This window comes from Suricata suricatta, chromosome 15, assembly GCF_006229205.1.
Source record: "Suricata suricatta isolate VVHF042 chromosome 15, meerkat_22Aug2017_6uvM2_HiC, whole genome shotgun sequence".
In the NCBI taxonomy this organism is placed as follows: Eukaryota; Metazoa; Chordata; class Mammalia; order Carnivora; family Herpestidae; genus Suricata; species Suricata suricatta.
In genome coordinates, this window is record NC_043714.1 from 31,300,820 (window position 1) to 31,372,908 (window position 72,089).

Below are 72,089 nucleotides of genomic sequence, written 5' to 3' on the forward strand. Positions count from 1 at the left end.
TCCCCAAAGTTCCCCACATCGCTCAGAATAAAAGCCAAGTTCTCACTGTAGCCTGTGAAGCCATGTGACCTCCCTTTGCTCCCCCTGCTTTCTGACTGCTCTGTAACCCCAGCCAGATGTGTTCCTCCTCAACCCGTCTGCCCCTAATATCTGCAAGGCTCCTCTCTCATGTCCTTCAGATCTCCCCTCAAATGTCTCTTCTCAGTAATGGCTTCCATGACTGTAAAGTTCCAAGTCCTCCTACATCCCTTCTCTGCTATCCCTTGATTGTCACATAGCATATATTTATTCATTTTGTTTTTTATCTGTCTCTGCCTGCTAGAATGTCTGCTAGAATGTCAGCTCCATAAAGGCAGAGCTTTCCATCTGGTATTAGCTTCCTTCCTAACATGTAACAAATCACCCCAAAATGTAGTCACTCACAACAGCAACCCTTGTAATTTTAGTGGATATGGGGTTCGAGAGGGGTTTGGCTTGACAGTTCTGGCTCAGGGTCTTTCCTGAAGTTCATTTAGATGTTTGCTGGGACTGCAGTCATCTGAAGGCTTGACTGGGCTGAGGGATCTACTAGCAAAGCAACTCACTCACGTGGCTGCAGGTTGGTGCTGGCCAGTGCCCGGATGCCTGAAATTATCTCTAGGAGGACCTCTCCACAGGGCTGTTGGATATTTTCATGATGTGGAAGCTGGCTACCTCCAGACTAAGTGATCCAAGAGAGCAAGGAAGAAACTGCAATGTCTTTTATGACCTCGACTCAGAAATCATACACTATCACTTCCACTCTGTTTTCTTAATTACATATGCCCATCCCATTCAGTAAGGAAAGAGACTACACAAAGATTTAATACCAGGAGGTGAGGCTCATTGAAGACCATCTTGGAGGCTGACTAGTACAGCTGCTCTATCCCCTGTGTGTAGAACTGCCTAGCCTCTAAAGGTTGTCTAAGAAATATTTTGAACAATGAATAAGTTCCACCACTCAGATTTTCAAAAATTTATTTCCTTATAGCTTTTTTAGAGCAATTGTGCTATGTTATTTATAAAAAATTAGAGTTTCTCTTAGGATAAATATTTACAAATATAAACACTTATTAATAAGTTATTGAAAATATATATCTTTCTAAAATCACATCTTTTTTATATACAATAAGGTATTTCAACACCCTTCTTATCATTGGCATTTCTGTTGTTTCTGGATTTTTTTCTAATATAAATACACGTGATGAACATGTTTGTACACAAATATTTGAGAGGATCTCCTAATATTTTAGGGAGCATGTTTAGGAATAAGATCTCAGGTTATGAATGCTTAAAGTACTTGATTTAAATTGCCAAATTGTCTTCCCAAAGACCATAAATTTACAATCCTACTGACAGCAGGTATGAGCATGCTCAAGTCCACATCCTTATTGATATGGAGTCTTGATACTTTTTTAAGAAGCTGAGATTTTGATTAGGAAGACAGCATGAAGACTTCTTAATAATTATTCATCTTTTGAATTTTATTCCATGTTTATAGCTTAGTTTTATTTCTTTTTTTCTGTTTCATGTTAACCGGTTGTCTAGGAGTTAAAATAGACAAAATTTAGAAGCAAAGAGAGAAAGAGAAAAGCAGGAATCCATATGAGTATTAATTTTTTTAAATGTTTATTTATTTTTGAGAGAGATAGACAGAGTGTAAGCGAGGGAGGGACAGAGAGAGAGGGAGACACAGAATCCAAAACAGGCTCCAGACTCTGATCTGTCAACACAGAGCCTGACGCAGGGCTTAAATTCACAAACTGTTAGATCATGACCTGGGCCAAAGTCAGACACTTTACCCACTGAGTCGGCCAGGCGCCCCTGATTATTAATAATAATTAGTTTCTGACTTGTGCAATTGAGTGGATTATGATGCTATTTAATAAGATAGAAAAAATTGTGGGAGGGAAACTGGGACAGGGAGGAAGTAATTCCATTTCAGACACCTTAAGTGGCAGCAGTGGGATGCAATTCAGCGGATCTAGAGCTGTGCTGCCCAATGTAGTAGCCTCTCACCACATGTGGCTATCAATCACTTGTATGCACTAGCCTGAACTTAGATATTCTGCAACAGTAAACTACGCCTCAGACTTAGAAGACCAAGTAAGACAAAAAAAAAAGTTTAATTGTGTCAGTTAAGGTTCATGCAGTGTCTGTGTCAGAAGCACCATGGGAAACTCCGTCCATGCTGTGGGCTGCCTGGGGCTGCTGGGCAGGCGTGGAGAGGGAACGGAGGCGTCTGCCGGCCAGCAGGGGAGCACGGGAGCTGGGTGCTTGGTGCTTGCAGGAGGAGAGGGTTACTGGTTCAGGCTGGGGCTATGAACTTGCTGAGGGACTGCGCCCTCTTGGTGTGAGTCCGGGCCAGAGCACCCCTGCACGCCCGTCCAAACGTGCCTCTGCCAGAAGCCCAGCAGGAGCAGAAGAAAACAAAAATGCTGCACACCAGAACCAGGAAACCGGGGCCTCTCCTGCAGTGTTGGAAGAGAAGTGCTTGCTGCAGAGAAGAAATTCTTAAAGCTCCATTATCCCAGAACAGATAATGTATGGTGAACTTAGAGCTGAGAAAGAACGCTTTGATAACGGGTGGACTCATTAATATTTTTTATATTGATTCATGTTAAAAGTAATATTTTGGATATATGGGGTTAAATAAGGTATACCATTAAAACCAATTTTTACTTCTTTTAAAACTTATTTTTAATATAACTGGTTGAAAATGGAAAGTAAAAAATATGGATTACATTTGTGATTCACATTACATTATTCTTGGATAGTGCTGGAATTTATTTCTAAGCTAGGTAGACTATGTCTATAGACATTGATGGAAATAACTAGAAGAGTATAGAGAGAGAAGAGATTCTAGTAGAAAGTTCCAAACCCTAAAATTTAAAGGTTAATGTTATGTCCCAACTTGACTGGGTCACAGGATGCTGGGATATTAGGTCAACCATTATCCTAGGTGTTTCTGTGAGGGTGTTTTTCTAATGAAATTAGCATTTAAACCAGTAGACTGGGTAAAGCAGGTTGCTCTCCCTGATGTGGGTGGGTCTTATTCAATCAGTTGAAGGTCTGAATAGGATTAAAAGGCTGACCCTTTCCTGAGTAAAGCAGAATTCCTCCTGCCTGCCTGCTTTTGAAATGGTACATAAGTTTTTTCTGCCTTCAGACTTGAATTGAAACATTGGCTCTTCCAAGATCTTGAGCCCGCCAGTCTTACTACACCATTGACTTTCTCATTTCCAACTTGCCAGCTCATCCTGTAAACCTTCGGACTTGTCAGTTTCCATAACTGTGTGAGCCAATTCCTCATCCTAAATCTCTTTTTTATTTATTTTACCCACCCATAAATCTCTTTTTAAACACACACACACACACACACACACACACACACTGTGGTTCTTTCTCTCTGGAGAAAGAAGAACCCCAGGAGCAACAGAAAAGATGATGGGCAGCAAATGGGGACTGTATGTATGTTCAGGGAGTGATTTTTCCCTCTAAAAAGAGGAAATTCTAAAACATATTGGTATGCTGATGGCAATGATCAAGAGGAAGAAGAGTTGATGACTTTTATTATAAAGGATATAACGGTATGTGTTTGGTGGGAGTAAGAAGTTTGCTAGGTAGTGCTAGTGCATCAAATCTTTGGTGGTAAAATGGTGGTAACCAAGTAGGCAACTTCTTGGAGGGGGGCTCTATCAAGCCTTTCTTGATCGGGAGATGGAGATTTGGGTATTGCTTTTGAAAGAACAGAGGACAGAAGAGGGTAGATAAACATTATAAGTGCTGATAACAGAATGTCTGTTAGCACTCCTAATTTTCTGTGTTGCTATATTTCAAAGAGCTGACAGCAGTAGAGTGAAGTTGACTTATTTCCAAATCAGTTTATTCCAAGCTAATAACAATTAATTAAATTATTCAATAGTTGAGTTATTTTACCCTGAATTATCTAGGCTTTTCAACACCAATCTGATATCTGTACAACTTTATTCACTTTTAAATAAACTTTCCTTTGAAGTAATCTCTCCTTTTCTCTTTCATGCTTTATCTACTTTTATAATATGCTATAAAATAGGGTGTGATAAATTTCTGTTAGAAGATTGCAGGAGATTAAGCAAAAGAACAAAAATGTAGAAGGTAGGGTTTTGACAATGGAGGTTCTCGTCTGAAGATACAGGACAAAATGTTTGGCTCCAGTTTCTGAAAGTTATTATCTGAAAAGAGACTTGAGAGGTGATACATTAAAACTACCTTTCCAATTCTGATCCGAGAATTCCCATTTTGGCATGAAACTTACATCGTTTGGGCAAGTCCTGAAGCCCCTTTGAGACATGGCATTATGCAATCCTAACCTTAGGATAACGTTAGGAATGGAAATTAAAGAAATCGAAATCCCTATATATTATCAGCTCCATAAAACCTACATACTCCACAAGATATCAAATAAGACAGTCCTGTGGTTAATAAATCCCAGCTGTGCAAATCACAGGACATGAATGAAGGAAATAGTCACAGACTGGGGATCACCTTGGATTTGGGACTCTCCAGACTGGGGCTACGTCCCCAACTATGTGGCCTGCCTCTCTAGGTAACTGAGGAACCTTGCTCACGTCAGTTTACTGCTCAGTAAAAATCAGATAACAATAACCACTTGAGTTCATATTCAGAGTTTCTAAAAAAGAATCCTTGAAAAAACATGCATTTCGGAGAGTCCATATATATGCCCTAATAGAACAAGATTAATTCATACTTTGATATTTTCTGAATATGTTACCATCCTTAATTAAATATTTTTGTGGCTAATGTTCTAACTTACAAGTGCCACTAATACCGTGCAGCGTCTGACTCGCTGATGAGGAGAGCTGACTTAGCCATGTTTTGTTGCAAAGGAAGCTTGAACCAGGTCTGATGGAATCGAGAGTGAAGCAGAGATGATGGACGTGTGTCTGGTCAGGACTCCTGGGTTCCCCGGACAGTGTTAGTCTTCCCCTACTTGTTTATACTTGATGGTTATGAAGCTGGAGCCAGAGGCTCTTTGTTAAGGAGAAAACTCATATCTATTATAAAAGGCTATTCAGCAAGCTAATGGCTCATTGATTTGGGAAAGTAGATGGTTTCTGTTGCCCTAGATGGTTCTGGAAAAATTAATAACCTACACAAAAATTGTAAGAGTAGTAACATGAGCACCCAAACATCCTTTAGGTGTATTCACCAGTTATTGACTGAGACCTCTGAGAGTCCGTAGCAAACATCAAGGACTTGAGGCCTAATGCTTTGGCATTTCTCTTCTAAAGTATTGCCAGCACCATCACCACACCTCTGCAAATGCACATCGATTCAATAGTGTCATTTATATGCTATCCATGTTTACATTTCTTCAGTTGTCCCTAAAGCATGTACTGCAACTTTTATTCCAACCCAGGATCTGAGAGTCACACATTATGTTTGGTTTATATTTTGTCTCTTAATTCCAGGCTGTGGGAATATCCTGCTCCCCAGTAACCTTTCACCTAGAAGTTGTAACATCCATTATTGATCCTTGCCTGAACCAAATATTACATTGGCCTTGCAAAAGTGATTGTTTTATAGTTCTATCATTTTATCTCTATTTAGTACCTTATATTTTCTCATAAAGAAGCATTTTTTTCTCTCTTTCTTTCAGTATCACTATGGACTCATGGATATTTAGTGCAGTAGAAGTTATAAACAATTACTATCATTATTCTTTTTGACGATCAAATTGTCCCAAATTTGGCAGTGGGACCTCTTACATGCTACCTCCTCTCTCTTTCTCTTTGTGTGTGTGTGTGTGTGTGTGTGTGTGTGTGTGTTTTACATGAGTCCATTAGAATTTTGTGAGTTTATTTTGCTCATTTTTAAAAAAGACTATTGTAGAGTAATTTTGGGATCACAACAAAATTGAGAGGAATGTATAGACAGTTCCCGTGCACCCTCTACCCCCTGCTCCCAACATGGAGGCTAACCTCCTCCATTACCAACTTGTTCTACTAGATGCTGTATTTATTACAAATGATGAACCTACATTGAACATCCTAATCTCCCAAAGTTCATAGTTTCCCTTAGGGGTCACTGTTGGTGTTTTATAGTCAATGGGTTTGGACAAATGTATAATGACATGTATTCATCATACAGAGTATTTTTATTGCCCTAAAAGTCCTCTGTGTTCTGCCTTCTCAGCACCTGCCTCCTCCCACCCTTCTTGGCAAGCCCTGGTCTTTGTACTGTCTCCATAGTTTTGCCATTTTTCAGTATGTCATACAGTTGGGATCAAGCATTCAGTCTGTGGTCTTTTCAAATTGGCTTCTTTCACTTACCAACATGACATTTGAGTTTCCTCCATGTTTTTTCATGGCTTGATAGCTTGTTTCTTATGAATACTAAATAAGATTCAGTTGTCTGGAAGTACCATTCACTTCTTGAAGGACATCTTGGCTGCTTTCAAGCTTAGGCGATTATAAAGCTGTTATAAGCATTCATGTGCAGATTTTTATGTGGACATAAGTTTTCAGCTCATTAGGATAAATACTGAGTAGCGTGTAGCTGGATCATATGGTTAAGAATGTGTGTAGTTTTGTGAGAAACCATCAACTGTTTTCTAAGACGGCACCATTTTGCACTCCCATCATGAACGAGGAGAGCTCCTGCTGCTCCACAGCCAGCTTTTGGGGGTTGCCAGTGTTCTGGATTTTTACTATTCTGATGGGTGTGTAGTAGTATCTCACTTTGTCTTCATTTGCATTTTCCGGTGACACATGATGTGGAGCATCTTTCACGTGCTTGTTTGCAATCTGTATATCCTCTTTGGTAAGATGTCTTTGGGACATTTTTAACCAGGTTGTTTTCTTATTGTTGAATTTTAAGAATTTTTTGTATATTTTAGATAACAGTACTTTATTATATATTTGTATATAAATATAAATGTATACATGTATGTATTTTGTCTTCTGTAGTGAAAGTGAACATAAATAAAACTTTTATTATTACAAGTTTGACCACAAGGTGCCTGGGTGGCTCAGTCAGTTAAGCATCTTTGGCTCAGGTCATGATCTCACAGTTTGTGGGTTGGAGCCCCATGTTCATCTCTGTGCTGACAGCTCAGAGCCTAGAGCCTGCCACAGATTCTGTGCACATGTCTCCTTCTCTCTCTGCCCCTCCTCTGCTTGTGCTGTCTCTCTCTCTCTGCCTCTCAAAAATAAATAAATATTTAAAAAAATAATAAAATAATAAAAATTTGGCCACTACTATACTGGCATAAATCAACCCAATTGTGCCAGAGAAGATGGAAGAGAAACCTTGGGCTTTCCTTTAGATGTAAGAGGAACATAAAGTTTATTGTATTTATTGCCGTATAAAAACTTTTTTTTCTGTTGCATTCTAACCTCATTAAGAATTACAGAAGCAGAAGGAGGTGCAGGCTGCACTATGAAGTATTTAGGTCAGGTCTAAAGAATAGTTTGAATCGATTGCTATTTAGTGGTCCCTAAACAATACAGTGGTTACCCAAAGAGGTACCTCCTGGGATTTGCAATTACCACATTAGGCAGCTGCTGTGTGGATTGCAAGAGAAAGTGAAAGATGATAGTTAAACAGCCATCCTTACATCTTTTATGAAAAGCTCATGACCATTAAGAAGCTATTTGCACTGCACAGTTCAATTTGACATTTCAAACTGACCCAATTTAAACCCTCATGCAGCTGGAACAATAATTATAATCCTGGCAGGTCACCGAGCTGTCTTTATTTTTCATTCTGAGCCCAGAACACCCACTATGCTGGGTAAGAAATTCAAGGCTCTGCCGGCCGTTCAGCCTGCAGTCGTAGGGCAGCAAGCCTACTGTGCATCCGAAACAAGGATGGAATGAACACCCTCCTGTCCCTGCTGGGACAAAAGCGCAGCATTATTTTGGGTACAAGAATCAATAATCAGATCGGTTCCCGCACTCTAGCCACAGCAAGCAGAGGTGAGAGTCAGAAAGGAGATGGAATGAATGGGCTGGTACAGCCAGGCTGGGTAAGGGAGGGGTCATGGGTCCTTTTTTAGGAAGAACCCTCGGTCCCTTTTAGTTGTGTGACCAGGGACTGGTTACTTAGCTTCTCTTAAGACTCTAGGGCAATAATAGGATATAATGGCAAAATGTGGGTAAAAGTCTTAGTTCAGACACTGGCCCATGGTAAGCCTTTAATGAATAGCAGCTTCATTATTTTTGTAGCTATTGCCATTGTCACTATTGTTTTGGGCTTGTAATAACACCACCACCACCACCATCGACGACTTGACTTCACGTCTCCACCAGCAGCCCCACCTCCCAGCCTGGCAGCTCCAGGCCCCGGTGACTCATTTATTCCCAGGAAAGCCCTCTAAGCAATACTTTCCGGGGTGACTACTTCTTAAGAGACAGAAAAATCTCCTCTGGAAACTCTTCTCTCGTTCTTTCGCTCTTTCCTCCCTTCCTCCCCGCCTCTCTCAAGCCCACTCTCTTTTTCTGGAGTTCAAGCTGTTAGTGCGAGGGACTCTTGCCCCAGGACCTCGCTCAGCTCCGCCGCCCGAGGTCGCCCGGCCATGTGCGGGCGCCTTCCTGCACGCCACTGCCCCCTGGCGGACGCGGCCGAGAGCGCCCTGGCCCCGGGGTGGTAGCGCGCCCCTTCTGCCAGGCGGCGCCGGGCGGACCCTCCCGAGGCTGGCCGCCGCCTCTGCCGACTCCCGCGCCCGCCCGGCTCCCTCCCTCCTCTCGCGGGCCGGCCACGTCTGCCTCTGCTTCCTACTCGAGGGACCATGTCGCGGCTCAGCTGGGGATACGGCGAACACAACGGTGAGCCGGGGAGGGCTTTGCTGCAGGGGGCAGCGGTGGGGCACAGACCGCGCACGCTGATCTGGCGCTTGCGAGAAACTTTTTCGGTCCTCTTTAAGTTGAGCAGCTTTCCCCAGAGCCAAATGCAGGAAGTAAAGAGGGCAGAAGTCTTGGGTAGAAAGGAAAAGCGTCTTTTGGAGGGTGTTAGTGTGGGTGAGAGTTGGTGTGTATTAGCCCTGTGAAGATTCCCCCAAGCCCCAAAATCTTCGTGTATGTCCAGGCCCTTTCATTAGAAAAGCCCAGGATTTTCCCTAGTAATAACTACTTATCAGTTAAAGGCACGGAGATTAGAAGTCTGATGACATACTTTAATGAATCGAGGGCAAGTTCGCTTTCAGTTTTTTGAGTTCATTATTCACAGGAAACAAGTCATGGAAAACATTTGAAGCCATCCTTAAGAAATTTTAGTAATTGAATCACAACCCTGAAGATTGAAGTTGCCTTCTTGGCAACCAAAATACTGCAAATATCTTAATAGCGGTTACTATAAAATATTGCCGTCCTGATGTGCGGTTGATTGACTGGTACTGTTAGCCGTAGAGGTCCCGGGTTCTTCCTAAAAACTAAAGTTATGCTTTGGGTCACTTCACTCTTTCTCCCTCTCCCACACTCATCCTTGCAGAGATGGAGGATTAGCAAAGGATTATTCAAATTTTAACACAGCAAAAATGGATTTATTGATGGGAGTGGCAGGAATAGTAAGATGTATACTTTTCTTCTTCTATATACTGAATCATCAAAATAACCATTATTTGAAATAACTGCATAGTGACACCCAGAAAACGTTATAGTGACTCGGTCTCAAAATTAGATCTGCAAATTAATAATAATAATAATAATAATAATAATAATAATACTTTCCTTGGATTAACATGCATATTATTGAACAGTAACATATAGTCAAATTTTAGAGAAAGTTTACTCTCACAAAGAAAGCTTTTCAGCATCATTTCTAATTGCTGCCTTCTTGGGGTTGTAGTTAACTTGCTAGTTTAAAATGGTGGCAGGTGAAATTTAGAATTTAGTAATGAAAGGTATAATGCAGGTGAATTTCTTTTTGACTCAGACTGTAATTATAATCTCACACTTTGCTAATTTCCAATTTATGTTTGGGAAACACACACACACAAAACATTTCTTTTAATCTTCCTCTCTGCTGGAATAGTTTTAAGTTCTGTCATTTCATAGTCACTGGGTGTCAACAGTGCCCTCACTAGTTAGGGAAGAAGGGTATTTTTAATCAATGAGGACTAGTTACTCTTTTATATGTTTATATGTTAGAAAATTAAAATGTTGGCCCCAGTGAAACTCATGTATAGAAATTTTAAAAATCTATTTTTGAAAAGCCATTACTAAGGAGTGACTTTGTATTTCTGCTAAGAATTGTAGAGCCATTTTCCGGTTTTCAATGCTTTCCGAGGATGGTACCTGTAAGAAGATTAACTGTGGCAAAGTGCTATTGGGGATGTGTTGTATCCTGACGGGGCAAGCTTAGTGCTGGCTTTTTGTTTAACTGGCAAAGGAGATGAATGGGCAGATAAAAGGAAACTTAAGCGAGGTGTAGTAGCAATGATAAAATGGAACACCAAGAGTTGAGCCACTGGAAGGGGGTGCCACCTTTATCAAATACCTGAAAGTTCTTCCACTAACCTGTGGTAGTTTTATTGGTTTAGTTTAGGGAATGTGACAGTTACAGAAAACTACGTATCTATAGATACATAAAAGTTTTTGAATCAGCGGAAGAATCACCATATATCTCTACTTAAGAACTGTGTTTAAATGGGTTTAATGTTGAATGTTTTGGAAACTTTTTTTTTAAGAAGCTGTTTAAGAGGCAGGAAAACGAACCTGCTATAGTGGTTAAAAAATAATACTGAGTACTTTATGCAAAGTAGTATTATTTTTATTTTATTTGGGTTTGCCTCTGCTTTTCAAAATTATTCTTGTTATAAAGGACTGGAAATAGGAGAGTAAAGGCATTAGGAGGAGAAAGAAACTCTTTCCTAGTTGGAAAAAAGTCAACAACAACATTTCATGATACCTGCATTACATATTTGAAATCGAATTCTCATTAGGTTGACTCATACTTGGTGGCAGTGAAACAGAAAACTTTTTTTTCACTTAAAGAAAGGACTAGATTGTACACAGAAGGAGTAGTAGAAAGGTAAATGAGATGACTCAATAAACCAGGAAATGTAATGCCTTCTCTGTAATAAGTAGGCAAGGACTTTTGATGTTCAAGTTGCTTTGAAGTCCAAAATGTCGGATTCACAAGAGAAGAGCTTTTAAGTTATGTGAATCGTTATATATTCATGCTTTGACTTTTTGTACCTGATGCACATATGAAGGAAAGAGGTTAAGCTTTCTCCTTTGCAAAATTGAAGAGTATTAGATTCAGAGATTAAAGCTGTTGAAAATTGTGATGTATTTGCATTTCTTGAAGTTTCATTCTAAATCTTTAAAAATATTTATTGTTAGTAACAGATGTTTAATAGTCATGCTGGGTCATTAAATTTTTTAAAAATGTTTATTTATCTTGTGTGAAGAGAGAGAGAGAGAGAGAGAGAGAAAACCTCAAGCAGGCTTTGCTCTGTCAGCACACGAAGCTCAATCTCACAAACTGTGAGATCATGACCCGAGCAGAAATCAAGAGTTGGATGCTCAACCAATTGAGCCACCCTGGCACTCCCAGGCTGTGTCATTTTAATAAGTATTTGAATATTGGAGAAGTCAAGTTAGTGAAGTAGGGAAAGACTTAGTCAGTAGCCTTGTGCGCTACCGACCTGGTGGTAGTTGTATAAATTGCAGGCATCGTAGACAACCTGTGAAGTGACTGCTCACATCTGTCAAATGACTTAGAAGTTAACCTGAAGCTGCAATCTTGCTGTGATTTGTGGAGGCAGAACTGGAATCAAGTCTCCTAGAGAAATGAATGGTCTAGACAAGGGAATTGCCTGCTTATTGGTTCATATCAGTTCACCAAACATGTGTCTGACTTGGAACTTGATGCAATTTGGCTTTTTCCGATAGAGGATCAGGATTACAATTTTCCCTTGTGTTGGAATTAAAATGTAACATTGGCAAAATAACCAGAGAAGGACCTTCTGAAATGTTCAAAGAAAGAAAGAAATTGTTACCTGACTGTGTTGAAGGTAATCAACAATATTACATTTCCTGACATGGTGCAGGAAATTATATTATTTAGATATACATTTTATTTAGATTATACTATGTGAAAGATTTACATATTTCCTTAGTATCCTGTTGCATATTGGAGGTAGCTGAGTTGAGGCTTGCTTGGGTGAAACCAGGAGATACCAGTGAGTGATAGAAGAAAGAGGTAGAGATTGCTTTCTTTTTTTTTGTTTGTTTATTTATTTGTTTATAGAGACAGAGAGCAGGGGAGGGGTAGAGAGAGACAGAGAGAGAGAATCCCAAGCAGGCTCCACACTGTCAGCGCGGAGCCTGATGCAGGGCTCTAACCTACAAACCATGAGATCATGACCATTAATCGACTGAGCCACCCAGGCGCCCCAGGGATGGCATTTTTAAGAACTGCAGCTTTTTTCCATTACACAGCTTTCCAGTTCCCTTCATTCTTTCATCCCATGAACGTGGAGCCCTCTGGAGCTACCGCAGATCTTTCTTGGAGCTGAGATTAAATCTCATTGTTTTCCATGATCAACTGTGCTACTGTTTTTAGTTTGGAAGAAAGGCACCCTTGGAGAGTACTTTTTAAACCTTACAGGCTTTTTGTCCTAATCGTTAATTTAATGCTGCAAATGAATTAAGGAAAACCAGGAGATTTTCATGCCTATAATAAAAGCACCCAGCCTTGTAAACAAAAAATCAGATGCAAAGGTTGTGAGGATAAAGATCTTATTTTATTAATCTTTTTTATTCCTTCAGTGTAAGTACAGTGCATTGCACTCAACAAATGTTTGGTGAATGAAGTAACTTACTTAGTCCTTTTCTTTTGGTCCTATATATTTAAGGTCCTATTCATTGGAATAAATTTTTCCCTATTGCTGACGGGGATCAGCAATCTCCGATTGAGATTAAAACCAAAGAAGTGAAATATGATTCTTCTCTGCGACCTCTGAGTATCAAGTATGATGCAAACTCAGCTAAAATCATCAGTAATAGTGGCCATTCCTTCAGCGTCGACTTTGATGACACAGAGGACAAATCAGGTTGGGGTTTTGTTTTTGTTTTTGTTTTTGTTTTGGTGAGGGGGTGAGGGTCTTGGGTGATTGCACTGTGATTTCTTATCTTTCATATTTAAAATACCGACGCATTGTGTGTTCCTTATTAATACTTTGCAAGATCTTGTAATAAAATTTTTGTTTGACTATTTCATGGGATAATATCTTTCATGCTGTGAATAAGTCATCGACCAGCCAAATAAAACTTCAGTTGATTTGTTAATTTGATAACTAAATGCAGTAGAAAAAGAGACTGTCCTTAAAATGGACATTTAATCCTTCTTCAAGCATATCAACTCCCCAAAGAATGGATGATAGCCAGTTTAAAGTTAAGATGAGAAAGAAGATTAGAGAGAATTGAATTTTGGAATACTTCTTAAGGCTTCTAACAAATTACTTTTATTTTTAGCCTAATATAAGGATGATGTTGTATTTGTTCTATTAACGAAACATATAATTAAATTATAAAAATTCTAAATTGGAAGAAAGATTTTCACTTATTCATTAATCTCAGATTTAGGTTTATAATAATATCCTATATTTATGTGATACTACCTTGTTAGCAAAAATAACAAGCTCAGATAATTTCTTTCTGGTATTTGTCAAATTCATAAAAGATACATTTTCATCAGAGCATTGTAAAAAAATACACAGAGAAAGATTAACACATGGTATTTTTAACTTTTTTTGGGGAGGAGAGACCTCACTTTAAAAAAAAAATTATTTATTTATTTTGAGAAAGAAAAAGAGAGAGTGGGGGAGGGGCAGAGAGAGAGGGAGAGAGAATCCCAAACTACGCTAATAGCGCAGAGCCTGACGTGGGGCTCACACCCACAAACTCTGAGATCATGACCTGGTCTGAAATAAGAGTCGGACGCTTAACCAACGGAGCCACCCAGGTGCCCCAAGACCTCACTTTTTATATACTGTGTTCAATTGTCTTTCATTTAAGCCCTCAGCTTTATGATTCTGTATTAATAGATATGGTTGATTCAATGGATACATTATATATAGTCCATGGCTTCTGAGTATCAAGTTTATACAACCTGTAATCGTAGTTTGATACTGTTTATGTCTTAAACATAAAAGCTTGGGGCTCTCCACTCCTGCTGTTAAAATAAGAAATGATTAGTACACATCACCTAAATCTTTAAGGTTTTTATTTATAAATGTAGACAGCCTTAGTCATAAAAAATTCTTACTCGAATTTGCTTGATGATCATCTAGGTTTCCTCTCTCTCCCTTTCCCTTTTTTCTTTCTCTCCCTTCTGTCTTCCTCTCTCCGCCTGTCTCTTTCTCTCTTCCTCTCATTTCCCTGTACTCTGAGTTAATCCAGGGGAACCAGTTTATGTTTCCAGATTTGACAGTTTGTCTGTGACTGGGAGTGTGTGCCCTCTCCAGGATGTGAAGGTCTAGTTCCTATCTAGATCACAGAGAAATTACCAGAGTTAATTGGAAATGTCTGTAAAGTATTTTGTGCCCCTTTGAGACAGAAACTACATAAATGTGGGTCGTGATTCTCATTCTTTCTTTTCAAGATACATAAAAAGAGAATGTTTCATGGTGATTCTGGGTATGAAATCAGTTAAAAAGTAGAAATCGCCATAGTTAAATTTTGTTGATTTTTCTTTTTCTTAGGTAAACTGTAAGAACCACAAACTTTCTAGAGCACACCATTTTAATTTGAATAAAACATTTTCCACTTTGTAAAGACGCCATTCTTGACCAAAATTAACTCTGAATCCCACCAGTCAAGGGGCAGGGACACTTGGATGCCTCGCTGGGTTAACACCTGACTCTTGATTTTGGCTCAGGTCATGATCTCACGGTTCATGGGTTGGAGCCTTGCATTGGGCTTAGCACTAACAGAGTGGAGCCTGCTTAGTATTCTCACTTTTCCTCTGTCTCTGCCCTTCCCCAGCTCAAATTTAATAAATGAAAGAGAGAGAGAGAAACCACAGGCATGAAACTTCCCTCATGGTCCTTATAGGGCTTCTTTGGCTGGGCAGTTGCATTCTCCATGGTTAACTTCTGGTGAGCCACCCTTTAGAATTTAATAGTCCTTTAAAAAGGTTGTAGGAGGTGATGCTATTTTGGGGGAAGACTTCCTGTTGGCCACAGTAGGGGGTAATAGTGATCTGCTAAGGAAAGACAAAGTCATTCTCACCCTGGCTGCTGGTCCGTCTATACTCAGGATCTCACCTCTCTGGGAATCTCTCCCGACTGGCCCCACAACTCCTCCTATGGCTTGGCCTATCACACTACGTCCCACAGGGCTCTGCATCTGCCAGTTGGTTCTCTGTCCACTCAGATGAAGACCCCCGGTGGGCAACAGCTCTGTCTTACTCATCTATCTAGCATAGGCCTTGCACACAATAGGTACTCAATAAATGTGTGTTTAAGTTAAAAACGTTTTTTTTTGGGTATGATGTTTCTTGGAGGACATAGAAAATCGATATGACGGGATGCCTAGGTGGCCCCGTGGGTTAAGTGAAATCAAGAGACTTTAGCTCAGGTCATGATCTCCCAGTCCTGGTATCGAGCCTAGTGTCAGGCTCCTCACTGAGTGTGGAGCCTGGTTGAGATTCTATTCTGTCTCTCTGCCTCTCTTTCTGCCCCTCCCCAATGCTCACACTCTTTCAATAAAAACATAAAATAAAATAAGAAAATTGATATAGCATTATAGTACAGGACTCAATAGTCTACATAGGTGAAGTCTCAATAAAATTACAAACCACCAGAAATTAATTAATATTTACCATTTGACACCTAAGTACTTTAAATTATAATTTTTTAAAAGTTTATTTATTTATCTTGAGAAAGACAGAGACAATGCAAGTCGAAGAAAGGGAAAGAGAGAATCCCAAGCAGGCACCACGCTGCCAGCACAGAGCCTGATGTGAGGCTTCAACCCACAAAACCATGAGATCGTGACCTGAACTGAAACCAAAAGTCTGACCCTTAACTGACTGAACCACCCTGGTGCCTCTGACATCTAACTAGTATAAACATTAGTGGATTATTCATTGACTGAATGTTTTATTATTATTATTATTATCATTATTATTATTTTAATGTTTATTTTTGAGAGACAGACAGAATGTGAGCAGGAGAGGAACAGAAACAATAATATGAAACAGTCCAGAGCCTGACATGGGCTTGAACTCATGAACTGTGAGATCATGACCTGAGCTGAAGTCAGAGACTTAATTGACTGAGCCAGGCCATTCAGGCGCCCCTGAATGTTTAAAGGTTGTTGTATTGATTGTTGTATTTTAATAAAATGAGAATTCCTGGAATATAGTAAGTACTTAAGAACTATTAATAACAAACTGATAGTAATAAGACATAGTAAATAACAGGCCTTTGTCTTTTCCATGTGTAAGATAGGTTGTGTTGAAGTCTTTCAAAGATGTCAAAAGGAAGGAAGCTAGTTTCTTACTGAGAAAGGCCTTGTAGGACTCAGTGCTTATTCTTTAATTTTCACCTCTAGTTACACTCTAGTTATTTAGTTCTAGTTAACTGATTGTAGGTAACTGCCTGAAGTCAACCAAACTCACAAGATCTGAAATTATATATAGAAGAGAAAACACAAAAAGGTATGGGAGAAAGATACCTTAGTTGTGTGATTCCTCCAGGAATCAAGATCTCCGGGAAACTGAATTGGTAACAATGTGTATATTACAAAGCTTTACTGTAATTATGTTTCCTTCACTAGGCATAAATTCCTCGAGGATAGGGATGACCCTACTCATTGTCCCCTGCTTAGTGTAGAACACAGTTGCTGGCCCTTTGTAAGGTCTTCGGACTTGTGGAATGAGTAAGCAATCAGAGAGTAACCTGGTGTGCATATGCTCAGAGCAAGAGAAGCCAGACTTCATGAAGACTTTCCTGGCTCCGTAAAGAGTTCAGGCTCCGCTGACTGGAAACGTTTATGGCATTGGTCTCTCTCTCATGGTATAATCCTGGCAGATTTGTGCTCTTAGGTTCCTCTTTTCCTAGGGCCCAAGCAAAATACAGATGTTCTGTTCATTTAGCTTTACTTCAGAGAACTGTCTACCACACAGTGATTAGGCTATGACTTTCATTAGATTCATAAGAACATGTTCTCTCGAGATTCCCAGGTCACATACTCAGTAGGCACCTTATAAACTGAAGTTTACAGAGAAATGCTTCTATAGGTGAGGTGTCTTATTTTATGTTTGTGATATTTATTGATGCAGACACTGTCCTAGGCACTAGAGATACAAGAGAACAAGACATATTCTGCCTTAGAAGAGTTTTAGGATAGACAGTAGACGCATGCATAGCCTAGTGTATCAATTTTTAAATTATTTTCTTTTCCGGTTGTTTTTGCAAGCCTTACTTGTCATTTAAGGCCATTGACGACATAGATAATGAGCAGGATTAGCAAATTACTAACAATTTTAAAAAGTCAAATTCAATGGAGTAACATATACATTTCTAGTTTTACAACATTGTTGTCTTTGCGGCATATAACAAATGACAAGAATTCTTTTATTAAGATATTAAAATTTTCCCAAACTTTAATGCCATTTAAATTTGGTTTCTTACTCTCCGTAGACCTCTTATATGAGTATTTTATTCAGAATAGATTTTTAAAAAATTCTGAATGAAAGGATAAGTGGACTATATATGTATGCCAAGTGTGATTTTGGAGAAATGATTACTGTTTTCAAATATAAGATGGAGACAATAATATTTATTTACTCATCTAGGTTGCAGAGGAAGGTGAATGATTTGATGCTTGAAACCACTAGCTCATTCTCCTTAAAAATAATTTTTGTTGCCATTATTCATTTTATACTATATATACGTTATTTTATTATAGACTATCTCAAAGGCAGTGAGAAATTAACCTTGATATTTTGACTTGCTTTTCCCCATCCTGTATTTCTTCAGAAGAACTCTGTTCTAAGAGAATGTTTTCTTCACAAGTAGACATTCCTGATCATGATCCCTGTTGTGGGGTGATTACGAAAAGACCACCAATACCGAATAGAAGCGAGGCATAATTTTATTCATGGCCGCATGCTTTTATTACGGCCACGCCAAACCTGGTCTCCCTGGTGTTAAAGAGCAGAGAATGGCCCCGAACAAAGGGGGCAGTGAGAATATATGGACAGAACGTGTCATCATTTAGTTAACCAATTACAATTCACAGCATTCCTTGGTAGCCAATTACATTGTAATACACAGACGTTAGTTTTGGCGGGAACCTATCATTTTAAGGTTCTTTAGCCCTTTAGAAGGACCAATCATAGACACCTAAGATACTGCGAGAGACAGTGACCACGTGACTTTTACTTGTGGACTTTGCTTCAACCAAGTCTTAGTAGAAGGGTGGGGTTACTTAACAGAATCTTGAAAAACAAATTAAACTTCAGGTTACAATGTTCCTTATCGAGTTACATTCTTAGGGTTTTTCCAGATTGCCCAATCTTTAATTACTCACCAGAATGGGAGTTTAAACCGAACTTATATCCAGTAAGCTCTCTGACATCTTATAAGTTGACCTATTACATTCCATAAGTTCACCTATCACAGTCCCAGTTTGGATATTTTAGTTTAGTTTATTCATTATTTATAGAGAGAGAGAGGGAGAAAGAGAATCCCAAGCAGGCTCCATGCTGTCAGTGAGGAGCTCACTGCAGGGCTTGAACCCACGAACCATGAGATCATGACCCAAGCTGAAATTAAGAGTTGGATGCTTAACTGACTAAGCCACCCAGGTGCCCCCAGCTTGGATATTTTAATTGAAACACTCACATGTGGAGTCCAAATATGTAGAGTGTAACACAATCTTTGTTGCTTAACTAGCAGAGCTATGCTAATCTGGCTTTAAACCCTGGATTCTGAGCAAGCTTTCCAGAGACCAGCCATTATTCTTGGATGTTTCCCTAACAATGTGTGTTTTTCGGTATCACTTTCTTTCTCCTGAGCCAGCTTGTTTGCATCTTCTCCCAAAGTTAATTCCACATTGATTACTCAAGCTCTGTAATCTGCCTTTTATCTGTGAAGGGATGACTTTATGTTTCAGCTCAGATCTTATGCTACTGCTGCAAGAAAAAGAAAGGGCCATAGAATTGTTGATTTCTTTTCATTTGGAATGCCATTGCACCCTGCTGTATGGAGTCACTTAGGGAAATTTGCCTTTTAAATTAATTTATCCATGAATAGTCTTTGAAACTGTTTGTTTAAAAACAAATCAAATGTTTTATTCATTCATTCATCAAATATTTATCCTACATCCTCTTTGTGATAGGTACCATCCTAGGTGATGGGTGCAGCAGGGGTCTAGACAGAGTCTCTGCCGTCAAGAACACTGTCCAGTGGGAGACTCAAAATGCTAACATTACTCTGCTTATAACAGTGTAACAGAAGAGCAAGCCTTTGAGTCTGATGTAAATGCTTTTTTTTTATTTTTCACAGGGTTTTGGAAATAGCCATCTTTGTTTATTGTAAAAAAAAAAAAAGAAAAGAAAAGAAATCTGGATCTAAGGGAAGCTCCAACCATTCAACCTTCCAAAAAATATATTGCATATGCTCATTTTTTTCCCTTGGTAATTTTGATAATTGTAGAAGTCAAAGAGCATCCAGGCCAGTCTCCTAATTAAAAACAGACAGACAGATGAATACAAATATAGACAAGAAAGCTAAAGCCCACAGAGGCTTAAGTGAATCTTGAAAGATCACATAATTCAGTTGCTGAGCTGGGACCATTCCCAGGTTTGCAGATTCCAACCACGCTAACTCTTAATGTTGACATTCAACTGAGTCAAACTGAGTAAAGAAGAAATGAGTTCAGTTGTACTGGTCAATAGAGGCAGCCATCTGGATTATTTCTCTCCCATAGAAGAGCTCAAAGAGGGGTGTGCCTCAGGCAAATGTATTTTCCCTTTTTTTCCTTACTTCATGTGATACCTCTTAACACCATTTGTTTCTTTTTTAAGTAGGCTCCATGCCCATTGTGGAACTTGAACTCATGACCCTGAGATCAAGAGTCATATGCTCTACTGACTGAGCCAGTCAGGCCTCCCATAACCTCTTTTGCTTCATATACAAGATGGATCATTCCTGAAAAATTTTGAGAACTCTCTCTCTCTCTGTATCTCTATCTGCCTGCCTATCTGAAATTTCTGAAGAGGAAGGTCATTTAAATCAAACTGGTATTAAGGCTGCACTTCATAATCTAACACTTAGTTCTATTGGATATTGATGGGGATTAGTAATGTGTATGGTGTATCCAACATCCAATGCTTTCTTATCCCCCCATATCCTTTAAATATGCCCAGTAAAGATTAATTAGGAGGTGACAGGTTAGAGCTATGTTTTATATTAAGAAGCTTTTCTATATACCTAAGATATGATTCTGTTGCCAAAAAAAGAGTTAATTTTGCACTGTATTCCAGGTTTCCCTGGGAAGATAGAATTTAAGTACAGAAAATGTGCTTATTTGGGCAATTTTTGTAGTAATCCTAACAACAATAAAATAGTAATAATAGTTAACGTGTCCAGCATTCTTATTGTGTGCCAGGCAGTGATAAGTCCTTTGTATTCAACTTTTCTTCTAATTTTCAAAGCAGCATCAGGAGGGGGGAGCATTACTCTCCTGAGGTTACAGACATGAAGTTTTGAAGTTAGAGTTCATGCAAGATCACACAGTGAGAGCCTGAACCTAGGTCTTCTCAACGCAGGAGACTCTAATCATAATGCTGGGCTGCTCTACCAAGTTCAAGGTGGCCCTCTTTACATATCACATCCTTATTCAGAGAGGCTGACATTCTCCAATAAACAGACCAATTCTTTACCTTTAAGGACTCCTAAGTTCTTCTACTTTCCAACCACTGTGTCTATTGTGATTTTGCAGACATTCCATAAAAATCTGTACTGTAGACTGTCAAACTTTTTAAATGTTTGTTTTCATGCCTCATATTCCACAAACTGAATGACACATTTGTGAAAACTTCCTTGGAGGACCTGAGCATGTTGAGTAATTCAGGGAGCTGATGTGGGTTGTAGCGGCATGTGTGAAGATGTTTTTTCTGGCTAACAATTGAAAACATCACCATTTAGTGCTGCGTGGGGGTCCCCTCACTGGAAACTACAGGCTGCGGCAGTTTCACCTGCACTGGGGGTCTGCTGATGATCACGGCTCGGAACACGTGGTGGATGGAGTGAGATATGCTGCAGAGGTAAGTCAGTGTTTGCCGAGGGGGTGGGACTTAAGGACCAGGGAGGGCAACTCTGTTGACTCCGAATTGATCCTGAGCCAGTTGGGTATCTCGGTGTCTGAAATTGCTTTATCCAATCAACATGAGAGTTTATTGATATGAGAAAGATCACCGATCAGCGTGGCCCTTCTGAGTCTTACACCAACTCTGAGAGTTTAGGATTATTGCACTCATTCTAGAAATGAGTAAACTGCAGATTTGGAGAGATTAAGTAACTTATCTAATTAGGAGGCGGGTGAGATGGGGTTTAAATCAGATCTGTCTAATACCAAAATTACAAATCTTTCTATACACTCTATTGTGTTTCCGGAAAGTCCACTGAGAAGGCAGAGAAAGAGACATTTGATTTGGCCCCAATTGTGTACATATTTAGTCCAGACAGAGATACATGCTAATATCATATTTTGTAGAGTTGAGAGTAAATGGCAGAGTTTCTTGGAGGGAAGAAAAAAAATAAAGACACAAATTCTGCTAAACTCTACATTATCTCTATATTTATAGGTATAAAATGGAATCTATTAATTATTAGGGTCATTGGTAAAGCATAACACAATAAAGCATTCATTGACTCTTTAAAATTTAAAAAAAATGTTTATTCATTTTTTGAGGGACAGAAAGAGACAGAGTGTGAGTGGGAGAGGGGCAGTGAGAGAGACACACACACAGACTCCAAAGCAGGCTCCAAGCTCCGAGATGTCAGCATAGATCAGCGGTCAATCACAAGATCCTGTCCTGAGCCAAAGTTGGCCATGTAACTGACTGAGCCACCGAGACACCCCTCACTGATTTTTTAAATTAAATTGGGAAGTCACTTTTTAATAATTATATTCGTTAATAATACTCTACCTTTCTAATCCTCTGTTAAATGACAAAGCATAATATACTTCAAGTTTTCATACTGTTAAATATTGCTAACGCCCAGCTTTTTTGTGAGATGAAAGTGAATTATTGTATGACTCAACCAAAGCTATTTATGTGAAAATAATTTGGCTTGTGAGTTGTCTAGGTGTGAGACAGAGCAGTGTTACCAGGCCAGTAAAGTCTTTCTTCATTTCCTCATGGTTACTGAACTGTGGAGCATAGACACTCCTTTATAATTCTGCTGTTCAGAGAAATCCAGCCAACAGAATCTTTTCCCAATTTTGCTCTTCCTTTCACACGTACATCTGTTCTTTGAGTTTATCAACCAAAGTATTCACTTTGTCTACTCAAGCCACCTTTGTTAGAGGCCAAGTGCTTATGGCGTAGGACCTGCTCTGTTTTCAGGATGGGCAAATAAAATGTATAGCCAAAGTGTTCCATGCCAGTGGACAGAAGATGCCAAGAACGTGGGAAGTGGGGCTCCTGAATCTGTGTGGTGCCTCCGTTTATATCAGCTGCTGAACAGCTTTCATCTAAACTTGACACATCGTTCTGAATCCTAAACGCTTTGCGGGGATTGAGCTGTCTTTGGATTACTGCTTTGTAATTTTCCTAAACAGCTGAGAAAAATTAGTCACATTGCTTCATGGTTTTGTTTGCTAGTTTCATAAACTTGAATATATACTCTCAGAGAGGTCTTATTTGAGCTGACAAGTTGTTTCTTGAAAAGGGCACTCATCCTGAAATTTTTCAGAAGCTGAGTCCTGACTTGCAGAGCTAAAAACATCTTTGTAGACTTTCCCTCTTGAAGGAGATACAGCTTTGACTGGAATTTCATATATTCTTTATATATATATTTTTTTAATATGTGTTTAAGGCTATTTCTTATTTTGTTCATTTGTTCATGAATTCATTCACTCTTTAGGAATTCGTTGTGACCCTACTATGTCCCCATGTTTGCCAGCTGACTCGTGCTCATCCTGAAGGGAATACTGGAAGGAAGTAGGGATAGAACAGGGAACATGTCCCTGTGAAGAGTCCTTCAACCCCAACCTAAAGGATGAGCAGGAGTGAGCCAGGCAAAGGGGAGAGACAGCAGTGGCCCTGCATAGGATCATGTCTGAGGACTTGGGGTGGGAAAGTGCATCCCATAGTTGAAGAATAAAGTGGCTAGTTGGATTAGTGCATGGAGAACAGGGAGGCGACCGTCACACATAGGGTTGGAAGGGCTGGAGGGCCTGAACTTAGTGAGGTAAGTCATGGTAAGACTTATGAACTTCGTCCTCTCTGCAGTGGGAAGCCACTGACTGACTTTGAACTGGGAAGTGATCATATTTGCATGTAAAAAATATTCCAGGTATGATTTGGAAATCAATGGGGTTGAAGCAGGGATGGATAAGAGGAGTCCTTGAGAAGGGTTTTGGGGGGAGTCAGGTAAATTGATGATAGTACAGTTAATTCGAAGGCTGGCTGGAAGTATTCCCCTTCGGTAGGATTTGTTGATTAATTTGGTTTGAAGGAGAGGGGAGGAGGGGGTCATCGTTTCTGGTTTGAGACAGGACTGCTGAAGACGAATGAGGAAGTCTGGGTCAGACCTCAGGGTTGGGGTGGGTGTTAGAGATAGATGATAAATACATCAATAGATGGTACGTGGTAAGTTCTTTGATAGGAGCAATATCATGGGAGCTGGTAGTGTGACTGAGTAGTTAGCACAAGTTTCTTTGTGATTTATGTGAATTGAAACTGAATGACTAAGGAGTCACTGTGAGAAAATCTAAAGCGCTCAGCAAGGGCGCACAGTAAAGACAGATAACTTCAGGCAGGAACGAGGTTAGCATGTTTAAGAAGCAAAAGCTTTTGGCTTCTGGAATTGGAATTCATGAGGGAGAAGTTATAGGCCATGTCCTGGAGAGGCAGGCAAGGACCATGCCTTGTCAGGCTTTCTGGGTCATGGTGAGAAGTTTGGGATTTATCCTTAATGTATTGAGACAAAGACAATGGAAGGTTTTGAGCAGGGGAATGTCATGTTCTATTTTATATTCTCTGTGGAGAAGAGGTTGGGCTAAGGTTGAAACAAAGAGACAAACACAAAGGTTATGGATGTTGTGCAAATGAGTGATGATGGTTTGGGGTATGGGTGCAGTGGAGATGAAGAGAACTAGATGAGTCCATGGTGTGTTTGCGAAGCAAAGTCAGTGGGACTTGGCAATGAAAAGGATGACAAGATTGAAGGCAGAAAAAAGGGGTCTAGAAACACTGCTAAGATTTTGACTTGAACAAACAGGATGGTTCTGCCATTTACTAAGATGAGGAGGTCTAGGGAGAAGCAGGTTGTAGAGAGAAGTTAATGTTCTGTTTTGCACATGTTAAGTTTGAGGTGTCTCTTAGATATCCTAGGCTCACGTTCAAGAGGGCCATTGGGTGCAAACGTGGAGTTTAGGGCAGAGGTCCAGGCTGGAGCTGAACATATTTGGGAGTCATTTACTTTTGCTTTCAGGTTCAAACGAGTCCCTTTGTGCTGAGCTGTAGATAGGATTCTAAAGTGTTACTTAGTTTTTCCAGCCATTTTGTACCTAATTTCTTGACGGTCGTCCAGTTGTACCCTCTTAAAAAATAAAAAGAAGAAAAGAAATGAAAGGAAAACCATTTAAAGTGTACCATATAAAAACTTAACTCAAGGTTTACTCTGATGATTTGTGAGCATTATAGAGAGATTAACATGATCTAAATCATGAAAAACCATATCCCAAGAGTTAGGCATCTATACAAAGGAGACTAATAATCCACTCCATATTTAGAACTTCATCTGATTCCGGTTTGTGCAGATTATATAGTAAACATATTAAATATGTAGCTGATAGTAAAATTATGATTTGAACATTAATGGCAATCTTGGGAATACTAAGCATAATTGACGTATCAATAATATGCAGTTAAAAATGTTAAAGTTGAATAATAGTATTATTTGGAAATTATTTTCCAATAGGAAAGAATCTTCTCATTTCCATTTTTGTAGTGGCTTTGACTTCATTCAAATCAAGGTGGCTGTTGTTGTTAGTCAGGAAATGTTAGTTTGCTATTTGTTTGAATTTTAATTCAAATACAAATGCTAATACAAGTGATAACAATTCCTCAGAAGGTATTTCTGCCAGTTAGGCAAGGTGTGTGGGAGAAAGACTTGTTTAAAAGGAGTTTTGTTGCTCTAGTTTCCCAGGATATTCTAAATATTTGCTGTATTTTAACCAGCAGAAGGGATATATAGATTCATCTCTCTTTAGTTACATACTCATTTTCTAATTAACTGTGGTGGTGAACCTAAAGAAGTCATTTCACACTTTTCTATCTCTTTGCTGTCATCTCTTACTAAGTGAGCTGATGGGTTGGCACAGAGCCATTTAAAACAACCTTAATGTTCCTTTCGGCCCCTCCCTTCCAGTGGAATGTCATCTGTCTCGTCTGAGTCCAATGAATTTTGTTTCATCATCTAGTGTTTTCAGGTTTGGTTCATCCTCCTACTATCTCACACCAGCTTAGAACATAGCACCACCAGAGTCAACTTTTTTTTAATGTTTATTTATTTTGAGAGAGAGCAAGGGAGGGGCAGACAGAGGCTTAGAAGTGGGCTCTGCACTGACAGCAGAGAGCCCAATGTGGAGCTCAGACTCATGAACCACAAGATCATGACCTGAACTGAACTGAAGTCAGATGCTTAACCAACTAACTGAGCCACCCAAGTACCCCTCCCCCCTTTTTAAAATTTAAATTTGATTTAGTTAACATACAGTACAATATTGGTTGTAGAAATAATATTCAGTGATTCATCACTTACATACAACACCCAGTGCTCATCACAAGTGTCGTCCTTAATAGCCATCACCCATCTAGACCTTCCCCCTCTATCCACCCTCAGTTTGTTCTCTCTTTTTAAGAGTCTCTTGTGGTTTGTTTCTCTCTTCTCTTTCCCACCTTTCCATATGTTCATCTGTTTTTGTTTCTTAGATTCCACATATGAGTGAAATCATATGGTTTGACTTATCTTGCTTCTTATAATATATTCTAGCTCCATCCATGTCCTTGCAAATGGCAAGATCTCATTCTTTTTGATAGCTGAGTAATATTCCATTGTATATGTGTACACATCTTTATCCATTCATAAGTTGATGGACATTTGTACTCTCTCCAGGGTTTGACTATCGTTGATAATACTTCGCTAAACATTGGGGTGCATGTTCCCCCTTTGAATCTGTATTTATTTATCCTTTGTGCAATTGTTGGATCATGGGGTGGGTTCCACTTTTGTATTTTCTGTCTGGGTATCCCACAGTCCTCCTTGATTATTTGTGGGTGATGAACTATGTTATAGTTTTGTGGCTCACTGTCTGTGATAATTCTTGTTTATTCAGAAATCTCCCATATTAGTTGCCTATAAGATGTGAAGTTATATTTACAGCATGGGATTAAAAACATGTCTTTGAACATACTAAATCCTCTCTGTAAGAGTCAGCTAGAAAGGTGATTTGTGCATGAAACCCTTTATATGTGTTTCCTCTCTGCATTGCCAAAAGGATTTATTTAAAGGAGATTTTATCTGAAGTTAGTCCCTCATATAGGAGTTCTTGGACCATGTGGCCTCCTTGTGATCTTGGCTGAATCATGTGAGTGTGGCACACTGCCCTTTGGCATCTGTCTTAGTTTAGTTTGTTCTTCCCCTTAATCAGGAATGAAAATCTTCCCAGAGTGGTTTTCTGCCTTATTGTTATTCTGGTCTTCCACAGTTGTTTGTGTGCTTGGGATACGGTACTGTTTACAATGGCAGAGCATCTAGGACACCTTTGGGTTTTGCAGAAGGCCACTTGTGTGAGGGCAGCGTTGTGAAGTAGGTGGAACCTATTTTCTGGAGTTCCAAGTCTTCCAGCTCCTTCCTTCCTCCCTTTTTGCTTCCCCCCACCTCAGTAGCACCACCTCCTTCTCATTTTCATCCTCAGACATGTCTGGTTCCCAGTCCTGTTCCTAGACAAAGCCTCTATGTCCCCTTAAAACTTGCTGTCAGCAAAGGATCTGAACATATTTATAGAAGGTAATAAATGTGTGCATATTGCTTAAAATAGTTCTGTTAAGGACAATTTGCACTTTCAAGCCATAAAAAGTCTTAAAGTACAGTGATGAACAGCTGACTGGGCAGTTCCAGAAACAATCGGCACTGTCCTTAGCAGCAGGACCCAGTACTGCAGACCTTCAGTGGCCTCCTCTGCCCTCCTGTGAGCCTGAGCCCCTTTCAGTGCGCTCTGCCTCCAGCTTCCATCTGACCTAGGGCTGTTCTGTTGCAGACCCACCGTGGATGGCTGTTTGGGGGGACAGGGTGAGGGGGCGGTGTAAGTCTCTTAGGAGCAATGGCTGGAGATGGTTCAGCCTATAGGGGTTTGGCAGGATATTCCAGAGCATTCTAAACAGTGATGTAGAAGTTCTGATAGTGCACCATGGACTAAGTGGCCATGGATTTTGTCTTTGGTTTTTGGATGGAAACGAATAAGAAGATTCTGTCCAAGATTCTTGTGAAGAATACATTATATGCATGCGTGCACAGCACTCATCTCTATAAATATTTTATTTTCATTTTTTAAGGATGTTTTACAATAAAACATTTGAATTATGTTGCATACCTCCCTTCCAGCTCCATGTTGTTCATTGGAATTCAGACAAATATCCCAGCTTTGTTGAGGCTGCTCACGAACCAGATGGACTAGCTGTTTTGGGAGTATTTTTACAGGTGAGAATACACTGATTTCATTTTAAATAATTCATCAGTTTTGTTGGATAAAGAGTTTCAGTCATGGAGAAGGTAGACTACCACTTTTAATAGTAAACTCATTCTAAGTTTAATGTTGTCCTTTTGAAATTCATATTAAAAATTTATATGTTAGCTTATGATTCATCTAATAGTCCAGATCTACCTTAGGAGATTTGTGTTCTGTGTCCTCTTATTGTCCATTGATCTTTTTTCCATGCACAGAGACGGCAGCGGCCGCAACAGCAGGAATAGCGGCAGGAATAACAACTGACATTCTGAGATCTTTATTGTAGGCTCTTCTGATTACACAGTCTTTAGAGATACAAGACAGAGTAAAGTTCGAGTTCCTGATTCTCGAAGCACTAGTTTCAGCACAATGGTTTGCTGTCTCAAACACACTGAGCAATTTTTAAAAAATTTGTTGTAACCCCCTTTGTCTAATAGTCACATTGATTCTGCAAGTGTTGTTCTGATACCCTAATACCCGTGGGTGGGTCCGCCCCGCACTGTTCCGCATGCCTGCAGGGCGTGCACTTCTGCTCTACCATCAACTCTGTGTCTGATGTGACTCGTTGGGGCCGGGACTGGGGGGAAGCACGGGGCAGAGGGAGGGAGGCATGAATGGCAGCAGCTCCCTCCCTTTGGCCACAAAGTCAGCTGGTGGCCGTGGAATCCAAGTGAGGCAGGAGATGATGCTTTAATCCCGAAGGACCTAAAACCTTCAGGTAAATGCAGGGCATCCCTAACAGTGAAAAGAGTACATCTATTTTTCTGATGACTTCTATTCATGATAATAAACTGCTTTGGTTCAGGACATCAAATCATTTTAGATTGAAAATGGGAGATGTTTTCTTTTAATGCTTTGATGTCACAAGAGTCCGTGTGGATCTAGGATCTGAAGGTCACATCTGGTTGAATCGTGCAAGTATTATGTTAGAGTTTCCTAAGCAGATTTTCTCTTAAGTTAACCTGTACCTTAAACTTTCATAAAGCTAAGAAATATGTAGCTGTTACTACTGGTTTTAGAATCAAACTTATAATTCAGCCAAGGAGCCCTGTAACATTATCTTGTGGTTCACATTTCTCTGGCATGATAAAGACAGCAGGTAAAAGACAGATTCATTATGAAACAATCACTGTTTGTTCTGGGTTGGCAAAGGTTTTTCAAAAAGAGAATTAAAAAAAAAAAAAGCGATCGGCATGGAGTGAATCAGACCTCTTCTGTTAAGAGTAACCATTTCTTTTGAAATTTCATGCTTTCAGATTGGTGAACACAATTCTCAACTGCAAAAGATTACTGACATTTTGGATTCCATTAAAGAAAAGGTAAAATGAAACATTATTATTTGCTAATGACTTACTCTCTCCTGAGTTCTCTTACCTTTTAATAACTTAGACTTTAGACATAGGTTATGCTATCTGCTTTGAAGCAGGTTTGGAACATACTTGACCAATAGAGCAGAAGTAACCTACTGCCACGTATCTTTTGAAAAGTATAAAGGGATCTCAAACTATATAAAATTATTACTAATAAATCTATGCATAATTAGTTTCTGGTATTGGAGTTTTGCACAATAAGCATTTAGTTGCAGCACATTTTAAACAAATCTTGTGCTTCTTAAATAAATTTAGGCAATGTGATACTTCATCTAAAATTTTTAGATTAAGGCAGATACTTTTTTTAAAGATACAAAGGCAGATACTAAATAATTCCATGAGTTAAAGATTTTCAGTAAAATAGTATTTTCTCAGATGTGTGTTTTCTTGAGGTCTGCATAAAGCAGACCTATTGTAATTTGTGGGAATTCTCTTTTCTCCACCAGGGTAAGCAAACTCGATTCACGAATTTTGACCCATTGTCTCTGCTTCCTCCATCCTGGGACTACTGGACGTACCCTGGGTCTCTTACGGTCCCACCTCTTCTTGAGAGTGTCACGTGGATCGTTTTAAAACAGCCTATAAATATCAGCTCTCAACAGGTATGTCTCTGCTTCAAGGTTGGTCCTGACTTACTAGAGGAAGCTGGACTGAAACGTAAAAAAAAATTTTTTTTGATATTTATTTTTTGAGAGAGAGAGACAGTGCGTGAGTGGGGGAGGGGTAGTGAGCGAGGGAGACACAGAATCTAAACAGGCTCCAGGCTCTGAGCTGTCAACACAGAGCCAGATGCGAGGCTTGAACCCATGAACCGTGAGATCATGACCTGAGCCGAAGCCAGATGCTTAACTGACTGAGCCACCAAGCGCCCCTAGAATTTATTTAAATGGAATCATACAGTGTGTAGATTATTGTGTTTGACTTCTTTTACTCAGCATAATGTTTTTAAGATTCACTGTTACTTAGTAAAATTCTATGATATGGATATACAACATTATTTTAAAATCTATTTACCAATTGATGGACATTTGTATTGCTTCCAGTTTGGAGCTATTATGAATAATAGCTATCCATATTTGGGTGTTGGGAATAATTGGCATATATATTTTTTTGTAGACACATTTTCATGTTTTGTGGCAATACCTAACACTAGATTTACTAGATCATGTGGTAAATTCATGTTTAATTCTATAAGGTACTGCCATATTGTCAAACAAATTTTTTTTTTATGTTTTTATTTTATTTTTGAGAGAGAGAGGGAGAGAGAGAAAGAGACACAGAACCAGAAGTGTACTCCAGGCTCTGAGTTGTTAGCACAGAGCCCGACTCGAGGTTCGAACCCATAAACTGTGAGATCATGAGCTGAGCTGAAGCTTAACTCTCTGAGCCAGGCACCCCTGCCATATTGTTTTTTAATGTGGCTATTCCATTTGCCATTCTCATCAGCAATATATGAGATCTCTAGTTCCTCTACATCCTTGTCAGCATTTGGTGTTGTCAGTCTTTTAAACTTTAGCCATTCTAGTGGGTATATGTGATTTCTAATATGCATTTATCTGATGACTAGTAATGTTGAGCATTTTTCATATGTTTTTTGACTACATATGTCTTTTTTTTGGTGAAATATCTGTTCAAATCATCTTCTCCTTTTTAAATTGGGTGTTTGTCTTTTCATTATTGAATTGCCAAAGTTCTTTATACAATCAGGATAAAGCCCCTTTTAAAATACGTGTTCTACCAAAGTTTTCTCCCAGTCTGTTGATTGCCCTCCCCCACCTTTTTAAAACTATGCCTTTTGAAGAGCAAAAGTTCTTAATCTTGATGTAATTCATTTTTTTCCCAATATGTTTCTTATAGTTTGTGTTTTTGGTGACCCATTTAAGATTTCTTAAATCTATCTATATGCCTCCAAATATTTTTTTCATACTTTAATAGTTGTAGCTCTTACATTTAAGTTTTTGATGACTTATGAATTAAACTTTTGTGTATGCTGCACCCTGTTTTCTCTTTCCTTTCCTTCTGATATTTCAATTATGCATATTTTTAACCTTTTAATATTATGTAACAGATCTCCAAGGTTCTATTTTTTAAATAGTTTTTTAATCTCTGTTCTTTCCCATGGATACTTTCTACTAATCTATATTTAAGTTCATTCGCTCTTTCCTCTGTCATGTCAATTTGACTATTAAGTCTGTCCAGTTGGTTTTTTTGTTTTAGCAATTCTATATTTTAGTTCTAAAATTTTATTTGGCTCTCTTTTATTGTATCTGTTTTTCTGTTGAGACTTACTACTCCTCTGCTGAGACTTCTCATGCATTAAAATGATGCCTTTGTTTGACATATGACCCTCAGGTAGTTAAAATACTCATTTAAAAATCCTTGTAAGTTCAGGGTCACCTGGCTAGCTCAAGTTGGTTAAGGGTCCAACTTCAGCTCAGCTCATGATCTCATGGTTTGTGAGTTCGAGGCCAACATTGGGCTCTGTGCTGACAGCTCAGAGCCTGGAGCCTGCTTCAGATTCTGTGTCTCCCTCTCTCTGCCCTTCCCCTTCTCATACTATGTCTCTCTCAAAAATAAATACACATTAAAAAAAAAACTTTAAACAATTAAAAAAAAATCCTTGTAAGTTCCTAATTGGTTCATCTTGGGTGGGACTGTCTTGATGTTTCCTTTTTGGAAACGGTGTTCCATTTTCCTGCCTCTCTGTGTGTTACGTAATCTCTTATTGTATTCTAGATGTTATGAACATTAAGTTGGGGAGATTCTGGATTCATTTATTTTTCTCTGAGGAGTATTTTTTCCTTTGTGTTAGCAGGTAATTTTTTGGTAGGGCTTGAAGTGAAAATTTTCTTTCTTGGGCAGCCGCGCTGGTCTCCCTGCAGCCTTGTGTGGTTCCTGGGTGTAGCGTTTGAGGATCCTCTCTCCTCTTTCCCTGTAAGCCCAGTGTGTTCCATTGCACCTTGTGCACCTTGCAGACTCTTGTCAGCTTCAGGTGAAAAACTGAAAATAGGAACTGACTTGGAGAGCTCCCGTCTCTCCTTCAAGTGAGCATAAACCCCCACCTGAGTCCTTCTGCTTCTGTTCACTTTCCAGTACTGGTGACGAGTTATGTCTGTATTATGTCTGGATTTGAGAGTTGTTTTCCACAGGCAGGTTGTCTGCAGGGTCTTAGTCCAACATACCTGGAAGCAAAGTTCTAACATCTTTTTTAAAGCAGCAAAATGTTACGTTTTGTAATTCATGATAATGATCTAGGAATACTTTTCCTAACTTCTGCATCTTTGGGCTAAATGTGAAATGGGGAAAGAATCCATTTACTTGAACGTTAATCTTGACTTATATATAAAACTCTGTATAATAAGCTTTGAAATTATAGTTCTAAATTATAGGAGGCAGTACAAATCAATTCTAGAATCATTTCATAATTCTAACTCTTGCAGGGCATAGTGCATAAAATTATAAAGAAGTGTCAAAAATGTCCCTTTTCTGAAATAGTTTATGATCTGATAAACAAGATAAAAGATTGCATAGGAAACCATAACACAGTGGCTCTGCTTGGTATGTACGAGATATAAGGTAATATAAGGTATAAGGAAGTTTAAAAAAGGAGAGACTGTTTTATTGGAAAAATTAGGAAAGACTTCATGAAAGAGCTGACATCTGGTCTAGGGAAAATGTGGCGGCTGGTTCAAAGTAGCAAAGGAAAGGGAACAATTTCAAGATAGGACACCATAAAAAAGGCAATAAAAGGAAGTACAGAAAACATGTGGACAAATTTGTATCTACCGCTCTCAAACTTTAGAGGTACAGCAGGTACCTGGGGAAGCGGATCATACTGTAGACGCTTCGGCCTAATCAGAAATTCGGATTCCGAAGGTCTAGGGTAGAGTTCAGCAACCTGAGGTTTCACGAATCACCTCAAAGTCTTTTCCTTCAAATGCTCTGAGCCGCCATTCACAAACCGGGGTAGAGCAGAACCTGTGTGTGGTCGGAATCGGAGATAATCTCGTTCGTTAGAACCTGGTGATTCAGAAGCCAGGCTAACACGTTTGTTTCGGGGAGGGTCCTTATTAGAGGTAGAAATATTATATATTTTAGAGATAGATTTTGAAATGTTTACACCTGAAACAATACGACATTCAGAATTTGCTTCACTGTAGTCCATTTTGGGTGGGATGGGAGGTGGAAAGAGAATGGATGAGAATATGAGTGAAATGAAATTGGCTGTGTTAATGGTCGTTGAAGCTGGTGATGGGTTTGTGGAGGTTTATTATGCCGCTCTTTCCCCTTTTGTGTATGTTTGAAAGTTTCCATAGTAAAAACTTAATGAAAAGAGATTAGGGGAAAATAGGGGGGAAAAGTAAGAGAGGTAGTACAGCACTGTGGTTAGTATATGACTTATCTGCTAGATGGCTTATTTGCTGAAACTTCCTAGCTGTCCTTCAAGTTCCTCATCTTTAAAGTGGGGATAATAGTATATCCTTGATTAAATGAGATATGTGTGCAAAGCACTTCGCACATTACCCGGCCTCCCATGTTCTGGAAGAGATTTTACTTTCATTATTGTCCAGCTTTGGCAGCTTTGGGGTGCTTTTAGACATTTGAGCACTAGAGTGACTTTAGCAGCATTATTTACAAAACATTAGAGAGGGGCGTTTCTGTTTGCTGGGCTTGCTATGTAAGGAAATTAAAATTTCAGTATTAGAGCCAGGAAAAACAGCAAAACAGGTCGTATTCACACCTCAGCCTTCAGGTTCACTCCTGCCAGGACCTCTGTGGACACCACGAGCCTTAGTGACAGAGTGGCAGACTCTGTGTCTGCAAGAAGCCCGGGGTCCAGAAAGTAGGGGCCAGCCAAAGCTGTGCCTTTGGAAGCCAGTGCCGTTGTGGACTCCAGAGCCAGGAAAGGCAAATCTGAGCAGACACTGGCAGATGTAGGTCTACCTAGCTGGGCTAAGTGATTGCGAGGGAGATCCAGAGCCAAAAAGGGAAGGGACTTGGGAGATATCAGGAGAGGTTCCGAGAAAGATCTAGCGTAAATTCCAGGTTTAGACCATGAGATCAAGGTGTTGCAGAAGTAGGGAGTCATGATCAACTTGCAGAGGAGTTGAAAGGAGGACGGGAGAGATAAAGAAAGCTGAGGTCTTCAGAGGAATCAACAATTTCACTGGGAGGCAAGTCTGTGCTTGCCGAGACCGGTGAGTGGGTGGTGCCCTGGTTCTGGACTCCAGCTTCCTGCTCAGCCACCAGGGGAGGCCACTCCAGACAAACCTGATTGCCATGATCTGCAGAAAAGGCTGGGTGACTTCTCAATGGCTCCAGAGATTAGCTTTTATTTATCTCTGCTACTTGACTCTATCAGACAATTATTTGAGGCTCATCTGGCTTTAGCTATAATTTGGTCTAATGAAATATAAGTAATAGTTAAGTTGTAAATATTTGTCTTACCTTGCCCATATCTATACATTTTAAAACACACCTTGGGGCGCCTGGCTGGTTTGGTCAGTGGAGCATGTAACTCTTGATCTCAGGGTTGTGGGTTCAAGCCCCATGTTGGTTGTAGAGATTACTTAAAAAATAAAATCTCAAAAAAATAAATAACAAATAAAAAACACCTCAAAGTATCACTTGTGGAAAGACCTGGCTGCTCGTATATGATGCACGAACTCATCTCCGTGGAGTGTGGTCCCGAGCAGTTGCCTGCTTGTTGGAGAGCGGTCACCCCATCCCCCCATCCTGGAGAGTACTGTGCAAGAAGTATTTTAGGCTTCAGTGAAGTGATGATGACAGAAACTTAGTAGATGTGTCCTAGTCTGAGTTTGCTTGACTCTGCAATTAGGTGACTAGCACAGCTTAGACAATGGAGGCTTTCCGTTCTCAATAATTTAATCATTAGTCTTCTCTGAAGCAAACAGCCAAACACACACCCCAAACTTACTTGTGTTAACTGGCAACGTTATTATTCAGTTAGCAGTCTTCATTTTACTACTGTAGATCAGTGCTAAATTTTGATAAATAATTTTAAATCACTAAGGTATTGGTAAATAATTTATAAAACATGCTTATAATAGAAAACTTTTCAGCAGTTAAAAATAGTGACATAGGGCACCTGAGCGGCTCAGTCGGTTTAGGGTCTGACTCTTGGTTTTGGCTCAGGTCATGATCTCACTGTCTCATGAGTTCAAGCCTCACGTCAGGCCCTCTGCTGACAGTGTGGAGCCTGCTTGGGATTCTCTCTCTCTCCCTCTCTCTGCCCCTCCCCCACTTGTACTGTCTCAGTGTCTCTCAAAATAAATAAACTTAAAAAACAGTGACATAGATTTATGTTTATTGACAGGCAAAGATATCTAAGATATATATTATTTAAAAAAATAAAGTTTCAAAAGAGCTGATAGTTGAGTCTGTTTTTATAGTAAAACACGTGTGTATGTGCACGTGTGCTCATGCGCTTGTATAAAGAAAACATCTGGAAGGATACAGTCCATGATGTTAACTGTGATTATATCTTGTGATTACTAGTAACTCTGTTTCCTTCTTGATGCTTGTATATTATACGACGTTTGTAAGATAAGTAAGCAGTTTTTGTAATAAGAAAAGTTAAGCTCCTTTGCTGAGAAATATAGCTATCCCAGCTAAATTGCTTTTAAACATTATTAGAGGTTGAAGGGTCCTAGATGTTTTCCATGGTTGTTGTTTGCAAGGCTCAAGTGTGGTGGGGGCAAAATTATTGTTTCAGGAAAACAGGACTCAAAAGATCAAGATTCTGTAGGATAAGGACCCAAGGTTCCCATGTGAACGGGGGCCGTGTTGTGCCGGGGTACCGGTAGGTGTTCAGTGTGATTCCAAGAGTTGGAAGACACCTATTGAGGTAATATAGCCCAATGCATTACTTCATAGATGAAGTAACTGAAGACTAGAGCCCAAGGTACACAGCTGGCCACTAGCAGGTCCGGAACCGGGACCGAGCTCTGAAAGCCGGTGCGGCGACCTTTCCACAGCCTGACTTTGTAGGTGACATTCTCTGATTCCTAGATACGGACTCAACCACATTCAAAATGTTGTTTCCTTGTATTACTTTGCTCTCCAGATAAAGAATGCTTATGTATTTAAGTTTTTGAACCCATATGTATTGTATAGTGGTGAGAACTTAGCAGAAGTATTGTTTATTATATACATGGCTCATAATTTAGAACACTTTTACTGCAGTATTTTAGTTCCTGGTAAAGGAAAGGTTATACGTGCCATTTTCGCCCCGAATGTTTATTTATTATTAATTAATTAATTAATTAAGAGAGAGAGAGAGAACGAACAGAGGAGAGGCAGAGAGGACGGGGTGGGGTGGGGGAGAGAATTCCAAGCTGGCCTCACACAGTGAGCAGCCTGACACGGGGCTCTATCTTACAAGTGTGAGCTCGTGACCTGAGCTGCAATCCAGAGCCAGACACTTACCTGACCAAGCCACGTAGGTGCCCCCCCAGATGTGACTTTCTATGCTGAATCTAACTCTTCTCTTCTCAACAGCTGGCCACATTCCGCACTCTCCTCTGTACGGCGGAGGGCGAAGCAGCAGCTTTCCTGTTGAGCAATCACCGTCCCCCACAGCCTCTGAATGGCCGAAAAGTGAGAGCCTCTTTCCATTAAACGTTGTCACCAGTTGACCACCCCAAACAAGTTTGAGGACAAAACCCAAAACACAAAAATCCCGAGTAACAGTTCTTTCCTAGGATTCTGATGTATTGGTACCAGACTGCTGTCAGCTTCAGTACCACAAAGAAGATGAAATCTCTTTTATCAAACTAACTTAACTCGTCGGTCTCAGATTTGCCCTCATGGGTATTCAAACAGTGAACGTTGTCTGATGTGTGTTAAAACCCGTGAAGTGTGTCTACTTCCACCTGTGTGAAAACATGGCAGGCATCACAAATCTCAGAATGTGTGAAAATTTTTTCCTTGCCCTAGAGATCCAATCAGTCATATCTCTCAGTGAGGTTTGGTGACAGATTTAAATTCTTTGCTAGAATGATAAGATTGTGATATCTTTTTCTACACAAATGAGTCTGCTTGCTGTCTTGTTCTCATTCCAATTCACAGCAAGTCAATACTATTTCCTTTCAAAGTGAATTTTTGCTTTGGTTGTGTTGTTGATTCTCATCACATGGTCCGTTTAATAAAATGAACAATATGAGTGCTACGGGGGTGAGATATAATTCCTTACCGTGTCTATTCCCCAGCTCAAAATTATACAATTTTGGTGAGCTATTCCTCTGGATATAACTGCTGTTTAACCTTTAATGAGTTTTGCCCTATATCACGGTCATGCAGTGATGTTAGTGATAAGCTGGTGAATAATTGGTTAGACGCAGTGCTTGCCAGCGTATTGACGTGGCTTGAAACTAACAGACCGCAGGGTCCCCCGCGGTTGGAGCGCCCCAAGGGCGTGATGAATGGGTTGCCCACTTTCCCCTGTGTTTTGGCAACAGAGCAGTGAACAATCCTGTGCAGGTCAGTGTTCTGTCAGCTGGTGACAAAGATTTGCAAACCCCGTAGCCCATTTCTGTGGCAAAGCCCATCTCCCCTTCTATCCATGTCCCTCAATCTCACAAGGAATTTTGTAAGTTGGCTCTTGATACTCATTTTAACCTATCATCTCTCATATATTTTTGTTTGTTTTTGGTGAGGGAAGATGGTGGAGGTCCTTTTACTCTCTCCGGTACAAAGAGAGCGACACTAAGCATTAATCACATTAAGACTTGAACGCATAGTACACTTCTGTCATCTGAGAGAAGTTTTAGCTGAGTTTTCTTGATTTTATTAATTTGTGTCACACACCACTTCTCCTCCGGATGTAGATTTTAATAATTAAATTATTTTGCAGTAGTCTTCTTGATAAGATAACTTAGAATCAGCAACTTGTGTAATAACGCTGTACTTGGTTGCGGAAGATCATCTCCTGAAGACCAATGCTGATACCTTGGTCGCTTTTGTTTTCCCTCATAGCATCTAGTTTATGCCTTGCAGGAGATGGCTGTCTAGTAAATATTTAACAAACTGAATATTTTAAAATGTTTTATTTCATATCTTTGGTAATTATCTTGCTTCTTGTGATTAAATGCATTATAAGTGAATGTAACAAGTAAAATATAAGTTATCTCTTAAAAATGGTTTTATTTTAAAGGCATAATTATTAAATCACCTGTGTAACCAGATGTTTTAATAGCTTTAAAAATACCAGTGTTGAATGGTAAAGTGTTTCCTTAATTTGGAAGGACAGGTTGTAAAGCATCCTAGTCAGAGACAGAAGTCCGCTTCCTCAGAGAAAGTGTGGTGTTCTGTTTGAAGGGGTATCATGAGGAGTCTAACTACTTTGCACGAGTAGTTATTACTTTGTAATTGATGGTTTCTGCTACAGTATTGCATTGCTTCTGTGCTACAAATTGGACTTTAGTAGGCTAAAAAAGTCTACACAGCACTGATTATCTTGCAGATTGTCTGCGAATTTATTTGTCTCTTGGGGGAAAAGCTAAGTGTGTGTTGACGTTATCTCTTAAAAAGATGAGAGTTGTAAATACTAGTATAGATCTCTTTTCTTTCCCATACATGTATTGGATTTATGTTTATTAAACATTTTGCATTTTAATTTAAGTTGAGTCCAACCACAATAAAGAAAATGAGACAAACTTTGAACTGTATCAAGGAGTTGTATATGCAAGACACAGAATGAGATAATATTGTTACACTTCTTATTTAGAAGATAATCTCAAACTCACAGAAAAAAGGCAAACACAGTACATTGTTTTCTGAGTTATTTGAGAGTAAATTGCCAACCTGCCTCTCCATCTTCCCACAAACTTTAATTTTTATTTTCTACAAGTGAGCACATTGTCCTACACAGTTACAACATGGCTAAAACAACCGTAAAATTAGCATCGCTTTATTATTACCACCTAATCTATTTGAGGAAAAACTTGTGCATTTGGTTGTCCTGTTTCCTTCAGTTGGGAACTATCCCCCAGTCTTCTCTTGGTTTTTATGACCTTGACACTTTTGAAGATTATAAGCCAGTTATTTTATAGAATGTCCCCCAATTTGGGTTCGTTCAGGGTTTCCTTATGATTAGATTCAGGTTATGCATCATTGGAAGGAATGTCAGAAAAGCAAAGTTGGATGCTGGGCTCTTGTCACTCCATCCTATCAGACAATTCTGACTTGTTCTCTTCTGGAGAATATTCCCTTTCATCGCTTGGTTAAAACGGTGTCTGCTAGGCTTCTCCATTGCAAAGTTGTTTATCCTTTGTAATTAACATATTTGTGTGAGGATGTCCTCTGAGACCATGTAAATATTAATTTACTTCATTAAAGACTTAGCAATTCCTAATTTATTCAGTGGGCTATAATCTGTTATCATTATTACTATTATATTATCACTAATGTCTCGTATCTATTCTCATTCACAAATTTTTCTTTAAAAAATTTTTAATGCATATTTATTTTTGAGAGAGAGAGACAGACTGTGAGTGGGGGAGGGGTAGAGAGAGAGGGAGACAGAATCCAAAGCAGCTCCAGGCTCTGAGCTGTCAGCACAGATTCTGACGTGGGGCTCCAGCTCATGGACCATGAGATGATGACCTGAGCCAAAATCAGACACCCAACTGACTGAGCCACTCAGGCGCCCCCAAGTTTTTCTTGATTTGGCCAGAGGGAGCACTTCCAGATGACTTCTGTGTCCTTTTGACATGTCCCTGTTTCCTTACGTTCTGACAGCTGTTTGACATGCCTGGCTCATCTCATTGTTCCCTTTCCCAGTCCTGGGATCTACCATTTCTCCAAAGGGACCCCGTGGGTATTGAGGAAACCAATCTGGGTACCAGATGACCTCACTGCTATTGAAATGTCACTACTTCTAGGTCCTGTCCATGGACAGAAGTTGGGAATGTGTACACACACATGTACACACACACACACACACACACACACATCATGTGTATACACAGCTTCAACACCTTTATTTCTATATTTATCTGTTAGGAATCATGACTTCACACTCACATGTCCAATTTCAGTCCACACTGCAAGTTTCATTTTAGTTCTCCACTTCCACATTTGTAATTCCCTTTTCCAAAAGTAAGAAGCCAGGCTTCCATTATCATCAGCACATTTACTTATTTGACCAATTCTTCTGTATGGAGCCAGTATTCCATCACCCCCTCCAGCCTCTCACCCCCACAGTGCATGGACGCCCTTCTCACTCAGCTTGGGCTGTGATGTCCTGTGCTGGGCTGCCTGGACCCCTGAAAGGAAAGGAAGAAAGGGAGGGGGGAAGAAGGATAAGATCACATTTTGAAATACTTACTGGGCTGTTCATAGGGAAGTCCTTTATTTCTAACACAGGTTATTGAAAATGTAGCTTTACCTATACATATTTCATCATAAGTGACAATGGAATAGAATATTTTGTAAAAGCCTTTTAATACCTTTGGAGGGAGGCTGCTGCAGAAAATGTAGGCCAAGAAATAGTGGGCTCATTACAGAGGGTGGGAGGGCATCCTGGCCCACGAATAACTACCCCAGCTTGCTCTTGTTTCAAATTCTACTGAAGAAGATTAGTTTTTATATTAAGATTTCAATACCAATTGGAATGTGAACTCCTCTCAGAGGACAATTATTTAAGTTGCCACCAGTCATTTATACTTCAAGGTAACTGACCTTTGTATGATAGGTTTGAGTGGGAATAAAGTCTGTCATGGAAGGAATGTGAATATGACACAAGAGAGCCAATGATCTGAGTGTTCCCGGAATCAAGGCGAATTTGAACTATGTCACAATATTGCCTACATGTCCCATTTTAACTTGTACCCTATCACTTCACACCAAGGATGTATAGCAATGAATAGAATGCATTACTTTGTGCGTTATTGCATTTGTTCACGTAGATGGGCATCTCTCTGAATTAGATGAATAGAAACAATTTCCAATTAGCCATGGGGAACTAGTGATGAAACATTGGTTAGAGGATGCCTCAGAAGTTCACAAGAAGTTTGTGCAACATGACCCTGATGAGTTAAGATTTAATGTGTTTGCTTTTTTGCAACATAGTGGAGAAACAACAAATACTGAATTTTTCTAACAAAAATTAAATTTATGCTGCCATACATTAACTAAAAGTTTTTGGTATTTAATTTACTTGACTGAGTAAACTATGTGAATTAAACTTTGACTTAAAAAAAGGTTTATTGAATTGAATTACTTGGAGATTTTCCACTGTGGCTAGAAACTCACCTGTACCTTCCAAGAAAGGAATTAGTAACAAGCAGGGATCCCCAGCTCCTGTCATGGACTGAGGAAAGTCTTCCTGCCTGAAGGTCTTCAGCATTTCCACCAGTATAAGTCATCTGGGGAAAGAAAGTAGGTATATTAACTTCTTTAATTAGGGGCACCTAAGTAGGTTAAGGATCTGACTCTTGATTTTGGCTCAGGACAATGATCTCAGGTTTCATAGGATAGAGCCCCCTGCTGAGCTCTCTGCTGGGTGTGGAGCCTTCTTGGGGTTCTCTCTCTCCCTCTCTCTCTGTCCTTTCCCCATTCGTGTGCTCCCTCGCTCCCTCTCTCAAAATAAATAAATAAACATTAAAAATGTTTAACTTTTCTTAATGGATCTGTTTTCAATACAAGCTTCCCTGAGTGGAGAGACTGGTCAGTTGATCTTAGCTATGATTGAGTGAGAGTTGCAGAAACAATGAGATCAGATGAACCAATGCTTGGAAAAACCAGACAGAGCAGTGAGGCAACCTAGATATCACCTTTCTTAAAAGAAGCAATATTCTTGGAGCCCAGGCACCATGGCCACCCAGATGAAGTTGAAACTAAAGTAGACTTGACTAGCAGGATCTGGTTAGTTTTTAGTGTCAGCCATGATGTGAGACCTGGTTTGGGATAGAGAGAGGAGGAGAAATACTCTGGGTTCTCCTTTTATTCTGTCCTAACCCAGTCCGATGCCAGATAATGTGAAAATACTAGAAATCATCCTTTCTGCCATACACATCAGATCAGTAGAAAGGTCCAGAAATGGATCTGAGGAGAAACAGGCTTAAAACCAGCCAAGAGACCAAGGACTGGGATCTCTATTATGCACATCAGATGACTGTGGGTGGAAGTCTCCAAAGATGGAAGAACTTTGCTAAACACTCCCATTCTGGAAACTTAATTTGACCACAATTTGTCAGACGTCTTATATGTGCTAAATGTTGTTAGGTAAGTAATAGAGATATAAAGATGATTAAGATATGGTTGCTTTTCTTAGCTCAAAATCTAAGGCAGTATAAAAATAAATTGCAATATGGGAAATGTTATTAAGTAATTTCAGCCATCTATAGAATGCGAAGGAAACATGGAAAAGATGGGAAACTTAATTCGGGATAAATTACCAGAGGCATGAAGATTTATTTGCAAGTGTGGTATTTTGACAATTGGATTTTCCGGTTCTTTATGTAGATTTGTATTTGGTGCTAGGGGTGAGGGAAATATATCAGTGGGGACTCTTGCTTGAGAACAATAGTAACTCCAACACAACATGGCTAAGGCAATGATGTGAAGCCACGGCCATGATCAGCTCTCAGTGTTCCTCCTTCCTGGCTGTCTGCACCTCTCTGGGCTTTGTGAGCAGTCAGACTCTCTCTTCATAATGGAAGGATAGAAGCGTGCACCTGTGCACCTAAACCACCCTTGTAAGCCGCACCAGTGTAAAGGAGAGCTTCTTTCCTCAAAAACTTCAAAAAATTTGTTTTCATGCCTCAATTGAGTCACATGTCCATCCTTATCATGATGGCCAGCGGATAGAGCACTGGTTTGGGGAAGCAGGTGGAACCAGCCCTTCCCAAGCTGCACTGACTAAGATCAGAGGAAGGTAGGCTACCGCAAAAGGAAACTGGGCGCTAGTACCTAAGGAAGGGAGAAAGGCTCCTGGGTGGCAAAAACAATCCATATCAAATCTGTAACTGAAAGAGTGGCTGAAGAGAATAAAACTCATGAGCTAATTAAGACCTTCCAGGAACTCACCATCATCTACCTAATAGAATGAAGTTTCTCAAACCAAATTAATGATCAGCATTTCAGTAACGGCACAAGATTTTAAAAAGGTTTTTTGTTTTGTTTTGTTTTGCTAGTGCTTTGATACAGTGATGAATCGATACCCTTTCCACAGGGATGAGGAAGGATGGGTACCCAAACTGGAATTGGCAGACCTGGTAATGTCAGGAGGAAAGAACTGTTTGTTGATGCAATTCAGTTGGTGTTCCATGTAGCCCTCGCATGAAGGTGTTGGGTTCTGATCATTGTGGTCTGTCTCTCTTGTTCCAAGGAGGTAGAGAGGTCTCTGTTAGCTTTCATCCTCATCTCTCTTAGCCTTCTGTGGATTGGTCTGATGACTGATCGTGCCTGCTATTCACCTTGCCTTTGTCTTTACAGGTGGCTTTAGGAAGTATTTTTAGAAAGCATTAATAAGTGAACACATGAATGAGTAATAAGTGCTCTGATTATGTGTAAAATTAGCACATCTTGAAATCCACTCTTCTTCAACGAAGTAACAAGTGTCCACAGGTTACTGACCTAAAATCTCAAGCAATTTGTTCCCTTAGGGAAATGTTAGTATATCGTTTGTGAAATTAATTCAAGATAAATGAGGGTGGAGGTTTAGATTGTAGTTGTTTCTTCATGATTAAGTGCACACCCCTTTTCCCTAGGATGGTCTCCAACCACCAAAGCCCTTCCTTGTTAAGGCCAAGGTCCTCTTAAAGCCTCTGACTAAAACCTTCTGCTGCCATCATCTGGACAACTATGAAATTTTCTTCCACAACCTGTGCCATGGACCAGCTTTGCTCAAAGTGGTTTGCAGCTCTCTGTGGCCCCAAAGACACTTCTAGGGGGTCAGTGAAGTCAGAACCATTTTATAATAGTACTAAGGTATTATTTGCCTTTTTCAACTGCTTCGCCATTTGCACTGATGGTATAAAGTGATGATGGATAAAATTCCTGGTTTCTTAGCCTAAATGAAGGCTGTGATAGTAAGTGGTGCTAATAGTCATTTTTTTAGCACAACACATCATTTTAAAATGCTAATTTTTCTTAAAAATAAAATGCCAATTTATCTTAGGAATGTCTTTGTTGTTAAGTAAAAGTTATGAATTGGATTGATATTATTGAAAATTAGTTTGAGATTAAATATTTCTCAACTCCTGAGTACACATTTGTTTAACTTGGTGTGACACAATGGAAAATTTGCAAGAACTTCTGCTCATATAGAAGTATAGTAGTTTTCCTTAGGGAAAGCACTATGCAAGGATTTGAGTCGCAAACTGAACTAGACACTTTTTTTAGGGTAAACTCTGCACCCCATGTGGGGCTTGAACTTACAACCCTGAGATTAAGAGACACATACTCTACCCACTGAGCCAGACAAATGTCCTGGCACTTTTTCCATTGAGCATCATTTTTATGTAAAAGAGCAACTGAAAAACTGGATATTCAGACTTGGGTAATTGGCAAATATTTTCCTGGAAATGAGCAAAGTGAGCTTGTCATTTCAAGAAAAACAACTAAAAGCATTTGTTGGCAATGATAAAATTAGAACTTTAAAGAGAAAATTAAGATTTTGGAAGAATTACATCTGCCTCGCTGAGCATGCCAGCTTCCCAACGCTTAAAGACATTTTTGATGAGACCAGTGATAATTTTTTTAAATGTGATGTTTGTGATATCATCTACTGAATTGTGCCAACATTTGAAGATATGCATAACTCAGTGAACCGCTATTTTCTAAATAAGCAGTGCATAATGTTACAAGTTCATGCACAGATAAGACATCTATTCACAATGCAAGAGAGACCAGTACATTTTAGTGGAACAAAGTATGAAAAGTTTATTCATAGAGAGTTTATTTCTATGTAACTTTTGAGACAATGCCAGTTGTTAAGTTTTGATATATTACTAAAGAAGAATATCCACGGTTATCCAAAAAAGTTGCTAATATACTCCTCTATTTTCTAGCTTCATGTCTGTGTGAAGCTGCATTGCCTACAAGCAGTTCAAACAAAAGAGCCCACCATGGCAGATTAAATGTAGAAACAGATATAAGAATCCAGTTGTCTTCTAGTTTGTCAGATATTAAAGAGGTTTACAAAAATGTAAGTGCCACTAATTACATTTTGTTTGATAAAATATTATTTTCATAAAATTTGTTACATTCACCTATTATTTATATGAGCCCATTATCTTTAAATGAATTAATATATAAATACTTCAGACTTTCTCAGTTGTGACTTCTAATACAGGGAAAAACAGTCGATATAAGCCACATTAATAAAAGCTCTTTGGGGTCTCCAGTAACTCTCAAGAGTGAAGGGTCCTGAAACCAAAAGGACTAAGAGTGTTTTCACAAACGCTGCCATGATTCATTCTTCTCAGCACGGTTCTGCTCTCAAAGAGTTGTGATGAAAAAAAAAACTTTTTAAATGAATAAATGAATGAATGAATGAATGAATGAGTTGTGATCAGGTGTAGTGGACAGTAATTAAGTTCTATTAATACTATAATAGGACTAGATACGGAGATGCATCCGTATTACCCAGATACCAGGTGTAAGAAGGTAAATTCTAGTCACATAGTATCATGTTATTTGATACAGGATTAACCACTCTAGTTCGGTGCTTCTAGATTTACTCTTTACGTCCCAACATCAGATCTAAGTCCAAGCAATTTGCACTAATTCCTAAAAAGGCACCCAAATAGATGCTGAAGGAACAATCTAATTTCCTCTAAGTTTGGGATAACAGCTTGAATTCAAGTCCAACTACTTGTCATGGACACTCTGAAGTCCTGGCCTATAGTTTTCTGGTTTTTGCCAACAGAAATTTCCCGCCCACTTTTGCTCTTAGCAGACTGCCACTCGGTTTTGAAAAATTGCTTCCCAGTCCTTTGTCTTCTTATTGTGTATTACAAAATGGTGCTGACCATGAACTCCAGGTTTCTTTGCCATACCCTTTCCCCGTCTGATCTTTTAACTTTTATTGGTCTTCCCTTTCCTTTGATCCCTCCTCTCCTACCCTTAGAGAGTTACCTGCCTTCCAGTTCTTGCTTCTTCTCTTGGGAAAGAGCAGTAATCTATCTTGGCAGATTAGTTACAATTGGGCTTTTTTGCTAAGTCACTGAAGAAGGGCATGTGTGGCCAGACTCTTTTCTAAAGAGTCTCCTAAGTTGGTAAACCTTAATAAAGTTTTCCAGATCTAGAGCCCAGCCCCCAACTCTGCAGGGTTAGAAGCTTACTTTGTCACTGCAATGAATTCCTTTTCCAGGTGCAGACTCATAATAAGTGAGGCCACAAGTTTGATATAGAAAGCATAAAAGTCGAGTTATTAATTTATAAAGAAGAGCATGTATCTGATATTGGCTGGAATGCTCAGATCAGCATGACATGCATTCAAAGAATATTTACTAAGTTCCGCTAGAAAGGTAATTATAATAGGAAACCAAATCAGAAGTTTACTCAGTGAGTATGGAATTCAGGACAAAGAAGATAAACAGAAGAAGTAAATGTTTTACATCAGTTGACCTGAAACAGTTTAAGACATTCAACTCACTAAAAGGGGTGATTTTCAAACTGAGACCATAATAATAGAATTCTGTTGGCTGTATCTCCCAGCATTATTTCCAAAATATGGGTAATTTTGCCAGGAGGGCTAAAATACTTCATCTGTTGGTTAATGCTTTCTCAACATTGGATCATGTTTGGAAAAAACTCTATTGTTACGTACCTCTATGGTTTTCATTTTCTATTGTTTTGTGACAAATCAACCTTTTCCCTAGTTAGCACATCCTTTTTTTTTTTTAACATGTCAACATTCACTAAGTAAGAGTTTCAGATGTGAGAGCCATTTACCATTTAAAGAGAGTCTTTAAATGTTCTTATCAAATAATAAGATTATTATAATTATTATAATCCAATGATAAAGCCCAACTCTTAGAGCTATTTAGCTGATGTATAGAATTTTAAACTGACTTTTCTCATTCTCAAGGTTTTATTGGGAAAGTCTCTGTAAAGCTCCCCAAAGACTGAAAATGGAATTATTTAAATTACTTGCTGAATGGCTAAAAAAGAATACAAAGAAAATGAGACAGCACACCTAGAATAATTCCTTCTCTGCAGAGTGTAGAAGCTCTTTGCACTAGTTGGCTTGGGGATCCCAGTTTTGTAGAGGAATCCTTGAAGAGGAAAAGAAGGATGGATACAGTCAACAGCGTTGAGTTCGCTTCCACCAACGCCTGTGCGGAGGTGAAAGGCTCAGCCAGCTTTACAGTACACGGCCCAGTGGTGGCCACAGGCCTATGGAAAATAGATGCTACGGATTCATGCGATACTGTACAGAGTAAATAATGTGTGCACACTGATGGCAGCAGGTAAAATGCATGCATATGAACAGAGGAGAAGGCAGAAGGATGTCAATAATAAGTGTGATGTTTGCTGTGTTCCTTTTGCCTGTCGTGTTGTTTAAGTATAGAATTAAAAATAAAAGGGTTACCTTGTGTGATCTTAAAAAATAATAATAACATAGCCTGTTTCTTTGTTCATCTTGTTTATTTTCATGGGAATTTTCTTAGGGAAGCTTATCTTTTGATAAAGGAGATGGAGTGTTTTCTTGGCCAGCTAGGAAAAGTAAAGGAATAAAGTCAGGCATACTCATGGGGGGCATTGACTGTGATAAATATGAGCCCGGCTAATCACAGATCCATGACCAAGTAGAGGTCTTGCAGTTATAAAAACTTTTGAGACAATTTTCAGGGTTGTTATATAACGAAAATGTTTGAGATCCATGAAACTCCTGGAGTCATGATCCCAAGGGGTTTCCTGAATATCATTACCCAACAGTGCCCTTTTCTCTGGGCATGGGGACGATTCTGTGTTGGGTTTCTCCATCTGTCAGTTGGACGTCTTGAGATCAAGCAGTGAAACAACAATTTCTAAACCCACATCTATTTGCTCCTATTATTTACTGTGTAGTTGATACACTTTCTGTGTTTTTCCCTTTAGAAATTGGAGCCTGGACAAACCCAAGCTTGAAGTGCTCCTTCCTTGGACAATGGAAGGTTCTGTTGTGCTCTGCAACTGCACAGAGGCACACTTGAAGCTGAGTTTGCTGACTCGTCACAGGAGTTTGAAATCTGAGCCCCAATTATTCCTTTACTTAAAGGATTCTATTAAGAAAACACAAAGCCAAATCTGTCTTTCTAACCGATATTAAGGAAGAATGGAAGCAGAGAGCTTTATTTCTTTCCTTTATTATGAGGATACACTTCATTCCTATCCAAGCAAAAACTCCTTCTCATATATTATGAAAATGTCTCTTTGTTAAAAAAAAACAGTAATATTGAGAAAGTTATGAGGACATATTGCATTTAAATACTTTTATAAAAGAATTATCTCAAATATATCTATTAATGGCTGATGTTCAACAAGAGATTGATTCTCTATTAGTCCCTATAATTGATTAATGTTTATTATAAATGTGTCAACTTACAACCAGGTCAGAGAGTATCTTTCAAATGACTTGGCAAAATTGAGTCGCATACTACTGTTCTATAATAACTTCATTTAGGTGAGCTTACATGTGAGTATTCAACTGAGTCATAAATCAAAGCCAAAAATTATTTTCTTCTCTGTCACCTTCCTTTATTCTTTTTTAATCTTGGCAGGGAATCGGAGAGAAATACTAAGTACTCAATTATGAATTTAGTTATTTGCTAGACATAAAACACACTGGATACACCTGCCTGCACATACATACATATATAGATATATATACACACTCACACCTATAACACACACTCACAACTATACATGTATGTGTATGTATGTTTCTATCTCTTCAGTTTCCTTTTTTCTTTTCTTTTTTTTAACTCCTCACTCTTTCTTTAATGTTTTTATTCATTTTTTAAGAGACAGAGACAGACTGTGAGTGGGGGAGGGGCAGAGAGAGAGGGAGACACAGAATCTGAAGCAGCCTCCAGGCTCTGAGCTGCCAGCACAGAGCCTGACGCGAGGCTCGACCCCACAGACCGTGAGATCATGACCTGAGCTGAAGTCCACCACTTAACTGACTGAGCCACCCAGGAGCCCCCTCTTCATTTTTCTTCTAAGACAAATCTCCTATTTTCTTTCCTTCTTTCCAGGTGTTTTTCCCTAGTCTGTTCTCTCTCTGTATTTCACTCTTTCGTTGGGTGATTTTTTTTCTAGTTTTATGATTTTAACCAACATTAGGTCTACTGATGATACCTGTATTTGTATCTCCAGCCACAACTTTTCCCTGGGACTGTAACTCCCACAGCCACCTGCCTAGAAGACAGCGCCGTGGGATTCACAACGAATTGTCCAAACAGACCGCTCGGTTCCACTCGCCATCCCGCTGCCTTCCCTGCGACACCTCCTCTGCCAGCTCTCTCATCTCCGTGAACGGCATCACCAGATACTCAAACCACACTCCGCCCTCGCCCGTCTCTTCATCTCAAACCGTGTCCGTCTGTCCGCGGGTGCTATGGACTCTGCTCTTAAACTGTGGCCTCCGACTGGTCTCCTGGCTCCAGTCTTGCTTCCGACGGTCTCCACACCGCAGCCAGAGGCATCTTGGAAAGTAGGTCAGAGCCCGTCGGCCCCTTGAACGCCAGGCCTCAGCCACTTCCTCTCAAACGCCAGGCCTCAGCCACTTCCTCTCACTCGGAATAAAAGCCGGAGTCCTTATGATGGCTCACAGGACTTCTGTCCTCTGTGCCGGCGGCTGCTTGGGCCCGTCCCTCCTGTTATTCCGCCCACTGGCCTCGGGTCCAGGCGCTCTCACTCCTCCTACAGGCCTTTCCAAGCCTTTCTGTCTGCTGTTCCCTTTGCCTGCAGTGCCCTTCCCTGGATCTTCTCAAAGGTCCTCCCTCCTTCCTTCAAATGTTGCCTCCTGAAAGAGACTTTCCTTGACCACACTCCCTTTCTGCTTACTTTGCCTGACTGTTTTTTTAAAATTTCTTTAGCACTTAACCTAACGTAATATTATTTATTTCTAATGTCATCTCTCTGTTTTTCCTGCTAGAATGTAACTTTCCTACGAACAGTTTTTTTATTTTGTTAGCCAGTGTTTCTAGCATCTAAATAGTGATTGGCACATGCTAGCCATCAATATTTATTCAAGGAACAAATGAATATATTTCCTTGCATATTTAAAATAACAGAGCTGATACAAACTTGCAACTAGAAGATGAATAAATTCTGGAAATATAATACCGTTTAGTGATTATAGTCAACAATACTGTATTATATACTTCAAAGATTTTTAAAAAAAAATTAGACCTTAGCTGTTCTTACCACACAAAAAAAGAAATGATAATTAATAATGTGAAGAATAATGTGAAGGTGCTAGCAAACCTGAGGTGGGAATCACATTGCAATATATAAATGTATCAAATCATCGCTTGCACACCTTAAACTTATGCAATGTTACATCAATTATAGGTCACTAAGAAAAATAAATAAAATAACAGAGAGTCACAATATAATATTTGATTTTCTGGATTAGTTTTGTGCTTCTGCAGAAGACTGGGTCTAGTATTATCTGTGAGCTTTGGTTTTAGATACAGCGTGCATTGTTTCTTAAGAAAACTTCTTTCGATAGTGCTTTAGGACTTTGAAGGTCTTCTAAAAGTTTTCATGCAGTGTTAAAGGTTTAAATTCACTGTTGAATAGTTGACTGACTCAAAGACCATCATTCACAATTTAATAGATGCCATATTTCCCATCTTAGGGGTCACTTTGCCTTGGACACCTTATCTTCTAGAATACTGCCGAGTGAGACACAAAATTAAAAGAAGCACAGGAGAGGATGGTGAGGAGAACGATGTTCTCACAGTGAATGGTGTTTGAACGGGAGAACATGCAGAGGAAGAAAGAGTATTTTAATAGCCATTAAAGAAACTTTAAGAGAAAAAACTTATATGAGCGCAATCTCCCTAAAGGGTGAAAAAGGAAGGGGTGAAAGAGCAGGTGGTTGTTCCTTCTGTAAACCACCAGGTGGTGCTGTTGGAAAAGTAAAGCTGATTTGCCTTCCAGGGAGTGGACTGGCCAGGCCGACCAGACACCACCGGCCTGTAACACATTGTCATGCTTTTCGTCCCTCTGCTGGGGCCAGATTCCAGTCTCTTTCACAGGCTCCCACTTCTCCTTTACTTCCAAGTTTTCCAGGGAGTGTCTCATTGGTGCTCATGAGTAAGTCAGGTCAGCTCACAGTGTCCTTTCTCTATTTTGTTCATTCCTCTCTTTTCTCTCCTCCCCCCAGGTGCATCTCCTAGCCACCATTCCCTCTGGGAGCAACTCTGCCACCTGCTCCGGGTACTGTTTAATCCTCTGGGCACAATACAGATTCCACTGGGCCCTGTCTGTGCCCCTGCCAGGGGAGAGAAGGCTCAGGAAGTATTCATTAAGAGTAAACATTTTTGTGCCTACTTACTCTGTGTTGTCTACTTTTTTTTTAAGTTTATTTATTTATTTTTGAGAGAGAGAGAGTGAGCAGGGGAGGCACAGAGAGAGGTAGAGAGATAGAATGTCAAGCAGGCTCTGCACTGTCAGCACAGAGCCTGATGTGGGGCTTGAACTCACAAACCACGAGAACATGACCTGAGCTGAAACCACGAGTCTGATGCTTAACTGACTGAGCCACCCAGGCGCCCTCTATTAAGCACAAAATCAGGGGAAGTGGCCCCAGGTGGAAGCAAGTTTGCACATAAATTTCCTAAAGTCTAGGCTGCTTTGATACGGGGTGGCTCTTCACTTCTATAAATATGTCATCCTTTCCTATGTTTTCAAATGCCATTGAGTCTCATCTGTGACCGTTCTCTTTCTTTGCAAAAGGGATGGACTAGATTGAGCTCTTCGAGCAATGCTTAGGATCTCTCAGCAGATATCAAGGACTTATTTATTAAAAGCTTTCTTATCAGAGACTGACTTACAAACATCTCCGTGTCGTTTTTGCCATCCCGTCCTTCTCTTCAGCGTGCTGCACTCCTGCTGAGACTCGGGTGGGGTTAGGAGACCAGCTGGCGTTCTTCCTTCAATCCTCATTCAGCTCTGGGTTTTCTGTTGGGTGAGGACCACACGGCCAGCTTTGGGCAATTTACTGCCTTGCTCAGTCTGACTTTCTTCCCTTAGATCCTTTATACAACCACCCACCCTCCCGAGGCCCCACTGCTCAGAAGCCATTCCTCCAGTGAGGGGAATGCAAATGCATATTTTATTCAAAAAAAGGTTGTGAGCGCATGAATGGGATTTTTCTAGCTTTAGGATTCTACAAATCAGGTTACTACTTTCACATATAAGAAAAAAGAATTTTTTAAATATTTTCTCAAAGGTATATCTTTCTCTTTTGGGGAAGCCTTTGGGGTTTCTGATCCTCCCCTTTCACAACTGAATCATGAAGGTCTAATCTGAGCCCTCTTTTTCTAGCATACTTTTAGATTTGAGGTTAAGGGCAGTGTCCCTGAAGGATATACTAATTCTTTTTAAAATTTTCTTTAACATTTATTTATTTTTAAGAGAGAGAGAAAGAGTGTGAGCAGGAGAGAGACAGCGAGAGAGGGAGACACGGAATCAGAAGCAGGTTCCAGGCTCTGAGCTGCCAGCACAGAGCCTGACACGGGGCTTTGAACCCACGAACCATGAGATCATGACCTGAGCTGAAGTCAGAAGCTTAACTGACTGAACCACCCGGGCGCCCCGGCAAGTACTGATTCTAATCTGGAAGAAAGGAGTAAGAAGTGCAATGGCTTGTGAGTATGGGTAAGTTTCTTCGCTTCTTCATGTCTTACTTTTCTAACACAGATACACACATACGCACACACAGATTAGTATCGACATAAAATGGTTTTTGTGCATCTTAGATGAGATGAGGCACTTAAAGGAATTATGACCGGTCCTGGCATACTCAATAAATCTTATTATTTGAATGAACACAGTCTGTCAATCAAGGAGATACAATTAAGAACCATCTAGTAGTTCCAAATTCCCAAGACTCCAGATACCAGATGTCACTGCTGATGAATGGTACTTTCTAAATGAAAAATTTTAAAAGTTCTAAAGAAAAAAAAGGGGGGTTGGGGGATTGGGAGATTGTTTTCTTGAAAACATCAGCCTGAAAGCATTCCTTTAAATATCATGTAAAAATGAATCAGCTTTAGAAAAATTGTAAGGCTTTAATCAGCATATTTAGACAGCAAGTAACCTAGCAGAGTTTGCTGATTAATCGATTGAAGTTAATACAAAAAAATGAAACGCTATTTCTGTATTTAAGAAGCTGCTACTCGGGTGGAAGTCTGAAACCCCAGGGTTGGCCTCAGAAATTGGAGGCTTGGTTCAGGAGGTGGGGAGGGGAGGTCAGCAAACAGGATCCTATGGGCCCTGTGTTTGGGTGACAGGTAGCATCCACGTAGATATGGATCTTCCCTTCCCATTCAAGGTTTGGGCAATGTATTTAAGTACTGGGGCCTTTTTAAAGTTCCTTCTCTGATTTGTGCATGTATAGAGCATCAGATTAAACAAAAATATATCGTCTAAAGTAAAAGTCTCTGAATTCTGTATATATGCAAGAAACAGGGCACTTCTGGTGTGATGATTTTATTAACCACATTACAGGTCTAAAGAGGAAAGTGTTGTTTATATCAGTATTTAGGAAGTAGGGGTATGAGGACCTACATGCCCTCCCAGCCACTGTTTTCTAAGAGTTTTCTACGCTGCAGAGTCTTAGCTCAGGGGCAGCCTCCCATAGCCGGCGTGGGTGGGTGTTTACCGTGTGGAGCAGAAGATCAAGGAGACGGGCAGGTGGCTAAATGTGAATTTTTCTCTTTTGATGACAAAAGCTTTTACCAGTGGGTGTGCTGGAATGAGATTACTGGCGATGGCTAAGATTTGTTGAGGCGCTGTTCTGAGCACTGTGCACAACTCATCTGAGGCTCACAGTATCCCCACAGCACTAACACCATAATTATTCCCATTTTACAGATGGAAATGCTGAGGAAGGCCAGGTTAATTGCCCAAAGCGTTAGTGCTAATCATGACTTTGACAAAGCACATTTCCATTAAGTAGAGATATAAGTTTCTAAAACAACCTGGACCGATAAGGCCAATTATGTTCCTGTATCCACCATCTTTCAATCTTCTTAATTACACACACCAATACAGTTGTGTATATATATGTGTGCATAGTATACCTGTGTTCTGCTCTTCCCATTTAGCCTCACTTTACACACATTGTGTCATTTTGTTTGTGTGACTGCACTCTGACTTCCGGTGACAACAGAAATGATGCCACAGTAGCATTCACATTGTCTCACGGTGCCCTGTGAATTTCTTGAAGGCGGTTTTGGGGCCACCTTGCAGCGGATAGGGGGTGAGGACACAAATGAGCAGTCCTCTTTCACGCCTCACCTAAGTGGTTGCTCTCGAAAATATTTTAAATCTACTGACACATTAAAAATTTTTTTAATGTTTTATTTATTTTTGAGAGAGAGAGAGAAACGGCGTGAGCAGGGAGGGTCAGAGAGAGAGGGAGACACAGTATCCGAAGACAGGCTCCGGGCTCTGAACTAGATATCAGCACAGAGCACGACACGGGGCTCGAACCCACAACCATGAGATCATGCATGTCCTGAGCTGACCGACTCATGACCGGCTCAACTGACTGAGCCTCCCAGGCGCCCCTATTGACACATTTATAGCTTTTGTGTAATGTTTCAACAATGACAGGGTCTCATTGTCTTGTATAAACAAAGTTTGGATATCATAAACGACATCATAGTTTTCAATTTCTCTGTTGTTGAACACTTAGGTTAATTCCATTACTTGTTAGTGTCATATTGATATGAACATCTTTGTACTTTTTCCCCTTTGGTTTTCTTATATATCCTGGAGCTGGTGTAGGACCAAAGGGCATTGGCGTTTATAAGCATTTAATGCAGGGTTGCCAAGCTGCCCTGTGCAAGGCAACTTCCCTTTGCCCACAAACCAAAAGGAACAGCTTTGGAAAAACAAAACAACAACAACAAAAACCAAACCAAAGCCCAAACAAACTGCAAATTAAATATGGCTGAGCTGGATTGGCAGCAGCGAAGTCAGCTCCCTGAGGAGACTCTGTTTCTCTGAATTCCTTTTCTACTGAAGTAGCAGAATGTGCCCTTACAAAGGTTATGCAGGGACTGTGGAAAAGACGAGAGATCTTGGTTCTCCAGGAATCTTGAGGGGCCCTGACTTCCCGAGAAGAAGTCTTACTTCAGAAAGTCAGACAGGGTAGAATTTAATTGGTGCTGCTCCTTCACAAGGCTCTATTGGGAAAATGTAATGTGTTTAACACATGCCAAGAGTGGCTTTAAAGTATCACTTATTAAAGACAAGGAAAATAAAGAAAAGAGAAAGAAATCTCTCATGTTCTCCTTTCCACACCAATAACAACTGTGACCATTTTGCCTTCTAGGGATTAAAAAAAGAAATCTCTAGTGCATCGGGGTCTTATAAAGTTTTGATAATTTATTTTACTCTTTATAAATTGAGTAATGTGGCAGAAAGTGGAAGGAATCACATGCACTGGCTGTAACTCTGTGCCTGTAAATCACAGATTTGCAGTAATTGACAATGTACTTTGTAATATGAAGGGTAAAGCTTGCTTCCCATCCCAAGCACACGTTTGTTTTCCTGGGTCCAATACAAAAACCCAAGCGGCATTTCTGCTCCAAGCCCAGCAGAGAAGACTAGGAGGCGGGTGCCAGGTCCTCACCACCACGTGACATCACTCATTTCAGAGCGGTGGCAACCGGTTGAAGAATGTCACACTCTGCCCTATGATGCGGATCTCTCTTCTCATAAAGCAGAGATATTCAGTTTACAGTGTCACAGAGATGCCAACATTAAGGTTGGAGCAAACAAGGACAAAACCCTTCGTTATTAGGTATGTGTCCAAGGAGACGCCAGGACTTTAACTATTAAAAGTCATGCATTTGCCTTTTTGCATAGAAAAGTTCATTTTAAATTTGACAGGAGGGATTGGGTTAATGAGGCACAGAATACCCGACCCCACACACTCACACTCAAATCCGTGAAGCTGGAAATTGCAGTGCAATATGACAGTGTCTGGAAGCAGACGCTCCTCACTCATACCCACTCCTAGGTCAGGCCATGACTCCCCCACTTTCTTGCCTTCGGTCCCACTGCCTGGCTGCTGTATGCATCATCTCTCCTAGGTAGAGCTGGTGGTGTTCCTTTCTGGCCAGACCCCTTGATGGGGGGTCACTGCCAACGGAGTAGAGCCCAGGCATTTGAGAGTCCCTGCACACAAGAGCTTGTGCTCTTGGCCTTGACCCCCGTTCCGGCCCCACTTCCTGCCACTTGCTGTGTTCTGTCTCTCTAGACACCCTGTAAGCAAGCTCTGTTCTTGTCTGCGTGAGGTCGTGTTCACCCTTTCTTCTTTCCCATTATATTCCCTGCTCTGTTTCTTCGTCCTTTCAAAGCCAGCACAAATGTGGCCTATTTTCTGATTTCTTCTTTGACCCTGTCTCTTCACTGGGCTCCGATGTAGGGCTCGGCTCTGATGTATTTTGTTCATAGCACTGTCCACCTTATAATGCAGTTCTTTGTATTTGTCTCTTTCACAACTAGCAGACTGCAGCTGTATTTTATGTTTTTTTAAATTGTAAGGTAATTTTTTAAAAATATATTTCTTATACAACATTGTGTTAATTTAGGATGTAAAACATCCTAATTTTTTTTACCTTTAATTTTTTTTAATGTTTTTCATTTATTTCTGAGAGACAGAGACAGCATGAGCAGGGGAGGGTCAGAGAGAGAGGAAGACACAGAATTCAAAGACAGGCTCCAGGCTCTGAGCTAGCTGTCAGCACAGAGCCCGACGTGGGGCTTGAGCCCACAAACCGTGAGATCATGACCTGAGCCAAGGCTGGGTGCTTAACAGACTGAGCCACCCAGGAACCCCAGTTTGATACCTTTAAATATTGTGATATAATTGCCAGTATAGTGATAATTTGCAAGTCTATCATTTTACATAATTATCATTTCTTTTTTATGGTAGGCATATAATTATGAGATCTAATCTCTTTGTAAGTTTTATAATTATGGAGAAATATTGTTTGTTATACTCACTATACTGTGCTTTGGATCTCTAGGATTTACTTTTTTTTTAATGTATCTCATTTTTTAAAAAAGTTTATTTATTTGGGAGAGAGAAACAGAGTACACAAGCTGGAGAGGACAGAGGGAGAGGGAGAGAGAGAGAATCCCAAGCAGGCTCCGCACTGCCAGCACAGAGCCTTATGTGGGGCTCGAACTCACAAACTGTAGAGTCATGACCTGAGCTTAAGTCAAGAGCCGGATGTTTAACCAACTGAGTCACCCAGGCGCCCCTCTATTTCATGTTTTTAATCCCCAGGACTGACAGAGTGCTTATTTACTATTTCTGAACAAATCTGTCTATTTATAAATGGGTTATAGTCACTGGTAAATCAATAAAAAAGTAAGTAATGATTGTTTACCAATATATATTATTTATTTATTCAACCATCTTTTACTGAGTCCCTACTCTGTGTCAGACATCGTGGTGGGCACTGGTACCCCCTGAAGAAGACGTTGTCTCTGATCCGAAGGGGCCCACAGTTTTTGGAGGGAGACAGGCAAATAAGTGAGAATTATATTCACTTATTTATTTAGTAAATTAAAAAATGTTCTTAAATATGGATGTGTTTTCCTCTATTATATTACAGTGGATAGTGGCATTTTAAGAGTGTGAGCAGCAAAACTACATAAATTCTATCTAACTTCTGGTCTGTATTACTCGGAAAAGATATGTTTAAGAGTAATTCCGGTCTTTGCCCGCAAAGACAGGCACACCCCTGGGCGTTTCTGCTGGCTGCACTGGGAGTTCAGATTCTCCCTTTGCCACCACAGGCAGCTCGTCCCGCCCCAACCCCACGGGGTGGGCCGGTGGACCGTACTGGGGAGGAGAGCTGGGGCGTTGGAAATACAGAGCGAGGCTACTTCCTTCCTGGCAGAACCCTGCTGGGACCCTGCCGTTCCCCGAATCCCTGGTACTAGCAGCAGAGCAAAGATGTCTCCACAAACACCGCAGCCTTCTGGAAAGTGAGAAGATAGAGTTTAACAAGAGAGTCTGGCATCAGTCTGTAATTTCAGTAGGAGCCTATCACACAGGCTTGGAGTCAGGATTTGCTGTAGTCTTCCTCTTGTCTGGCCAAGTGAGACAAGGGGACCCAGTTATTAATGAGCCATGACATGTAAAGAAACAACCCGAGATAGTGAACTGGCATTTTGTAAAGGTCATGGGTTACTATAAAGGGACTTGTGCGGAGACCATGATTGTTCTTCACTAGACGCGGCGGAAAATCCGGACGGTAGGATCACACAACCAGCAGGGACATCAAGAGGTAAAGTAGTTCAGCCCTTGTGAGGACATCCAATCATTCAAAAAACCAAATAGGGGGTCCTGGGTGGCTCAGTCAGATAAGCGTCTGGCTCTTGATTTCGGCTCAGGTCATGATCTCATGGATCGTGGGAAAGAGCTCTGGGTGGGGCTCCGCATGCACCGTGGGAGCCTGCTTGGGATTCTTTCTCCCTCTCTCTCTGCCTCTCCCCTGTTCTCTCTCTCGCTCTCTCGCCCTTCTTCAAAATAAATAAATAAACTTTTTAAAAAAAGTGAATAGAATGGGCCCTATCAACCAGATCCTATTTTGGAAGCCAAACGTCTTTCCAGCAAATGGCTCAGTTAATACCTGCAGGACGTATGAGCTCATGTTCTAGAAGAGTAAGGGATCCTAAAGACATTTTACAACGTTCTTACCTGCTTTGTTATTTACTTATCTCTTAGAAATATGTCTTTTTAAACGATTATGGGAGATAACACAGTGTTGGATTTGCCGTATCATGATGTAAGGTGGGAGCTCCTTGAAGATACCATGGAAACCGTGTCGGTTTTTCTGTGTGTGTGGGGGGGAGGGGTGCTTCCCACGGGGCACGGAGTGAGCATGGGCTCCAGTTGTGGAAATGGACACCTTCTAGATATAGGATGTTTATTAAGAAGATTTTTAGCAAGGCAAAGACAGAATTTATTAAGAGGATTTTACTGGGGCGTCTGGGTGGCTCAGTCAGGTGAGCGTCTGAATTTTAATTTTGGCTCGGTTCGTGATCTCACGGTCCTGAGATGGAGCCCCGAGTCAGGCTCCGCACTGAACATGGCGCCTACTTAAGATTCTCTCTCTTCTCCTCTTCCCCACTCATGCTCTCTCTCCCTATGCCTAAAAAATAATTCTAAAAAAGAAGATTTCATTTAGCAAAGCAAAGATAAACTCTTTGTAGTGGGAGCGATAGTATTTATCAATTACCAGTCCTTCTGTGGCATTATTTTCAGCGACTTTAATGTGTTGATGTGTTGTCTTATTTTCTCTCCCTTACCCACTTTCCCAAAGTTTAACACACCTTCTTAAAAACTCTGATGTCTTATTCTGCCATTTTTTCAAAACAGAGTACCAGCCACATTGAAAATTTAGTATGTCACGATGTGAAGTGGGTGTCTGTAAAAAGTGGCCTGGGTAATGGCAGTAAAGGTAAGTTTTGGCTTGATAATTTCTGACCATGACTCTACACCAAGGCTTGTGCGGACTAGGTACTGAGTCTAAGATTGGAGAGCTTTACGGGCGAGCACAGGGAGACGCATGCCCAGAGTGGGCGTGCATTGGGAGATATAACCTCATTTTCTGAAGGATCTTGAACTGTTTGAAATTGCAGGAGACAGAAGAATGGCCCTGAAAGGTACCTACGGCTTATCCTCAGAAGCTATGGATATGTTACACCCCATGGCAACAGGGACTTTACAAATGTGAATAAAGGAACAGATTTTGAGATGGGAAATGACCCCAGATGCTCCAGGTGGGTCCACTCTCAGCACATAAATCCTTAAAGGCTGATAACCATTTCTGGCTGTGGTTTGAGAAAGAAATGTGACAAGAGGAAGCAGGGCCATAGAGACGCATTGTGCACTTTTTTAAATTAATTTTTTCTATTTTTGTCTTGGCTTTATTGAAGTATGATTGACAAATAAAAATTATATATGTTTAAGTTGTACAATGTGAATTTTAAAGATATACAGTGTGATGATTGAAGATATGTCTATACATTGTGAAAGGATCACCACAGTCGAGTTAACGCAGCCATCATTCCAATTATCACTTTTTTTTTGTAGTGAGAACACTATTTTAGCAAATTTCACAGCTCATAAGTTCAAGCCCCACACATCGGGCTCTGTGCTGACAGCTCAGAGCCTGGAGCTTGGTTCAGATTCTGTGCCTTCTTCTCTCTCTGTCCCTTCCTTATTCTCTCTCTCTCGGTCTCTGTCTCTCTCTCTCTGTCTCTCTCACGCACACATGCACACACACACACAAATAAATAAAACATTAAAAAATTTAAAAAATTTCAAGTATGTAATACAGTATTTTTAACCACATAAGTATTATTAATCACGCGGTACATTAGAGTGTCAGCATTTATTCATCTTATAGCTGAAAGTTCGTGCCCTTTCACCAACATGTCTCCTTTTACCCCATCCCTTAGCCTTTGGAAAGTACCGTTCAACTCTCTGCTTCCATGAGCTCAGCTTTTTAAGATCCACATACACATGAGATCATACAGTATTGTCTTCCTGTGTTTGGACTCTTTTACTCAGCATAAAATCTCCTGGTTCATCCACTTTGTCCACTTTGTCACAAATTCAGGATTACCTTTTTCTGGTTGAATAATATTTCATTATATAATTATGTACCACAGTTTCATTCTCCATTCAGCCATCCATGAACATTTAGGGTATTTCCACTATTCTGACTGTTATGATTAATGCCGCAATGAACATGCTAGTGCATGTGTCTCTGAGATACTGATTTAATTTCCTTTTTTTTTTTTTAATGTCTTTATTGTATTTTGAGAGAGAGACAGACAGACAGAGAGCAAGCTGGGGAGGGGCAGAGAGACATCTGAAGCAGGCTCCAGGCCCTGAGCTGTCAGCACAGAGCCCAATGCAGGGCTAGAACCCACAGACTGTGAGATCATGAGCTGAGCCGAAGTCAGACACCCAACCGACTGAGCCACCCAGGCGCCCCTTAATTTCCTTTGGATGTATACACCCAGGAGTGGGATTGTCAAATCATATGGTAATTCTATTTTTAACTGTTTTGGGGGAAGTTCTGTTGGTTGCACCAATATCCATTCCCATCAATAGTGCACAAAAATGCCCTTTTCTCTGTACTCTCACCAACAGTTGCTTAACTCTTGTCTTTTTTATAATAGTCTTCCTAACACATGTGAGGTCTTACCTCGTTGTAGTTTTGAGTTGCATTTCCCTAAAGATTAGCACTTTTTCATATATCTGTTGGCCATTTTTATGTCCGTGAGCTATAAAGATGGAGGAAAGGAGCCACGGGCCAAGGAATGCAGGTGGCCCCTAGAAGCTGGAGAAGTTAAAGAAACAGATGCACTCCTAGAGCTGCCAAAAAAGGAACTCACCCTGCTAATAATTTGATTTTAGCTCATGATAACCATGTCCTGGTTCTGACCTAGAAAATTGTAAGACAATAAATTTGTGTTGTGTTAAGCCACAGAATTTGTGGTAATTTGTCATGGAAGCAGTAGGAAACTAATACAGGAATGCATTGTGACGGTAGTTATGACTGTCTGACAAGAAGAGTCAGTCTGACTCACAGAAGAGGGATGCAGCCAACCGCCCATTGCCCTTCTTTATGGCGGCCATCTTCTGGCGCGGAGTTCCCATTCAGTCGTGCGGCTCAGTTCAAGGGAATTCATGGTTTTGTCAGAATAAAAATAGAATCTTATGCTCCTGCCTAGGAAATCTGGGAAAGATCATACGAATTCTCATGGTCCGAATCTCTCTTGATGTTCCTAGATCGCTGCTAAAAACTAACATTTATGGAACGCTTTACAAAATATTTTATTTCATCTTCACAACTATCCTGATTTCTTTATTCCTATTGTACCTAAGAAAAACCATGGGTAGAAAGTTAAGAGAAACCAGAAGTCAGGCTTTAAATAATCTATCCAATAAATGGAAGAAGAAGGACCATGCAGCTTCTTGCTTATCCTCAGAACAGAGGTTTTGTACTGTAAGACGGAGGCATGCTCTTTCCTGATCTTATGCCATATCCTTGAATACTGGTACGCAATAAAGCTTTTCTCCAAAAGTCGGGTTTTGTTTTCTGCCAATGGGGCAACACTGGATATGTATTATTTTTCCCAAACTGTTTCTGAATATATTTTAAAATGGAAAGATCCAGTGTTCCTCTGCTGCTAGTTGGCTAATTTCCACTTGGCTTCACTGACAGTGGCTTTCGCCCTTTTCACAGCAGAAAGCCCGGTTCTGATGGAGACCGTTAGTATCAGCTATTGTTTTATTCGAATCATGTAAGTTTAGCAGCTACACACGGGAATGTGCACTCTTGTAAACAAGTATAGTCAACATATAGCATAATGCAGGTAAGGCATTTTTCTAGACTACGAGGACAAAGGAAAAGAAACCCCTGATACATAATTCCAAAAAATATCAAATATGTTGCAAATTTACTTGTGCCTTGCTCTTAAACTATAGTAATTCAGATGCAGAGAGGGAGAAGTTTTATAAAACAAGTTAAGAAAAATGGTTTTATTGAGATATAATTCACATACCATACAATTCAATGGCTTTGGGCATATTACATTATTGGTTTTTAAAAAATTGTGATAATATGGGGAAGAGCACTGGGTGTTGTATGGAAAACAACTTGACAATAAAATATTTTAAAAAATTGTGATGAAACAATCAATTACATTTACAGTGTTATGCAACCATCACTACTATTTATTTCCAAAACATTTTCATCACCCCAAATAGAAACTCTGTAACCATTAAGCAATGACTCCCATTCCTCCCTCCTCTCAGTAGCTGGGAACCTCTAATCGACTTTCTGTTTTTAAGAATTTGTCTATTTTAGAAATTTCCTATCATGTTTGATTTGTGTACTTAGCATAACGTTCTCAAGGTTTATCCATGTTGTAGCATGCATCACAACTTCATTCCCTGTTGAGGCTGAACAATTATTTCACTACATGCATATACCACATTTTGTTTACCTACTTATCCACTGATGGATACTTGGGTTATTCCCACTTTTTGCTTGTTATGACTAATGCTGCAATGAACATTGGCATGCAGTTATCTCTTGAGTCTCTGCCTTCAGTTTTTTGGAAATATTACCTACCTCGTTGTGGAGTTGTTGGATTATATGGTAGTTTTATGTTTAACTTTTTGAGGAATGCCCAACTGTTTTCCATAGTGACTATAGCGTTTTACATTCCCACTGGCAACATTCAGTAGTTTCAAATTCTCCACACCCTCACCAATACCATCCTGGCAGGTGTGATGTGATATATCTTTGTGGTTTTGTATAAATAAACTTTTAGACTTAGGGCACCTGGGTGGTTCCGTCGGTTAAGCATCTGACTCTTGATCTTAGCTCAGGTCTTGATCTCAGGGTTGTGAGTGTGGAGCCTACTTAAAAACAACAACAACAAGAAAAACACAAAAATCAACAAACAAAAATAAACTTTTGGACTTAAAAGGATCAGAGGTTGAATCCTTTCTATCCCTTAGTTTTAATTTCCCTCAGTTTTGTGCATATTAAATTATTTTTAGGTGTTTACTACCACTCTCAAATTACACCCAAATCATGAGTGTTCTAGCTCTTGCCCTTTCTTAGAAAGAGCCAAGTCAGGGCCACCTGGGTGGCTTAGTCAGTTAAATGCCCAACTCTTGATTTTGGCTCAGGTCATGATCTCACAGTTTGTGAGTCTGAGCCCCACATAGGGCTCAGTGCTGACAGCATGGAGCTTGCTTAGGATTCTCTGTCCTTCATTCTCTTTCTGCCCCTCCCGTACTCATGCTCACTCTCTCTCTCTCTCTCTCTCTCTCAAGAAAAAAAGGCAAATAAATAAATAAACTAAAAAAAATAAGGAAAGATCCAGGTCATCTCAGAGGAGACTTGGGCAGAGAATCAATTACAGATGGAGGAATTTAGTGCAATAGGGAAACGTGTGTGGAATGTAAAGGAGCACAAGAAAGGAGTATACATAGGAGGTGTACTGTTTATAAAGGGCTATACAAATTATGTGGGAGAGAGAGAACATGGGTGTAGTCATTGAAAGGTGCTGAAGGAACTGACAGGTAAAGTAGGTACAGTCTATGAATAGGAGCCAGAACTGGAAAGTCCAGGGTTTAAAGTGGTCATGTCTGTGGACTTGAGGCTTTACTGTAGAGAGAGAGAGGATGGATTAGGATTCCTTACATTCCATTTGAGGAAAGAGGATCATGCTCCCCTTGTCCCCCCTAGGACAGAGAAAACTGAAACCTGTTAAAAATGGGGAACTCACTTCCCCAAGCCACCTTCAACTGCCAACGGCTGATCAGACACAAGCACATGGTACATTGGCCCAAAGGACTTGCTGTGTTTGGTAAGGTTAGTCTGTGAGATTTAGGAAAGCTAAAATTTCCCTCAAAAGAAAGCAAAAGTCTTGTGTTATTTTTTCCTTAAGGAGACTCTCTTTATTAAACTATTAGATCCTATGTTTATCAAAATATTAGATCCCACATTTGGTTGATTATCCCTGAACAATGGCAAATGTGATCCCATACAGATAAGCAAGAGGCAAGAGCACTCCTCACTGTCCCTATGCTACCAGCTATGCCTTCAGAGGAAGTTCTATACAAAAAGCTGGAAGATATCCACACCCTTCCATAATCTGTAAATTTATACCAAGAAAAAAAATCAAGGTAGTGTACAAATACTTGTGTACATGTTGTGCAAAATGATCACCACAAGTTTTGCCTGTCAAAAATGTATTGACAACAATCAAATATCTAAGTGTAAGGGCTTTATTAAATAAATTTGGCTCACCCACTTACTAAAATACTATTTTGCTATTAAATATTATTTTGTAGAAATGTATTAATTGACACGGAAGAATGTTCATAAATTATTGACAGTCAAAAGAAGCAAATTGCAAAAGAATAAAGTCTTAATTTGTAGTATCATCTCTCAATCCTCCACCCCTTAGGTTTATATATCTGGAAGATTACCTACCATAATAGTGGTCTTTGGGTAATAAGATTACAGGTAAGTTTATTCATTCATTAGGATTGTTTGTATTTTATAGCTTTTATACAATAAACCTGTATTCCAACCCCACACCCCTACCCACACATCCTGGAAAATGCCAGAGGGGGCAACTTCACAATTCTGTTCACGAAGGGGCATGATTCTCCTGCACATCGTGCATCATACCTCCTCATCTCCACGTACTCAGAAGAGTAGCATGGCATTCTGGGTCTCCTTAAAAACAGAAAGTTCTAAATTCTTAGAGAAGACCAGCAAGATAGGATTCTACTGGGCAGCAAATGCTGATGGGAAGTGTAGAAGTGGACATCGCTCAGCGATGACAAATCTTCCCCGTTGGTCACAGAAAAGGAGAGTGTTGCCAGTTCCCGCTGTCGGGATGCCTTTTGTGTTCTGCATCTTTTTTTTAGCTCAGGGATTATCAGGGCAGGGTTTCCATGCCAGAGCATTCAATACGGCTTGCCCACCCAAATTCAGAGCTCAGTATGATTACTATCAGCTTTTAAAAACTTTGCTAGGTAAGAATTTAGCTCTTGCCGACAAAATCTTTTCATATGGATGGCTTATTTGTTCAGGAAGCAAGCAAACAATGCTATGGCGACATTAATGCACCACAAAGGCATTCCCTCAGAGTTAATTTCAGCAGAGTATAATCTTTCAGTTGCTTTGTTCATAAAATGTCCAAATTGTCTTTGTCCACACGGACACTTTACATACTTGGCTTCCACAGTCTATAGGCGTCATGGAGCCTGGCAGGACCAGATGATCTAATTATACCATTTATGCTGTCAATATTGAAGAACAGTGAGGACTGAGCCCAATATCTCTTAGTTCATTTATATGTTCATTTTTAAGATCTAAATAAAATGTTAAAACTGAATTTTCAAAATGTTACACCATCGAGTGAAATGTGTAAGTTTCCGAAATGAATTTTTGAAGTTACGTCTGAAATGCATCTTGAAAAATTTTGGGTTGAGCAGGTGTTTGGTCTCTAAGTCTGTTTTTCCAGGAACTTCCACTAACAAGGTGCTGAAGGGAATTATAACAGATCTAAAAACATCAGGTCACAGCCTGAGAAAGGTGTTTAAACATTGAAACCAGAGGGGCACCTGGGTGGCTCAGTCAGTTAAGCGTCTGACTTTGGCTCAGGTTATGATCTCATGGCTCAGCAGAGCTTGGAGCCTGCGTCAGATTCTGTGTCTCACTCTCTCTCTGCCCCTCCCACACTTGTGCTCTGTCTCTGTCTCTCTTTCAAAAATAAACATTAAAAAAATAGAAACTACACGCAGACAGAATTTAGGTTCTTACTCAAGTTAAAAGTGTGGGAGAAAGAAAGAATATCCTTGGGGCGCCTGGGTGGCTCAGTGGGTTAAGCGTCCGGCTTCAGCTCAGGTCATGATCTCAAAGTTCGTGGGTTTGAGCCCCGTGTCGGGCTCTGTGCTGACAGCTAGCTCAGAGCCTGGAGCCTGTTTCAGATTCTGTATCTCCCCCTCTCTTTGACCCTCCCCTGCTTGTGCTGTCTCTCTTTGTCTCTCAAAAATAAATTAAAAAAATTTTTAATAAAAAAAAGAAAGAATATCCTCATTCCAGTAAACTGGAAAATTATTGAAGAGCTTTTTTCAGGTAGAGTGACATGGGGAATTCTTTTAAATGGGCCCTTAACGTTTTTTATGCCCTGGTTAATTATATAAACTTGAGACAACTTTTTTTTCCTCCTAGAAATCTCACAATATTGTCATTGCTGAACTATGGCCACTTCTACGCTCCCCATCAGCATTTGCTGCCTTGTAGAATTATACCTTGTTGGTCTTCTCTAAGAAGAATTTAGAACCTTTTTTTTTTTTTTAAGGAGACCCAGAATGCCATGCTACTCTTCTGAATATGTGGAGATGGGTAGGTATGAGGCACGGATGTGCAGGAGAATCATGCCCCTTTGTGAACAGAATTGTGAAGCTGTTATTGCATATGGATTCTGCACCCGGTTCTTTTATTTTATTTTATTGTTTAAAAAAATGTTTATTTATGTTGGGGGGGAGGGGCAGAGATAGAAAGAGAGAGAGAGAATCTCAAGTAGGCTCCACGCTGCCAGCACAGAACTCCACATGGGGCTTGAACCCATGAACTGAGAGGTCGTGACCTCAGCCGAAATCAAGAGTCAGAAACTTAACCAACTGAGCCACCCACATGCCCCTCCACATCTGGCCCTTTAATATCTGGTGCCTTAGAATGTTCTTTTAAATCACTGTTGTCTCAGATTAGTCTCAAAAAATAATTACCAGTTAGCACATTTGAAAATGAGGTCCAAAGGGCTGCGTTAATCTGTCAGCTAGCTGGTTTTTCCTCCTCCACATCTTGTCTAACTACAGTCCATCCTCTTTTTAAAAAAAGTTTATTTATTGAGAGAGAGAGAAGGGGGAGGGGCAGAGAGGGAGGAAGAGAGGGAGAATCCCAAGCAGGCTTCACACTGTCGGTGCAGAACAAGACTAGGGGCTTGCACTCATGAACCGTAAGATCGTGACCTGAGCCTAAACCAAGAGTCAGCCACGTAACCGAATGAGCCACCCAGGTGCCCCAACCCACATGCTGGTCATGTGACTTTAAGTGGACTTGTTCCATATATAAAGTTTGGGAATTTGAAAATTTTGGAGGTTAGTAAAGAAGACCAGTGTATGGTTCATGTAGGCCTTGCTATCGTGATGTTAGAATTTTGGCAGACATTTTCTGTATGTTTCCATAAATCTGCTTTTTTTCTTCCCTCAAAAACAACAAAATTTCACTCAAAATAGAAACAAAGCATTCTCGCCTTATTGACAAATGAATTGTCTGTTATCAATGAACAGATGTTCATCATGTACCTCCTACATGTCAAGCAGTTGGAATGCAGCAGTGAAATGAGAAACAAGGTCTTTGACCCCATGGGAAACTCCAACGTTGATCAGTGATTATAAGTGAGATGACCGCTGGGAAGAAGGGCACTATGGGAACTCTGTTGCTCTCTCTCTTTCCGTTCTGTTAATAACTCCCCTTAAAAATTCATGTTGTCACTTGCGCCTCTGTCGTCTAGGACCTGTGCTGTGTCCATGCGGCAAATGCATTCTTAAAGTGTGTAACCGTGAGTGTTTGAACAGTATCAAGTGTGCTCAGAGAAAAGCAACAGCCTGAGTCAGGAAGTATACACTACATTTCAGGAGCTGTGATCTCAGGGCCTCTCTGATACTTCTGTCTATCCTCCTTTCAGTCCTAGCACACCTTCTCAATTTTTCTGTTGGTAAATCAACGCTGTACGGATTTTAGGGCAAATCAATGGCATTTCTAGTATGACATCACCATCTTGACCAAATCTACTTACGTGTGCTGTTCTTGTTTCAATGTGGCAAATGGCTCATCTTCCTTCACGTGTGATTCCTCCACTGCCATTCCCTCTATTTCTTAGTATGTTTTTCTGACTGTACTAACCGGTTCAATCCGTAAGGGTGAAAACAGCCTTGTGCAAAATCCCCAGGTTAATAAACTTCAATCTCTCCCATTTCTGGCGGTGTTAGCAGATACATTTTATATAACCAGTGCCCGTCTATTTTGCTTTCCTATAAGATATATAATCCTTGAGAAGAGAGATGTCTCATGAAAAGTTTATAAACTCAATAGTATAAGACACAGTGGTAGCCGCCTCCAATCCTGTGAAGTCACTGACTAACATATGTCTGTGCCACTACAATAATTCTAATTTTATTCTTGGAAAGAGCATTAAAGCCATTATCTCAGCTCCACAAACAACCTGACAGAAGTAATTTCTTTTTTCACCAGGAAAAACTTCCTGTGCTTCCTGTATCATAGAATAAATACCATAGTGGTCATAAAATACTTCAATATCTGAGGTCATTTAGGAACGTGTTGTATTTTTAAGGGCTAGTGACTTATATTTGAGCTCATTGCTTATTTATATATAGCAGTAAAATATTTTACCTTTTTTGATTTATAGTTTGTTAAACATCCACTGGTTTTTTTGTTGAGACTCATAACATTTTTGTTGAGATTCATTATAAAATGATTGTTCTGAAAAGAAAGTTTATTTGGTACTTTAGGGTTCAGGCTCTGCCTCCACAAATGTTGGAATTCCAATCCTGACTTTGCTAGTCTCCATCTTTGTGGTTTTGGATAAGCTTCCAAAGTCCTTGAAGCCTCAACATTCTCATATGTAAAATGAGGATAATAACTGCACGTAATTCACAAGGCTGTTGTGATGAAAGATATAGTGTCTAGTGAAACCTAAAGAAATCTAATCTGATCTCATTTAAGGATTTATTTAGTAAATACTACTTAATGTGCAGCCATAGTTCTAAGCCTTTGTAAATATGACCTCATTTATTACCTCATTTAATATTTCAATCCTAATAACAACTGAATGAAGTGGGCACTCTTTTTTTTCCTTAATGTTTATTTATTTTGAGACAGAGAGAGTACGAGCTAGTGGGGGAGGGGCAGAAAGAGGGAGAGAGAGAATTCCAAGCAGGCTCAACATTGTCAGCACAGAACTAAACATGGGGCTCTCTCTCATGATCTGTGAGATCGTGACTTGAGCCAAAATCAAGAGTAGGACACCCAGCTGACTGAGCCACCCCGGCGCCCAAGGTGGGCACTCTTATTGTTTCTATATTGTAGATAAAGAAACTAAGGGGCTGAAAGTTAAGGTAAGAGACAATATCAGAGCCAGGATAGCAACTGGGCGGTTAGGCTAAAAAATTAATGCTCATAAATAATGTTGCCCTATTTTATTTATGTATGAATGTAACCAATTTACTTAACTCCTACTATATGTTAGGAATTGTCCTAGGCACAGGAGTCACAAAGGTGAAGAAATCTCTGCCCTTGAGAAGATGATAGGTTAGTGGTGAAAAAACAAAACAAATCTGGGAAGAGATAATTATGATACAATGCTGTGCATCCAGAGAAGACAGCAGCTCAGTGGCTATGGGAGCCACTGGCCCATTATTAACATTTGAAGGGCTTAGGAAGAGGTACAAATGAAGACATGGCATATATTCCAACTATTTAAACACTACAAAGCTGTTTTTCTAAGGACAAAATTGAAAGAATGAGTAAGTCTGTGAATTTTTATTACTAAAACTTAGCACAAGTGCAAAGACAATTGAATTTAAATATTAGTGGTCATGTCTGGGTATTCTGTTGAAGGGCTGGCACTGTTTGGGTGAGTGAATAAATAATAATAAGCATAATTCATAAATAAAAGTCATCTACCCACAAATATATTTTTCTGACCTTAATCTTAACAAAATAACGGATAATGATAATTTTATAATCAAGATTTTCACATAATTGTATACTATTTATTAGTATTAGTAGGGTCTAATAAGGGTCTAAATATATGCCTGCTCAAAGTGTATAAGATTTTAACATATTTTCATCAAATCATAAATTAAATGTACCAGTTATTTTCATATTTTTTCAAAACATTCTCTTTATATGAAATATCCAGTTATTCATTAAAATAAAATGTAAAATGAAACATTACAAATTTTATTTAATTAATTTGTTTTTTTACCTAGGCTCCTCACTCAGTGCAGAGCCCAACACAGACTCCAAACTCAGGATGCTGAGGTCAAGACCTGAGCTGAGACCAAGAGCCTGATGCTTAACCGGAGCGCCTGGGTGGCTCAGTCAGTTGAAGGTCTGACTTCAGCTCAGGTCATGATCTTACAGCTTGTGGGTTCGAGCCCTGGGTCAGGCTCCTTGCTGACAGCTTGGAGCCTGGAGCCTGCTTCGGATTCTGTGTCTCCCTCTCTCTCTGTACCTCCCCTTCTCACACTCTCTCTCTCTCTCTCTCTCTCTCTCTCTCAAAAAGATAAACACTAAAAACAAAACAAAACAAAACTAAAGCTGAATTTATAATTCAATTTTTTAAATATTTAATTAAACTGTAGCATATATATATTTATTTATTTAAGTATAGTTGACATACAATGTTACATTAGCTTCAGGTATACAACACAGTGATTCAACAACTTTACATATTTTGCGAGGCTCACCAGCAATGTCGCTACCGTCTGTCACCATGCAATGCTATTTTAATGCAATTGTCTATATTCCCTGTGCTGTGCTTTTTATTTCCAGGACTTATTCATTCAGCTACTGGAAGCTTGTATCTCCCACTGCAGTTCATCCGTTTTGCCCATCTCCCCATCTCCCTTTCCTCTACCAACCATCGGTTCTCTGTATTTATAGGTCTGATTCTGCTTTTTGTTATTTATTCATTTGTTTTGTTTTTTAGATTCCACATATAAGTGAAACATATGGTAGTTGCCTTTCTCTGTCTGACTTCTTTCACTTAGCATAATACCCTTTGGGTCCATCCTAAAGTGTATTAAATATTGTTATACAAACCAATGGATTCCCAATTCTCGTAGCCA

General features: G+C 39.9%; 1 protein-coding gene across 1 annotated transcript; it reads left to right on the forward strand.

Moving 5' to 3' along the window:
* The first annotated feature begins 8,717 nt into the window (after positions 1-8,717).
* CA13 (carbonic anhydrase 13) lies at positions 8,718-37,565 on the forward strand. Its single transcript, XM_029923518.1, has 7 exons — positions 8,718-8,849; positions 12,884-13,081; positions 21,191-21,309; positions 27,881-27,976; positions 29,261-29,323; positions 29,821-29,976; positions 36,896-37,565. The coding sequence occupies exons 1-7, from the start codon at positions 8,813-8,815 to the stop codon at positions 37,013-37,015; spliced, it is 789 nt and encodes a 262-aa protein (XP_029779378.1). The 5' UTR covers positions 8,718-8,812; the 3' UTR covers positions 37,016-37,565.
* The last annotated feature ends 34,524 nt before the right edge of the window (positions 37,566-72,089 follow it).

Bases quoted from the DNA above. Each gene is read 5' to 3' on its own strand.
- CA13 (XM_029923518.1), top strand. From the start codon at position 8,813: ATGTCGCGGCTCAGCTGGGGATACGGCGAACACAACG. The intron at 21,310-27,880 runs GTAAGTCAGTGT...CCTCCCTTCCAG, and splicing joins GAGTGAGATATGCTGCAGAG to CTCCATGTTGTTCATTGGAA. The intron at 29,977-36,895 runs GTATGTCTCTGC...TCTTCTCAACAG, and splicing joins TAAATATCAGCTCTCAACAG to CTGGCCACATTCCGCACTCT.